The 71,538-nt window shown below is 40.3% G+C and overlaps 3 protein-coding genes and 1 non-coding gene across 12 annotated transcripts; 3 read left to right on the top strand and 1 right to left on the bottom strand.

The window, feature by feature from the left end:
• Positions 1-7,899: 7,899 nt before the first annotated feature.
• On the top strand, positions 7,900-12,269 carry zfand2a (zinc finger, AN1-type domain 2A). Of its 3 annotated transcripts, none has more exons than XM_046416210.1 (10): positions 7,954-8,195; positions 8,917-9,013; positions 9,111-9,205; positions 9,739-9,870; positions 9,956-10,107; positions 10,191-10,325; positions 10,458-10,533; positions 10,630-10,706; positions 11,681-11,815; positions 11,960-12,096. In XM_046416210.1, exons 2-9 carry the CDS (start codon positions 8,959-8,961, stop codon positions 11,790-11,792), a joined length of 834 nt encoding a protein of 277 aa, XP_046272166.1. In that variant the 5' UTR covers positions 7,954-8,195; positions 8,917-8,958; the 3' UTR covers positions 11,793-11,815; positions 11,960-12,096. The 3 variants fall into 3 exon arrangements, with proteins under 3 accessions (XP_046272167.1, XP_046272166.1, XP_046272165.1); XM_046416209.1 differs by having other exon boundaries at positions 7,961-8,195; positions 11,681-11,765; positions 11,960-12,269; XM_046416211.1 differs by lacking the exons at positions 10,191-10,325; positions 10,458-10,533; positions 10,630-10,706; positions 11,681-11,815; positions 11,960-12,096 and having other exon boundaries at positions 7,900-8,195; positions 9,956-10,111.
• Positions 12,270-25,436: 13,167 nt separating this feature from the next.
• galr2b (galanin receptor 2b) lies at positions 25,437-35,032 on the top strand. The gene is made up of 3 exons (XM_046416478.1): positions 25,437-25,600; positions 28,470-28,852; positions 32,358-35,032. Exons 2-3 carry the CDS (start codon positions 28,479-28,481, stop codon positions 33,118-33,120), a joined length of 1,137 nt encoding a protein of 378 aa, XP_046272434.1. The 5' UTR covers positions 25,437-25,600; positions 28,470-28,478; the 3' UTR covers positions 33,121-35,032.
• A 4,810-nt stretch (positions 35,033-39,842) lies between these two features.
• axin1 (axin 1) lies at positions 39,843-70,965 on the bottom strand. Of its 7 annotated transcripts, XM_046415404.1 has the most exons (15): positions 68,515-69,464; positions 67,831-67,966; positions 67,269-67,450; positions 66,377-66,484; positions 63,840-64,025; positions 57,270-58,241; positions 51,949-52,089; positions 50,956-51,052; positions 49,970-50,107; positions 47,413-47,954; positions 47,162-47,326; positions 46,614-46,862; positions 46,288-46,395; positions 43,888-44,037; positions 39,843-43,127 (listed from the first exon to the last, which is right to left on the bottom strand). In XM_046415404.1, exons 6-15 carry the CDS (start codon positions 58,163-58,165, stop codon positions 43,001-43,003), a joined length of 2,613 nt encoding a protein of 870 aa, XP_046271360.1. In that variant the 5' UTR covers positions 58,166-58,241; positions 63,840-64,025; positions 66,377-66,484; positions 67,269-67,450; positions 67,831-67,966; positions 68,515-69,464; the 3' UTR covers positions 39,843-43,000. The 7 variants fall into 7 exon arrangements, with proteins under 7 accessions (XP_046271360.1, XP_046271359.1, XP_046271361.1 ...); XM_046415403.1 differs by lacking the exon at positions 68,515-69,464 and having other exon boundaries at positions 66,377-67,450; positions 67,831-68,028; XM_046415405.1 differs by lacking the exons at positions 66,377-66,484; positions 67,269-67,450; positions 67,831-67,966; positions 68,515-69,464 and adding an exon at positions 70,714-70,965.
• Positions 70,966-71,028: 63 nt separating this feature from the next.
• On the top strand, positions 71,029-71,100 carry trnat-cgu. The gene has a single exon. It is a non-coding gene; the product is annotated as a tRNA-Thr (tRNA).
• Positions 71,101-71,538: the final 438 nt, after the last annotated feature.

Below are 71,538 nucleotides of genomic sequence, written 5' to 3'. Positions count from 1 at the left end.
TATTTGCTGCCGCGTGTGTGGACGTTTTTCACCCCACAAAGCTCAGTCAGTTGTTACCCTTCGCCTCAAGCACCAGCTGGGTGACAGAACAGCCCTCTGCTCCCATTGGAGACACATTTAGATTCAATCTTAAGAGGGACTCAAAGCGAGAAACGTGAGATTACGTCCAGAGATGAGGTGATGCTTATGGCCACTTTACGCACAAAGCCAGACACGTGTTGCCGTTTTCTGCTGTTGCTGCTTTATGCTACATGTTTATTTCACAACTGAGGAGTTTTAAATGTTGCTACAATCACTTACGGGTGCTCTCAAGTTGGCTGCAAGTCCACTACTGACTACAGTGATGAATTAAGTGAAGAAAACAGCAGTGGCACTAATGGAGCGCATGGAAAGCCCTCTAATACGCACACCACACGCTTATTTACATTCCAATCAAGAGTTTTAAAGGCCACAGTCGTTTTGCTGTTCTCTTTTGTACCCATCAAAGTTTCTCTTCGAGGCTAAATAAAACAGAAGTCAACAGAAGCCAGTTAATCGTTTTCCTCCCCTAAATAAGTCTCTTCCCACTGTCAACTTTTTGTCTTGTTTGCCTGTTAGTCTCCTAAGAGGATTTCGGAGCAGCGCACTCACCTTCCTGCAAGATAACCAGATAACTGAATTTCACAGGCGTGCCAACTAAATAAAGGTGTTCAAATGATACACCCCAAAACCCCCCGAATGAGACTCAGGCCTTATCAAGACGCCCCATCCAGCACCGATGCTTACTTTTAGCAGCACAGAATCAAATTCATTTTTAATTAGGCAGGCAAATTAATAGGCAGCAGTTTAGGAGTTTAATTACTCAATTAACTTCACGCACGTTAATTTTTAACTATCTAAATTAGGTTGCACATTATTCGATTTGATGATAATTATAGAATTAAATCTAAATTAATTGTTTTGGATGATTTGGATGAACTAGATGCAATTCCAATTAAACAGTAGGGGGAAGAAAAAAGCCGGTTGCCATTTTAAGCTCGCAAATCCTTTGATTCGATTTTAAGCAAGAAACTCTGCCTCGAAATTTTTTCCTCTGATCCTACAAATTCTCTCTCCTTCTAATCCCACAATTAAAAGTTTCCTCCCATCTAATTATCTGTAATTGTGCCGCTGTCAAAGTAGAATGGAGAAGTGAAAGCGATTGATTTGGACTTTTAATTCAGTTCATTTCTGATAGAAGAGAGAAAGTAATTCCCTTCAAATTACCTCATTCAATCCTGACACCCTAATGCCCTTCAAAATCTTTTCTTTTTTTTTTCACTCCCCAGCATTTATATATTAAAAATGAAGCTAGAATGACTAGTGCCTCCTAATAATAATAACCAAACTTCCATTAGAATAATAATTTCATTTCAATTAAAACTGACTTATCACCTTTGCTAAAACGTGCTTAATATGCCGAAAATTATCAATGCTTGAAGGAGCCCAAACTGGGGAGTCTAATTGTAATCAGCAAATCAGAGGTGCTTGTCGCTGCCGTGCCTTTGCAGAGAGGCAGTCTCGGAAATAGAACTAATTTACTCAACTCCCCCGGGAAATCCGCTCAACAGATTAACATTTTCAAAATATAGTAATGATATAATTTGAGAAATGGTGACGCCAATTTGTGAGGAGCCTTTGTGCAGAATAATTTGCATTTTTTTTTCTTCCTTCGCCACCGCCTGCATTTTGCCCCCGTTAATTACAGCTCCCGCAGATGAAGGGTGTGCTGTTTGACTCAGTGCTTATTATTCAACTTCAATCTAATAATTCAACTCTACAGGAATATATAAAAAAAAATAAAAACAGCGTGTGTAGCCTATCCGAATTTTAAGCCATCCTCCATATAATCCCAAATGGTTTTGGATGGGTGGAAACATGAAGAGGTGAATATAGTCTGCCTGTCACTGTGGCTGTCTTGTTATTATAGCTCGTATAGCTTCTGTGCATGAAACTGTGTGTGTGTTCACAAGAAAAGCTTTATGACATTGTGGGTTTGCTTGATGTTAAACATGTTGGACAGCCCAAAAGTCCTTACAACAACTTCACAGGTTCCTGAGAGAGAGAGAGAGAGAAATACATGAACTTCACTTCCCTTCAGGTCACCTTCTCCCTGCATATTATGCTGGTATATTATCCTGTGATGCATGTGCACTGAGCTACAACAGTAAGAGGAACATTCCTTAACTTTGGAGGCTAATCTCAGCACAAAAATCAGGGACAAAGTCAAGACAAGGACCTTTATTATCACCAAAATACTAACTAGTTGCCTGTGTGGTTTATTTTGGCTGGAGCCAATTTGGAAGTGATGGCAGGATAGCTAGTTAGTCCCTCGCTGCTTCCTCACATTACAAAGATCTGGTAGAGAGAATGTTGACTGTATTCTGCAGCCCGGCCATCTGCTGCTGAACAAAAAAACATGCCGAAAACCCCAGAGATATTTACTGTAGAATTACACTGCAGTGAAACAAGACAACATGTTCTGACACAAAAAGACAGATTGAAGCTCACTGTGAACTTCTGAGATGCTAACTTGAGGCTTATGTAGTAGCCCTGCTGCCGCCGTTGATTCCCACACAAATGTCTTTTACAAAAAAAAGGGGGAGGGGGGTGTATATTTTGGACTGGTTGTTGTCTGATTGTGTGGATGAAAAGTTGACTTTACTATCACATCGTGCAGGGGCACAAATCGCTCTGCATCTGCATGCTGCATTTAGTTAGAAGCCGGTGACTCAAACCTTATAAAAACATTACCAGACTCGTGTAAAGCTTCAGATCTTTCGGGCTCCTTGACCTCAAATCAGGGTGTCATCAAACCAAAGTCTCAAAAGACCTGCTTCGGTGTGCATAAAAAAGACCTGCTGTGCCCTCTAGTGGCTGTTTGCTATCCACTGTTTATCCTGTTCACTGAGTGTTGACACACACATGCATGTAAACATGGTGAGCAGATGTCTCAGGAGTTCAACACGTGAGGAGCAAACTGCTGGACAGGACAAAACACCCACTTTTCTTGAGACAAGAGCAGACCGCTGCCCTCTGGCCTCTGGCCTGTGGGCTGTGGGCTTCACCACAGAAGTTAGTTAAAGTGTTTTCTTACAACTGTGCTATAGAAGTTAACAAAACATCTGGGCTCAGCACTTCAGCAAGCTGAAAACATTTTACACAGTGCTGGGACCTGGTAAGGACGTCATGCAAAGTGCAGTACACACACACACACACACACACACACACACACAGAGTACCAATCTAAGCCACAGATGCCAAACTCAAAGGGACGTTGCTCTTTCTGTCAAAAGCACCAAAGTCTGAAAAGATTTATTTAACAGTGGAAAGTGTTTTTGAGCACCTTCCGTCCTCCGGTAAAGAACACAAGTGATACATTAGATGCTGTTCAGTTGCTCTGCCGAGAGATTCTCTAATCCTCCAGTAATCTGAAATTGCATCCTTAGCGGCAGCTGTAGAAGAGGCCTGGGTGTGCGGCGTGGGAGGAAGCTGCAGGGCTGTGTGTGGTGGAGGGCCAGGTGTTCTCAGAGCGGTACCATCTGGCCACAGCGTTGGCAGCTTATGAGGCAGGTGTTGGCGCACGGGAGAGAAATTCATGCCCTCTGTGTGTTCCTGATGACGGACTCTTATGTTATATTTAAAATCTCGAAAGAGGAGTCCGATACGGCAGTGATGTCGTTTAAATCAGTTACTTTATTGTTCCCTTCAGCTTCATTTCGTCGGATTAATGGCGAAAGCTGAAAAAGTCATGACTGTCCTCCCTAAATGTTCTTGTAATTAGTTAAAATGTATTGAGACTTTGACACAAATACACTGTATGGGCAAAAGTATTGAGACACCTCTTTGTTATTGAATTCAGGTGTGTGTGGGGCCCTTTTCTATTTCAGCATGACTGTGTCCCAGTGCACAAAGCAAAGCTCCATAAAGACATGGTTGGATGAGTTTGGTGTAGAAGACCTTGACTGGCCCACACAGAACCCTGACCTCAACCTCATCCAACACCTTTGGGATGAACTGGAGCAGAGATTGTGAGCCAGGCCTTTTGGTCCAACATCAGTGTCTGACCTCACAAATGCTCTGCATGAATGAATGGGAATAAAATCCCCACAGAAACACGCCAACATGTTGTGGAAAACTTTCCCAGAAGAGTGGAAGCTGCAAAATTGCCTGTGTGTTTAGAACGCAGTGTCATTAAAGTCCCTGTTGGTGTAACACTAACCTGTCCCAATACTTTTGTCTAAATAGTGTAGACTTGTCATGTAAAAGCAGCGTTGTGGCTTTCATGTTATAACAACAATTAAAAGAAATAATTTCCATTCAGGAAAGGATTTTCACCACATAGTGACAACACACAGACAAATACACTGCTGTGCACGCTGAGGACACTAAATCCTCCGGGATTTCTACTCCTTGTTCCTCCTCAGCTCAGTGAGCAGAGTCTTGCAGAAGAATCCTGCTGCCATCAGCTGGTAAAACCTGCAAAGACACCACTCAGCCTGGGGGCATTAAACTGAGACGTTCTCTGCTCCGATAGCTCAACGTATTTAAGGCATCAGTTTGCAAGAGATTTAGCCCACGTGCCATCTGAAACAATGTTTCACTGCTTTACGCTCAGTCATCTGAGAGAGCAGTCCAAACTCAAATTCCAGAACACCATTTAAGACCCATTCTCTGTAAATTGTCAAAAAGATTGGCTGATTGGACTTGGAGTTTAAATAATTGATGTCAAATTGTGATATTGGAATTATATGGCTCTGTCTCACTTTTTAATAAAAGTGAGTTACACACATTTTCATGAATGCTGAATATTACTTTAGGCTTTTCCAAAGACTCCTCTGGGGTTAAATACTTCAAAGGATAGAAAGCACATAACTATTTCACCATCTGGCACATTGAGTCTTCAGTGATCAGTTTCTCAGAGCTGCCGTTGAGAGAACCTGCTATTTTCCAGGCTTACAAGATTGAATTTATTATGACTTTTATTAAATCTAAATCAGCCCTCAACTTGTCTAATCCTAAAAGTTGAATAAAGACACTGGTGGGCATATTTAAGCTAAACTTTAAGAAAATAATGTAGATGACATTCAAAACTTACAGACGTTATACACATTAGGCCATATTTATGATACAATGCATATATGTTCAGAAGAGAGTGATACATCTTTACATAGTAGAATATGTACAATATACTGTGATTGCCTGGCGACCAGTCCAGGGTGTAAGTATATGTACATGTAGATTGGAATACAGTGAATCGTACTGTGTTTTTGTAATCCAAACCAGGCTGTAGCAGTGTTGTTTGTGTGCCGCCAGCTTCAACTTCGGGTCAAACGCTACTCGTAATTTACGTAGATGTGCTGCCTAACTGTATCGCTGTATGTTTTACCACCTTATGTTGAATTACATGTGATCAAAAAAACACTCATGTAACTGTACCATGGCACAGACTGTTTATGAAATTAATTCAAAATGAATTGTAATTGATCCCAAAAGCAGCTCTCGTGGCAGCTAACAGTCTAATGTGGAGTATTCTGAACATTCAGGACATTGCGGATTAGGGAGTATATTTTTTAGACTTAAATCCCAGTCTTTTACCTTTACCGTTAGTGGGCAGAGGAAAGCTCCATGTAAAGCACAGCGAAGTCAGATTTTTAGTTTTCCACTGCTGTAAAAGAAACATGAAATTCCTTCACTTCCTCAGTGTCTCTCATTGGTACAAAATGTTAACTAGTAGCACAAATTGTCCCCTACGATGCAACGCTCAGGCGCTGTCCAGCTAATGATAATGAGAGACAGAATAACTGCAGGCTTCAGTGAGCACATATTCCTCTTGAAACATACTGTGATTAAAACCAGCAGGAGCCCTCAGGTACCTGCAGCCGCCAACCGGCCTTCCACAGAGCAGCTAGATCAGCAGTTTAAAGTGCTGTCCTGCTGTCCGCTCGGTTCGCTGGGAAACTCTGCCTGTCTCCACGCAGACGCTGCGTCTTTTAACGCTTATCCCATCGGAGCACAAAGTGTTGACACCACAAATGGCCCCATTAAGGGGTTTATGTGAATCTGTTCCCAGAAGTCAAGTAATACTACAAGACTGAAGTTCTTTTGGAAAGTGCTGTATAAAATTTGAAATGTGAAATGTGTGTTTGAGGATTCTCGTAAGTTTAATTGTAGTCCACATCTCCTCTCCAGCTTGCAGAGGTAGAGTACAGGCCTAGTAAAAACAGTCCTACACTTTGGCAAACGAAAGGAGGAGTGTGCGGACACAGTGTTAATTCTTGACCTTGGAAACCATAGTTTTAAAAAATAGTCTTTATTCAAAGGTCTGCTTAGTATTACTGATTACTACAGGAGTTCAACAAACATGTCAACAGAACCATCCAGGTCAACAACAACTGTGCAAACTTGATTCAGTGATGAAGAAGCGGAAGTGGATCTTGAGCTGAGATTGTTTGGTCAAATGTATGAAAATGCACCAATCTTATATGCTGCTCTGACTGAGGAGGGATAACAAGACAGGGTGAGCAATAGCGATAAGTTAATTAAAATACAAGCATCTTTCAGAAGGCAATCAGCTGGTGGAGAGGATGGGGACATGGCGGGACATAAAAATCATAACAAGTGGAGTGGTCTCGACTGTAACTCTGGACAGAAAAAAAAAGGTAATCTGCATTTAAAATGAAATGGCTGCAGGGAAGTGAAGTGCCAATTTGTTGCTCTACGCTGAAGAGAAGCCCTGATGGGAGCCATTTGTTGGATTCAATGCTGAGATATTTGGGAATAGGTGGTCCAACAGAGAGGAGGGATGACTATCATAGATTAGATTTCATGGTACACTGGTTCATATATTTGATAACAAAGTGTATATTATTGAAATGTATTATATTTATTACCATTAGTACTAAATGATTAAGAATAGAGAACAATAAATCATTTCCGTTTGTTTGTTTCCAGTGGTTTATCCGTGTACTGTATTGATGATAGTGCTAAATTTAACATCTTGCAATTCCACAGTGTGACCAGTAGACGGCAACAAACACAAGAAAATATAATGTGGAAAAATGTCATAATGCTAACTAATAACTTAGCTACTAGAACAATCCTCAAGCTAGCTCAGGTGGCGGACACTGCGGTGTATTAACGCACAGCAAACCCAAATAAGTATTAAAGGAGCGCAATGCAAGAAATCTAGTTTAAAATATATATTTAAAAAAAATACCTAAAGTTAGCAACAATTTTATCATGCATTCACCGTTACGGTCTTCAAAACCACATAGCGTCAAGATAGGAACACAATGCTATACGATCACTTCCGGTAAGACCTTTCAAAACAATGCAATATCGAGGTGATCAAAAGTATTAATTTCACGACTGTTTATTGAAATACATTGCATGGAACGGATTTTTTTTTTGTTTGAATACTTCTTAAACACATTAACTATTAATATAAACGGAAATTAATACTCCCCTAAAAGAGCATAATAATTTGTGTCTGTTTTTTCCACCACACATGACGTGTGACAATTAACACAGCCATATGAGTTTGGTTGCTTTATTTTGAAAGTATTCGCGGGATGTGCTTGTGGTAGTACGCCTAAACTCGTTTAAAGACGACTAAATTAGCGTTGTGTGTTCTTCGTTTTCACCACTCGATGGCAGCAAATATTATTTTAAATACACGTTTCCTGAAAAAAAAAATCTACATATATTGTATATTATTAGACTTTCTGTGGCATCGAGATAGACACGATACAATACATATGAGATTTCAAAAGAAACCTAAAATGAAGAGCTGGATCAGCTTATAATGTGAACTAATGTGGAAAGTAAGGTAAACCTGGCCGATCACAATAGCAGACGCTGACGGGCCACCAACTCAGAAGAATGTACATGCATGTGAAAGGATGTTTCCAGAATTTACTTGACATTTCTAAAAAAGCCCCTCCTGCGGTGACGCTTGTTTTCCTGACGTCCGGTTACGTTGTTGTTGTTCTGGGAGGAGCGTGCGTGACACATCAAAACTTGATGAAAACAGACAGCTCAGCCGCTAACAGATAGTTGTGCTCGGATTTGTGGTTAAACTACTACGTCTGAAAGACGAGAGAAAGATCTTAATTATCCTGGATAGGATAGACTTCTTAATAAAACACAACATACGGACAAGAAAACGGGATTCGGTGAGTAAATAAAAAAACAGTCACGGTTAGCTGTTAGATGTAACTTACTAGCTTAGCTTAGCCACAATTTGATTGAACAGGAGAATCAACCGTGTGTGAAATCTGATTATTAGTGAGATTTAGTCTACAGAGGGAGACGGAGCAGCACATGTGATTTTATTCACCCGCTTAATAGAAATGTTTTTTGGACAAGGTACCTTATTGTTGGCTTATTGCTTGACTACATTTAAGCTAACCTCAAACTCTTGTGTGTTTAGCCACGGCGATTTGAAAACGTTATTTTGCTGATTTGGACACAGTAATGTTACAGAGATTTCTCCTGTTTAAGAGAGTTGTACCTTTACAGCCTGCGTGAGCTGTAGTTATGTAACCATCCCAGTTAATCGTATAAGTTAGTCTGGCCTAGCCTGCTAGCACTTTAGCAGTGTATGTGACGTTTCCTAACATTTGACTTCCCGTTGTTTTCCTGACCAAAGCATCGTTTGAAAGCCCAAAACAGCGGCTGCTCTGTCGGCTGACTGTACTGTAAAGCTGTGTTGTTAAGTCATAACTGGCCAGGTGCTAAGCTAACGATGCTAACTATTCTTAAAACTCATGATGACTTCGCTTGTAATGTCAAAGTAAACCTTAGCTAGCACGCAGTGAGTCCAGTCGTTTCTGCGTTCACACATTCAAAACTTCATCACGATTTTGTTCGAAAAAGTCATTTTCTTTTCTTCAGACTTCACCATTTTCAGCGGAAGAGGGTTTTTTTTCCCCTGAGATGGAGTTTCCAGATTTAGGGGAGCACTGCTCCGAGAAGACCTGCAAACGTTTAGGTGAGTAGCGCTTGGGAAGGATGAAAAGGTGTTCTGCTGGTTTATCCTGCCAAGTCTGACATGTCTCTGATATGTTAAACCTGATTTGATATTCCAGATTTTCTTCCCATGAGATGTGACGCCTGTCAAGAGATTTTCTGCAAGGACCACATAACTTATGCAAATCACAAATGCATGTCATCCTACAAAAAGGTAATTGATGATAGTTTATATTATAATATTCAGTGCTACTTTTACACGCTGTTGAACACAATTAGCAGTTTAATTTAACTGGCATGTAAAGTTCATTTCAGTTCATGTCTCAAATAATTCACTCTTTTTGATAAATAAATAATGTGCTGTGAGGTTGTTGACAAAGGCTTCCTTTATGGTGGATTAGTGCACATTAATAAATGATTCCACGGGGTCTATCATAATAACTCTCCTTGCAGATTTCGATCAGCTTTGATCAAAGATTTTTATTTATTTATTTGGTCAAGATGATCAACTTGTATACAACAATCTAAGTCTCTGGTGAGCATTATTATGTGTCAAGATTCTGTTTAAATTGATAGCATCAAAGAACAATGATGTTTTTTATACTTTTAAGGTCAGAGTTGACAGCAACAGTGATGGTAATGGAAAATAAAAGAGAGTACATCTGTAATGTATAATCTAATAAAACCTTTTAAGCATGTGCAATGCTGTGTTTTATTCTAATGTTTTTGGTTTTATTCTTCCTGTAGGATATCCAGGTCCCAGTATGTCCTCTGTGCAACATCCCTATTCCTGTCAAAAGAGGAGAGATGCCCGACATCAAAGTCGGCGAGCACATTGATCGGGATTGCAAATCGGACCCTGCACAGAGAAAGAGGAAGGTTAGTATAAAATTGAGGTGTTTTTAGGTTTATAGTCAGTTCGAATCTAAACAAAAGTAACAGACTATTTTTGTCTTTCTTTCAGATTTTCACAAATAAATGCTCTAAAGGAGGCTGTAAGCAGAAGGAAATGATACGAGTGACCTGTGATCAGTGTCATTTAAATTACTGTCTTAAACACCGGCATCCGCTAGACCATGATTGTAAGACTGATGGGAAACCTCTGTCCAAGTCAGGGTGAGTGCAGTCACACCACACCTTCAGATGCTGCTCTTTTGTCTGAAATGTGACCCTAAGAATGATTTTCTGTTTTCTCTTAGACATGCTGCTGTAATGAGGGCCTCTGCTGCCTCTTCCACGTCCACCTCCACTTCTGGGTCTAGTTCATCTGCTTCAGGAAACTCCAGACCTGTTTCTAATGGTGTGAGTGCGAATAACAGAGCCTACAACAGCAGGTAAGAAACTCTATTCAGTTGTGAGTGTACATTTTGGATACAAAACCAACACTCTAATCACTTTTTTAGACGGGCACCTAAAGTTTTAATTAATTTCCTCATGTTTGTTTGTTTGTTTCTTTCTTTTCCTAGCTCCTCCCAGCGGATCCCCACTTCAGTTTCAGCCCAGAATGTAATACCACCATCAGCATCATTTCAGGCCGGCATGGTAAGCACGTTATTTACATGGCATCACCTAATTAAAAATTTCTCAGTGTGAAGACACTGTAAACATGAGTGTGATGCTCTGGTGTTGTCACTGCAGACGGAGGAGCAGGCTTTACAAAGGGCTTTGGAGATGTCTTTGGCTGATTCAAGGCAGGCAGTTCAGCCGACTCCTAGGTGAGTAAACGCCATAAAACCTCACAATCCTTCAAGTTACTTATTGCCTGTTGAAAATTGCACACTTGTGTCAGTGTGGATTAATACTTCAGATAACACAGACTGCGATAAAATCACACGGTATGAATAAAAGATCACCCAATATTTATTTTTCAAAATAAAAAAGGTTTTCAAATGGGATAAAAGAAGAAGAGGTCTCAAGCTCACTGTCAAAATGGTGTGAAAACTTTGTGTGCTTTATGTCTCAAAAACTCTATTTGGACAAAGTTTTTCTTGCATTTTTTTTTAATTTACACAGCAGTACTTGACGAGAAACATTCAGTTTATTGTTTATAATACATCAATAACATTCATCTTGGCTCTTTTTATGTGTGTTGGTACTAGTTTCTCCAACAGATTGTAAATGGACCACGTTCATATAAGCACTTTTGTAGTCTGCTCAAAGTGCTTTCCAACACAAGCCAGCATTCACCCATTCTCACACACACACACACACACACACGCACTTGTGGCAGAGACTCCCACATAGAGTGCCATCTGCACATCAGGAGCGCCAATCATTCACACAAACGCTCGATGTCAGGTCCATACAGATAGTCTTATTGTAAAATAGAACAAAGGAACAAACAGACTTCATTTGTTGTTTTTATATTGAACCTCTGCAGCATTCACAGTCTCCTTTTGTCATTTTTCTTAGAAATGAACAGAAATATGTGTGAGCGCTCAGCCTGATGGTTTGCAGGGGTTTACTCAAAAGCGTGTTTTTTTGTTGTGGCTTACAAAGATGATCTCGCCGCGAGCTTTCAGATTGACACTGATTTTCCGAGCATCACCAGAAAGGTTGATATATCTGTGTACAGATACACAGCGCACGATCAGTTAAATCTAAAACAGTGAGAAATGAATCCAGGTTTCACAGGTCTAAAAGTGTGTGTGTGTGTGTGTGAGTCTGATGTATTGTATTATCGTCTCAGCCCTCAGGAGCAGGAGGATCTGGCACTTGCTCAGGCTCTTGCTGCCAGTGAAGAAGAATACAGACGCCAGCAACAGAGACAACAGGTACCAGGAAAGCTTAGCCGTCAGTAGCATGCTAACAGGAACACGTTGAGGTACACTGTTGTCATGGCAATCTGTCATTTTTTTTAACATTATTTGTTGGCAGAAGTTGAAAGACGAATTAGTCCCTGATGCATTTTTAATTACGACGTGAAATGTTTGCCTTTTGTTTCTAACTGTATTTTCTCTTCGTTTAGGGGAGAGAGTCCAAACAGTCCAACTGCAGCCTTTCTTAATCTCAGACCACCATTTAGACTTCAAGCTGTGCTAATTACCCACTAGAAATTGCACATCTGGGACATCAATATCCAGGATCAATGATTGTCAAATGAAGAAATACTCATGGAAGCTGAAATATTACCGCCTTCTTCAATACAAGCACACACTTTGCCAGCAGGATCGATCATTTTTACTGATGATTTGCTCTGTACATGTTTTATATGCTGATCACAGTGAAACCATTATATTATCATATATGAATATTGAATAAATTATTTCAAAGATGCACTCTGAATTTTGATCAGTTGTATAAGAAAGAGGGCACACTTAACACTGAAGCTTCAGGATGGTGAGGCCTGTTAAAAAGGCAAATCCAAGTCCATTAGCGTCGTGAAGTGGAACAATCAAATAATTTATTCAGCTTTTCAGCAGGATTGGACTTTGTGTACAGATGACTTCTCAGAATTCAGTTTCTGATTAAAGTGGGACGATTTACAGGTTCTGCGTGGGTGACGACCGCATGAACCTGAGAGCAAGAATACAAAACTTTATTGTTTCAAAACTTTATTGTTCCGTACACTTATGATTAGTTGTGCTCAGTTAATTATTTGTAATTCAGGTAAACACGATGAAGGTCTCAGGACGGAAACATTGCCAGTAGAGACCACAAAGGTTGGTCGGTGGTGAGTTTGGGATCTGATGTATCTGTCTTAAATACATTTTGGTAATTGTTTCCTGAGCTTCAACCAGAACTGGTCCTGGTTTAGATGTAATAACCCTGACAGACTGGAAACATATGTCTCACATGAGGAAGAAAAATATGAGCTGGATCACCTTTGACAGTTGAAGTTAAAGTTATTTACAAGTAATGATTGGATGAAGACGGCAGAATAAAAATGCAAATGTAATGCAGTACAAGTCAGCACAAGTTTGTGCAGCAGAGGGCAGTAAGACCTCACAGATGACAGTTAATGTTCCACAGCTGTTTGTGAGAAAAGACGTCTGTGTTGTTTATGCACTTCTCCCTACAGAGATTCAGTTGGCATGTAAAATCTGGCCGCTTCTCACTTTTTTACCCCATTATTTTGGTCTTTGCTGCCATTTGCACGATGAGGAGGGATGCTGTCAAGGTCCACTGAGCTGTTGGAGTGTTGTGACACAAAGTGGCCCGAGACATTTATGTAATCATATTTGTTGAGCACAGCTGAAGGCCGTCCAGCGGCTGGACAAGACTGCTTCAACCTGCTGCAGTTAGCATGCATCACAAAGTACCCAGCGACCGCTTCCACACTTTGTCAGAATATATGCAAGCACTGTGAGACGATATTAATGCAATTCATTAAGAGTATTCAAAGCAAGCCTTACGAATGAACACACTTATGCCTTATGTGCTCTGATCAGTTGTAGCATCTTTCTGCATAAATCTGCATAGTCATGAGGGAAGCAATTCTCTTCAAACTACTATCGGCTTTACACGGGATTTGGAGCTCACGTGTTTCCTTCGTGTACAATCTGAAGACATGTTGTTTGTTTATCACTGTTATCATTTGTAGCTGGAAGAGATGAGTCATTATACTGCACCATGCTGCACAGTAGCGTGGACATCCAAAAACACTTGAGACCTCTCCTGGGTTGTTATGAAATATACTCTTAAGTGTCTGCAGTCGCTGGGGGAGAAGAGCACTAATTACTTCAGCTTAAACAGAAGTTTGCCCAACACTGTCAAACCATCTTTGTGTTTCCTTGGTGTCATGAGGTCTTGTGTTGCCTCGCAATTGAAGAAATGAAATGAAGAAATCTGCCACCTTAAGTTTCACAAATAGTGTAAATAAGACAGAGAAGGACCAATTCTGCTCATAATCTGCTCATTATTGACGTTACCAAAGTTATTCAGTTAGATTATAAAAGCCCAAGATATCATTCAGAACTCTCACATTAGTCCTCAAGCATTGCATTGAGAGAAGCCTTGCACTCCTTGCATTCCTCTAATTCGGTGAGAGGGGTTAGTAGAGACAAGATCGAAATAGAAAACCACTTTTAAACATAGAAACTCTTGCCGTGTTGCTGGAAAGGTCATTCCTCCAGGTGTAGAAAACATTCAGTCCTTGACATGCTTAAGAGAGACACTTTTCGCCTCTGTAGCCTCTTGTCTCCAAGGATCTTAGTCCAGGTCTTGACGAAGCTCGTTGAGGCATAAGCTTGGTGCACCTGATCCCAGTGAGATGACCACATCCACTCAGTGAACTTGATGACTGTCTTGTTAATTTCAGCGCTGAATGGCGACATGATGCCCTTTGTGCCGTTTGAATTTCTTTCTGAGTGACTGCTGCTTTGTCAGCTGAGGAGAAAGTCATTAACTGTTTCTGAATACACCACAATGATTCTCTGTGTCTGGAGAGAAAATGATTCAGCGGTGTTGGCCCTGAGATGCGACTGTGAATTCACCAAATGTCTTCACAGTTATCAGTACAACATATGGCCGTGTACTGGAAGTTTTTTTTTTTTAACTCTAGTACTGTTGAAATTCTTCTTATGAATATCAGTTTCCAAAAGTCAAGGTTTGTAATTCTAATATTTCTAAAAAGTGAAACGGATATTGGCATATCGAAAGTAAAATCGTGTAAACTCTTCCTTGCTTTATTGTAGAAACATAAGAACTATAAACCAGAATGCATAAAAATGTCCACAATGTGTAGAGAATGAAGGTCTACATGGTTACATATTTAATTCACTGTCAGCACCTTCGTGAAAAAGCTGCAAAATGATTGATCACATGCATGCAGCAGGTGTTGGTGTTCACCAACACATGAGACATGACCTCGGAGGCTGAGGAGAAAAACACCGAGCTCTGACGTGCCTCTAATTTCCCAGTATCAGAAGTGTCACTTCACAGCACAGCACAGCAGGAAAACAGGAGAGCGGTCCAGAAGCTGCCTCACGTTGGGTCAGTGCAAATGGAAAAGTTGGAGCAGGAAGAGAAACCTTCTGAAATCATTTACTCAGATCAAAATAGTTCCCAAGTAGTTTTGTTAAAATGCACATTTTTGTGAGTAGATTCTGGGGGCATTTTTACAAAATTGATTGCTATGGTAACACAACACTCTGTGTGTGTGTGTGTGTGTGTGTGTGTCAGAGAGAGAGTGAAACAGATTCACTGATGCATAGTGCTCACATGAGGATTTCACTTTGGCGGAGCAGATGGTGAGTGAATATGGAATAACTCATCGGCTCAAGCATGCGTCATCTTTTCTTGAGATGTCCAACCGGTTTATCAGCAGCACCAGCACCTACTGCTGATGTGGCACAAAGAAGCCGTGAAGCCCACAGAGTCGACCATATTGGAACCTCCACACTTAGTCGAACCCAACTGATGTCTTTTTTTTTTTTTTTCAAAATAGAAAAATCTTCAATTGCAAACAGAAACAACAAAGCATACTGTAGTTACTAGCAGCAGCAAACATCTGTGGCAGTAGAATCTCTACAAAAGCCACATGCTGTTCTGTATATAGCGAATTTTGAATCTCAATGTCATTTATGTCTGTGGATGTTTTCATGGAAGAAAACCCAGTAAGAGCACAGAGGAAAAATACGTTAATAATTACAGCCATTCAAACACTGGAAGCCAGAGGCTCAGTAAGAGCTCTACACTTCATTGGGTGTGATTTTATTCAAAGTGGTAAATATACTTGACGCTTATTGGGGTATGAAAGTGGAACAGGCTGGACAGGAAAAGCTATAGCTGGGTGTAATTTTGCACTGCATTATGTTCAAGAACTGATGAATGAGTGGTGCACAAGCATAAAGCAGGTGAGACAGAAGTTTGTGTGTTAAAGCTGTTTCTTTTCAATAAAAGAAAATCTGCCTGATACAAGAAGACACTTGACTTCATGAAAATACTCCACCCTTTGGTATAAATTTGCCCCGAGAAGCACCTCACCCCGACTGAGCCTGACTGACCTGAACTATTGGTCGTGTTGCGGAGTCAGAGTAGTTGCTTGTCGGATTATGAATCTGGTGTTTGTGGTATGGGAGCAACAGTTAATTGCAAGCAGGAGCACAGAGCCTCAGATCAAAAGAATGACAACCGGATAATTGGAAGCTGAAGTGGAAAATTAGGCAGCGCTCAGAAACACAGAACAGTTTTTGCCTTCTCCTGATGTTGATCCACATCCACAAGTACCAGGAACGTTACATCACCAAAGTGGAAAATGGAAGAAAATTACACCTGATATATGAATACCTTCTCATACCCAAGTCTCAAAAATAAATTTTACTTATCTATGCATGGTTTTGAAAAATGTTGCAAAATTGGAAAAGCAGATCCTAATACTTACAAATATCATTACCTTAATTTCAACAAAATCCAGGACCCTAAATTCAAAGAAGCTGGAATGTTATGTAAAACATAAATAGTTTGCAAGTTGTTTAATACATTTAATGTTTACCCCTTTCCAAAATGGATAGATGACGGCAAGTGCTGGAAACGGTCAAGGGGCATTACGTCAGCTGTGTCAAGCATGTGACATTCACTGTTATACTGAATAAAACTGTAGCCTTTTCCAGGTTTGAACATTGTTTGAAGCATTTGGGATAATGTTAAGTAAAGTACACAGCCCCACAAAATATACAACAAAGGTCTAGTTGTTTTTATACATTTTATTATGGAAAGTTTACTTACTATATCTTGTAGTAAAAGTACAAAAATATTTGCATCAAAATGAAAGAAAGTCAAAGTTGATGTACTTTACTTCAAGATTGCATGGACAGGAGAGGGGAAAAAGAAAACACACAGGGTCATAGGGTCTAAGGTGAGTGCTGAGTTCATTCAGAAGCTAAAGCGAACACAATCACACACACACACACACTGCTTTTGCTTGCTAGTTTATGGCTAAACTACGGTAAAGTATTCTAGCTGTTTGAGCCGAATACACCTGTGGTCAAACGTTAGCGAGTAACACAAAGAAACACAAGTGATCGAGCAATCAAACTCACACAAATAATGCAATACAAACATTTTTCTTTGATTAGTGGATGAAAACAGCATTAGCCTCTCTTGTTAGTCTTAAATAGCTTGGCACCTTCAGACAAGGTGGGCATGTTTCAGTGACTGGCTTACCTCAGCTCCACACAGCCTCGACCTCTTTGCCCATTTTTGGATCAGCCGGAAACTAAGTGGAGTCAGGCACAGTGACTCGACATGGCAGTGGCTCTGTCCACTGTTTATTATACAGTTTGTGGTGTTAAGCAGAGCAGACCGAAAACTATGTCCACCTCGGCCTCCTTTTGTCCTCTTCACTCAACTCTGTCCACTTTGTTAAAAGATATTTTAGCCAAGCGCTCCTGTCACATACTCTGACCTGCTTTATGCTTGTACCACTCATCTGTTCACTGATTGAACAAATTACAGTGGGAAAATTACACTCAGCCAGAGTTTTCCCCTGTCCAGCCTGTTCCACTTTCATACCCCAATAAGTGTCAAGTATGCTTAGTACTTTGAATAAAATCACACCTATTGAACTGTAGAGCTCTTACTGAGCCTCTGGCTTCCAGTGCTTGAATGGCTGTAATTATTAATGTTTTTTTCCACTGTGCTCTTATTGGGTTTTTCATCCATGAAAATATCCACAGACGTAAATGACACTGAGGTTCTTGGAGAGCAGCGAACATTCAAAATTCACCATATACAGAATTGTTTCCTGTTTGCTGCTGCTTATATAACACGAAGATGCTTTCTTTTCTGTTCTGCAGTCGCTGACTTCAGCTTCCAGTTCATCAAGTTGTGGCTGATCTGTGTTGATCTGTACTCATGCTTGTAATTACCAGTTCTTCACACCAAATTCATAAACCGGCAAGCTCGAGGGCACAGGGGGGCATCTGTACTGGCTCAGACTCTGCCCCATGATCAATAGTTCATATCACTCAGGCTCGGCCAAGGCTGAGGTGCTCTTCTGGACATGATCAAATTTATACCAAAGGTTAGATTAGTTTCAACAGGCCAAATGCATTCTTCTGAGAAACATCTAGAGAAAAGAAAAGTTGATTTTCTCTTATTGCAGAGAAACAGCTTTAACATACCATGGTATATTATGTTTTCCACTACTCAACCAGAGTGAATTCATCACAGTGGGTTTATTGAGGCAGCGATGAGGCACCCATGGGTGAAGTGCGTCCTTCATTCTCAGAGGGTGCAGCCCAGCATTAAGCTTTGTCCAGCTACAGTAATCATTTCGGCTCATGGGTGTTAAAGACCCAAAACAAAACTGTTGTATTAAACGCGCTAGTGTGAAGCCACAGAGCTGATTCACAGTGACACGTGGGAAAATAAGACCAAGCGTCTACAGCCACGCTAGCCACTTTGCGGTCTGTTTTTTGGCACGGCAGTAATGTCATGGTAACACGCTCACACCGACAAAGCTAACATGCTGATGTTGGATTAATCCTCAGGGGATAATGAACCAAAACTTTGTAAATTTATTTCTTATTCTATGCATATAAAAAGTTGTTACTTGCCCTTCATGATGCATCATTCCTCTGGTAGCCAGTTAAACAAATCTTACAGGCACATCAAGTGTTTTGGGAAGGCTCAAGGGGATACATGCAGATCACAGCCAATAAGTAGAGGTTCAAGTAAACACAAATTTAGCTGGAGGAGAGCCCATTTCAGCGAGAGACACTTAGGTCAGGTAATTGACCATTCACGGCAAACTGCTTTGGCAGGAAAGGCATTGCTCTTTGAGAAAGCTCTCAGCAAATTTAAGCAGGGATGAGGAGTCTGCTGAAAGAGCTAATCTTCCTTAAAAAACAAACACGCAAACTTAATTCTTAGTTAAATCATCAAAACTCAAAACTGAACAGCACAAAGGAGGATGGAAAGAGGTTTTTCTGAGGTCAGGATTTTGTGGTTTTAATAGTGAGCCTGGCATTCAGTTATGTTTCAAGTGAACAGCTGAGGCTGTGGTGTGCTCGGTTTTAACATTCCCCACTTGCAGACATCTATAAATCAGGAATCAGTTACCTTGTGTTCTTGTGCCAGAGTCCAGACGGACTTCAGCGGCTTTAGAGCTGTCTGTGGGTTCACAGTGTTCTCGGCTGTAAATGTCTGATGAAGCGACCAGGGAGAGCACATCAGACACTGGGGAGTTGTGATTTATGCAACAAAATAATGTCAAATATTTTATTGACTAATATGAGTAGTATTTCAGCAATCACACGGCCACTTCTCTGATGATAAAGATGCTTATCTGCTTTGAATCCAAACCAAACATACTGTGATTCCCCTGTGTGTATTTCCCTTGAACTTTCCTTTGTTTGTTGTTTGTTTATTATTGTTGCTTTAAGAATCAACCATTTTGTTTACAGCATCACGACTGCTTTTGATGATGTTTGTTGTTTCTTAGGGTAATGAATGCTTCCTCTTCTTGATTGTGTCAATAATTATCAATTATGTCAGTCAGCTGGCTGCGTTTGTCAATACGTGTATTGACAGCAGGTTTGAACAGTACACTACTGTCGCTCTACTAAAGGCCTTTAGAAAGGCACCGCCAAATCCATATAATCATGGCTTTAGAGTCATTATATCAAGCTAAGTCTGGATCATACAAAGGTGGACTTGAATGTGGAGCTGGATGCTTGATGTATTCCGGCAAACAATTATTGTTTTTATGGTACAAAGAAAAAAATGTTCATGGGAGAAGTTGAAAGTGTCGGGAAAATGGTGCTTAAAAGTTGAAATATTGACATGTTCAGGCTCTTTGAGGAGCTGCAGGATGAGACAGTAAAGGTCTCTGAAGGTGACGCCTGCCTGCTGAGGCTCTGCTCAGCCTCACATGCATCCGTTTTGCGTTTGTGTTGGTTTTTTTTTGTAACTATAAAAAGGGCCCTTAAAAAACAACTCAGCAGAAGCACACGGCACAACAAATTTATCATATGCGACATTAAGTGCAAACAAGAAATCATCTGCACTGGTTTCTATGGCAACCAGGAGATAACAACATACAGTAAGAAGCTGGGACTTCAGCTGACCCATTGTGGCATTTTCAAACACAGTACTCTAGCATTTTAAGTCTTCAATCAAACGTTGATCCTCTGCTGTGACGAGTCTGCTAATGAGGCTGAGCCGGTGTTTTGTCTTAAGGTTTTCTTGACTCACAACATCCTCTGTGCTCACTACAAAACTGACGATAAGGCATTAAATAGACTGCTGCTGCCTAGTGATGAGAAATTTGCTCCAATATGTTCATTTAAAAATTTAATGAAAGCCCTCTTTGTTTAGATTAGCTTTCCAAAAACCTCCTTTTCAGATTAGCTTTCACAGAATAAATTAATTTAATCCTTTATACATTATAAGAACACTTAAAGAGTAGAGCTAGTCTAGCTGTCCTTTGTTGCTTTGCTAACATTTGCTAATTAGTTCTAAACACTAAAGGAAAGTAAATAGTGGACAAATTTAGAACATGATCTGATGACTGCACCAAGTAGCAAATCAGGGGTTACCAAACTTCTTAAAATTAATATCAGGAAGTATTAGTGCATGAAGGCTAACACATATCATGGCAATCCAATAATTGCTAAGACTCAAACTCAAAAAAAACAAAAAGCGAATAAACAACGTGAGCCTTGTGGTGGTGCTAGAGGACAACTGAGGGCAGTCGCAGGATCATCCTCTGGACAACGTAATTATATGTGGCAAATTCCACGGCAATCTAAGCAATGTTTGTGCAGATATAAAGCAGTGGACAGTGACCGACCATCAGACTGACTGTGTTTGTCCTACATGGAGCCATCACTTTGACTCCAATCTTCTGTTGTAAGTCATTCAGTTTGTCTTTATTTTTGTTCCTTGGCATTTTGTTCTCTCATTGTGAAGCATTTCAAACTGCATCTGGATGAAATATGAATATATATATCTATGAGGAACAATATGTTCTATGATGTGATGGTCTGGCACTGACTGTTTCTGTTTTATATCATTACACCAAGCCAGCATGAAATCCACACACTTAAGAAATGTGTCAGCATCAGCTCCTACTACAGAATTTCAGTCACAATCTACAACAGACATTTAGACAGACAGATAAAGCAATTAAATCTTTGTAGTATCGTCCAATTTTTGCAGGATGAGTAAGTAATGATTCAGCTGTTGTGAGCAGCCTTGAAGGCTTCCCGCACAGACTGAATGGAGGAATGTGAATGCAGAAAGCTATTCAAAGCTTTACTTTACACAAACTATTATGATTCATGCTTCTCTTCCTTGTGTTTTCTCTCTAAAAGTCATTGAAAGTGGTGCAATCTCAGAAATAATGAAGTTAAGAATCATGCAGCTGCGCTCAGTGGACTTATAGTTAGATTTTACTGATCTCTGCAAACGCAACATGAATAATATTCTTTCAGAGTTAGATGGTGACAATTGGACTATATGCCTATATACCCACTCCCCCATACACTGAACTCATTAATTAACTGCTCCACTGTGAGCATAACAATAATTGTTTAGCCACAGTGGCTGCAAAGAGAGAAACTGATTATTTTAAAGACACACAAACCAAGACATAACACGTCACTTAGACAGTTTTAATGCACTACATTTATAAAGCTACCGGCTACTCACATTAAAAAACACACAATAAGCCTATAAAATGTAATGCATAGTTAGAGATTAAAATGAAAGCAGTGTCATGTGTCAGGTGTTCAGAAGATCAGAAAAAATCTAAACAAAACTGCTGAAAAAATGCATGTGGCTGACATGGTTGATGTCAGCCACATGCTGTTGATGGTGGTTTTTCTTTCCCTCAAAATCAGTCTCCTCACTGTTTATCATGTGACCCTTTGGGGGAGTTCTGACCCGTGTTGGGAGCCAGTGGGACTAAACGAGCATCAACAGAAAAAAGCTACCTACGTATCAATACATCAGTACAATAATAATGTAATATAAAATAATCAGTCAAGCCCTTTTACTGCAGAATTGGTTTTCTTTAGCTGATGGTACTTCTGTATGGAGTATTTTTAAAGTGCCGTATTAATACTTTAACAACAGTCCTCCCGTATGAGGACTTTATATAGCTGTATATTGCACTGTGTTTACTGTACCTTGTAAATTGTTAATTTATTTTACCTCTGCATTTTTTTTTGTAACTGTTTTTGCACTCTCCTTCTGTTCTTGTGAGCTGCCATGACAAGTGAATTTCCCCACTGTGGGATCAATAAAGTTCATCTTATCTTATCTTATCTGAGTATACTTTCCACCTCTGGCCAATTGATTCATCAGCGCAGCGCCAGCTCTCCTCTGTGCACAGCAGATCCCAGCTAATGTAACTGCTTCAGTGATTATGAGCCATGGTGTGTGTGTGTGTGTGTGTGTGTGTGTGTGTGAGCTTAAGACCTCACCTGAGACACACAGCTCATTTCCACAGAGGCTATGGCTTTGATTAATTCCTCACCTGCGGCAAGAGGGGACCAGTAAAGCAAGATCACAAGCAGCGTGTTGAATGCTGGTGTTTACATCTCAGCAGAATGCTAATTGACAAGGCAGTCTGCATGCCACCAATATGCCATTCTTTGAAGATGTTCAATCTTGAAGTTAATGATTCTATCAGTATTTGTGTCACACTTTTACAACAGGAGCCATTTGATTGCTTTTGGGTGGGTGGATTCACCTCGTGCAGAATATTCTGCATTCACTGATAGATCGCCTCTGAAGACAATGAATCAATGAGATGTAATGAATTAGGATGTGGGAGACATTCAACTGATGAGTTTTGTCATATGCCTTAATTCATTAGGGGAGCCTGCAACTTGTTGCTGGTAACCAGTAAAGGAACGACTACTGGTCAGATAGCATTTTAATGTTGAATTCTACAATAAAATGTTTGGGGTTTAAGTTAGCAGAAAAAAATGGTTCTGACAGTTAGCCTGAAGCTGCTTGTTAATATTTCAGTCTTTCACCACATTTCTGTGTAGACAAAATGTCGTGCTACTTCTTGTGTTCGGGGTGGAGATCAATCCCGTGTTTCCACCATCCTTTCAAAGTGATCCATCTGCGGTTGCCATGGAAACGTTCACATGAAACAACACCCAGAGGTATTTCTGAATGTTAATTTGCCTGACGCCGAGGCCAGAATCCATTGTGGTCCAACTTGAGCAGTTTGCAATATCTTTCACCCTCCATTTTAAATGAGGGTGGCCCTGTCACATAAGGAACCAGCAGTCAGACGGATTTTATCCAAACTAGAATCAGCACCGTAACTTTGTAATTCAGTGTTAATTGCCAGATGCAATACATGAAGGTGCACTGAGGGGTACGTAGCTTGGTTTGTGGGCTTAAACAGGGAGATGAATGTCAGGTTTATCACGTTACTGTGAAATATTGGAAAAGAAGGTACTGAAAATCCTGTAAGCACGATAATAAATGACACAATGACGGCAGTATAAATCACAGTTATGTGAAGTGATGGATGAAAAAGCGTGTTTTTGTTTTCCGCAGGTGGTTGCTGTCTGGACATGATGCTCCGTCCAGCTGTTATGTCTGAACCGGTGTCACGCAGCTCACTGATGGATGGTGGCTGACAGCGGCTCAGAAAGCGTGTCAGAGCTTGTGTTTGGAGCAGGATGGAGCAGAAACGTGTCAGACTGAAGGTTGCGAGGCTGCAGTTTGATGGTACCTGATTCAGGTCTCAGGATCCTGAGCCAGCTCAGCCAACGCAAGGGGAGTGGCCCACCATGTTGAGTTGACCAAATATTTTCTACACACACACAGTGGAGTGCGTTGGAGATGCTGGTAATCGCTCACCTGGGTTTGAAAAGTCAGTGCTTTACTCAGTGATTAAGAGCCTGGCCTCTTCTCTCATGCACATGGATCCTTTTGGGAGAGGTGACAGGAAAAACCGAGTGATGTTGTGTGCGCACTTGACAGTTTGATGGATGGCTGGAGCCACAATGACTGGGTTAAAAAGGGCAAGAGGGAGCATGAGGAGCACACATCCACATGTAGTTCTTACAATCTCACTGCTATTGTGAAAATAGAAAGCTAAATCTGCAAATGTGTCAGAGACCAATAAAACATTAAAAACAGACATTTTACAGTTTGACAAATATACAAATTGTTTCATGCATTTGTTTCAAGGACCAACAAAATTTGTCATTAAGAGGCTGTTTATTTAGCGGACGGTGTTAATCACACTGAATCTCCACACAAAATTAGCAATCGATGAATTCATCCTGCTGTCTATTCCCTGCTGCATGAGTCATTCTCGTCCCCTGCCTACTCTTGAATTGATAAAAAGTCAGCCTTGACCCCTTTTCAAAAACCTTGAAACCTTTTCATTTACCTCTGGCATGCTGTGGTTTAGATTCTATTATATCATTTGTTTGTGTGTTTATTTGTATCCCCATTGGACCCAAGAGATGGCAAACACAGAACTCATACATTGCTCAGTACAAGACCATATTAGGCTGAATTTGTTCCATTTTTGTGCAATATATGCACTGCTTTTTTCAAGTCCAGTAAATGTGTATTGATAGTGAAAATTGTATTTTTGTACAAGCTATATAACAGCTCGGTTATTAATCTAAACCTTCCAAAGCTGTTAACCACTGAGACCCCTGCACTAATAATCATGTGGTAATGTTTAGCCTGGAGATCTGTTATTGACTCCATGATCATAAATAAAGGTACACCTTAAACATAGCCTAAGGCACAGGATTTATCACCGCCATCATCAAACAGGAAGTAGATGATGTTGACAACTCGCCGGCAAAGATGAAAATTCCTAAAGTGATTAGTCTGATCCTAAAGGTTATTCAATAGGTGCTTGTTTGAATAAAAAAAATTAAGATGACATATTTGGAAATATCATATAATTATGCAGCTTGTCAGATGAGAAGTGATTTCCAGTGAAGTATTTTCTCCTGTGGGACACAGAAGCTTCAAAAAAAGACAATCATATTGGAATTCCCAGACACTCATAGCAACGTCACCCGCCTACTTTAATTTTGAAAAAGCTGGTGTCCAACTACAATTGCTTATGAATTAAAGCTCAAACAAGGTCTACACAGACAATATTATTTTTCCTCTGTCCACCCTGAATTGAGTGGCTAAACTGAATCGTGCTCGCTCTGAGCAGACAATGGTTTCATTCACCACACAGCAAGCCATGTTAAAGGTGATGCAAATGCAGAGGACATCTTGAGACAGGTTCACTTGAGTGCATGTGCACACTCTTCAGGGATGTGATCATTGTTGTCTAAGGGTAATTTGCCTGGGGAACTTCGCATTGTGCACAAATTGTGAATAAATTACTGATCGCTGCAGCCTCTCTCAATACCTTCTCTCTGCAATCCTTTTCTGCAGTGAAGTGTGAACATTAAAGTGAATGTGGAGGAGGAGTCCTTACCAGGGGGACGTGGGGGTGGGGGTGGCGGTGGGGGGGGGGGGGGGGGGGGGCTTGGGGCGGAGAAAGAGTAAGATACCAGCAGCACAGACAGATAGCCATGTACACTGGGAGAACAGAGGCTCTGCTGTGAGGAGTATGAGCATCTTAACAGAGCAGGTCTGCTGACACTGTTGTTCTGAGTCTGAGCAGAGTGCTTGAAGCTGTGGATACTGCTCAACCACCATCAGCCCGGTAGGTTTATCACACTGCATCTGCATGCTTACTCTGCGGTTTGTGCGCAAACAGACGTGTTGGAAAGAATCTACAGAACATGTAAAATTTATGACATGATCAGTAATTCCTCTTTAGTCATTTGAATTCAAGACGCAGAAATGTTAAAGCTGCTCGACTGATATCTAAAGTTTGGATGTTAATCTCAGAGGAAGATTTAATATCTGGCTCTGTTGCTTATAGACAAAAATGCAAAATGTGGTGATGTAATCTGTTGTCATATCAGTGCCTGCTCCCCATTTATTAATACTGAAAACACTCATGTCAAAATCAAGATGTTTTCCCACAGAGTCTGATAGGCTGCGCTTCGTCCCCATCACCCTCCTCCTGCTCATCCTCTCTGGCTCAGCTCTCTTCATGACTCATTGTTTAATTTCCAGAGATTTTAAATTATACAGTCAACATATATCACACTGAGCTCAGCTTAAGTCTGCAAATTCCACCACCTGTCAGGTCCTGCACTCTCTATTACCAGCTCATAAATCTCCTGTATGTCCATCCCTGTTTTCTGTAATCCCCCCCGAGACTTCTCCACATGTTCTGCGCTGACTCGAGTCTCTGCCTCGACATCCCTCTGCAGTCAGAAATGTAATATCACTCCAGATTGTCTTCCCTGGTGGAGAAAAAAAAGGGGACTCAGCCTCATCGTGAGGCTGCTAAAGTCAGGCATAAACACAGAGCTGTGAAGAAAATTCCTCTGCGGCATCAAGCAGCTGATGCTTTAACGCTGCCTCTTTATCAGGTTAATGTTACATCCCTCCCATCTCTCCTTTAATAGTGTCATTTGACTGTGATCATCCTACATCCTCTTCATTTTGTTCTTCATTTCTGATTCAGCAGATAGAGTAGCAACCGAATTTATCTTCAAAGGATGTTGAAAGTTTAATTGTGTTTAATAATTGATTTCTGACCTGGTTATTGCTGAGATTTGAGCAGTGGTGGATGACATCAAATAACATCACAGCATTTCAGCAGGCTTGATGGTCCTTGTTGGCAGGATTTCAATTCTTTGTGACTTTATTTTATTGTCTTGAAATGTGATTGACTTCTACACTGCTCAGCTTCTCAGTGCTGCAATAAACATGTCGGCTCCAAGTGATCACATTTGTACTGCCAGACATATGGAGTATTAATTAACCATGCTACTTGAATAGAAAATGCGACTCTGTTCGTTTAGATAGGTTAATTAGCAACCTTTATTCATGCTTCTTCAGTTCAATTCATATCAAGCGACTTTCTCGCTTTAGGGTGATTCCATGAAAAATCGCCTGCGATGGATGTAGCCTGAGCTTGGCTTAGTGTGGTGTTATCAAATATGTGGGTTGTTTCTTTTTCACTTTCACGGCTGAAAATTGCAAGCACAGCACAGATTCTGTGGTGGTAATCAAGAGGATAACAGAATTGGAAGCAAATCTGTGGCTTTTCTTTGTGCTTTCTCTCCTGCCACTCAATTTCGGTTTCGTTTTCAGATGAAAATGCTATGACAAACGCGCAATTTCTCAATACAGGCCACTGTTTGAAGGTGGACGCAGATTCTTTTGAGATCAGAATGAAGAACTGATTAAAATACACTTGAACCAGATCCGTTGCACCTGCTGCCAGCTGTCTGTCTTTACCTTCACTCCAAAGCTTCTTGATGGCACTTAGCATTATGATTTCAGATGTGCAGAAGCCTGAAATCCTAAGAATAGTTCTTCGAAGGCTGCACAACAGAATCATTTTCTATCATTGTTAACATGCAATCAGAATCATCTGATCCACTCCATCTCTTAGTATTCTGTTAAAATGTGTAATTCTGTAGATATCAACCAGTTCTTAATAAACAACGCAGTGATTCACTGAGCAGAGTTGTATTTTGTCAAATCATAGCTTGGAGTATAACCAAACAACAGTCTCAGCTGCTCATTAATTATAGTTCAGCAATACTAGATGGGAGTAGTTTGCACATCAAGCTTGTGTGAGTGTCTCTTTACTGTGACTCATACTTTGCATCATCAAGAAAACCTCTTTACTTTAAAGCTCGAATTTTGTACCACTCGCCTTGTAGCAGTATCACAATTTGATCAAAAAGAAAGGAAAAAAAACCCTTAGAGTGCACACTGGCGTCACTGGGTACATCATGTAATCAAAGTGCAACACGTCAGACGCTTTACCGCGACGTGATAACACAACAGGTCATAACTGAACTCTTCTCATCTCGAACGATCTGCTCCTGGCTGAAAGCAAAGGCTCCCCAGCTCAGATGGACAGCACTCGGACCGAAGACTTGAATCACCTGCCACAAGTGGCTTGGCCCAGTTACTTCAAAACCTTCTAGTTCTTACGTGGAGCCAACAAATCACTGGTGTGTTACATGTTTTAAAGCATTAGGAACACCACTGAGCATTTTCATTTAAGTTGAAACTTAAACGTAGAGATATACTGTATGACAACTTCCCTTGTGATCGAACAGAAAATATATTCCCCGCACACATGTAACAAAACCTCTCCGTCCAATTAGAAACGCTCTTCTCTCATTGATATGTGAGGCACGTCTCAACTGGGGATAAATTGGAGAAAGAAATCCTCCGGTGCGTGCAAGCTTGTCAACTTTTTTTCAGAAAGACAGGGACTAACGTGTTATTAAACAGCCTCTGAGTGAGCTCCTTTGTCTTCTTGTCAATACTAACCATCAGTGCATGAGCCCTATGAGTGGGTGATACTGGATTGGAATTGTGCAGCCTTACTCTCAGCTGATGTGATTTAAGATGTCTACCCTGTAGACATTTATCAAACTGTCAAAAACTTTGTGATGGTGAATTCCCTTGACACATCTCTTCTCCTTTTTCAGACTTGCAAAATGTCTGACTTTGAAGATTTCAGCAAGCCAGGGGCGCAGGCGAATGTGTCTGAAAGCTACCAGCTGAACCCCACCAGCGTGATTGTGTCAGTGGTCTTCTCCCTGATCTTCCTTCTGGGCACCATCGGCAACAGCCTGGTCCTCGCCGTGCTTCTGCGGAGCGGCCAGCTCGGATACAACACCACCAATCTGTTCATACTCAACCTGAGCGTGGCCGACTTCTTCTTCATCATCTTCTGCGTTCCTTTCCAGGCCACCATCTACTCTTTGGAAGGCTGGGTGTTTGGCTCCTTCATGTGCAAAGTGGTCCACTTCTTCATCAACCTCACCATGTATGCCAGCAGCTTCACGCTCGCCGCCGTTTCTGTTGACAGGTATGTTCGCCCTTATTTGTGAGCTGTGCACATAACTGCACTGCAGCATATTGTACAGCAGAGAAAATATCCATATACAGTTTTTAAATATCCCTGAAATAATCATTGGAATTAAATGAGAGAAAGCCCCTTTCTTCCTGCTACAAAAGTAATGATTGTTTCCATTATTGATTAAGCTGCCAGTTGTTTTTGCATTGCTAAATTTGCTTGATCAGCTGTCCAAAGGCCAAAAAATATTCAGTTTACAATAATATGAAACAGGAAGGGCCAGCAAACATTTGAAAAGCAGATGTGGAACCAGATGATGTTTGAAATTTTCATTTTGATTAATTACATCAACTACTAATTAATTATCAGAATCGCTGATCACTGATACTCAGTTAATTAAGTGTCAAATGACTTTCTTCAGTATCTTATTCATACTTTTATATTCCAGTTCTGTGAATCTATTAATCAACGATATGTTGGCCTTTGATTAATATTTCATCACCTTTCACTCATTTGTCTTTGTTTTGTTGAGACTCATGCTGTGTAGGCTGCTTGAAATGAGTTTTGATTTTTGTCTTTGTTTTGTTGAGACTCATGCTGTGTAGGCTGCTTGAAATGAGTTTTGATTTAATCATAAAATTAACGCGAGACGTCTCATGAATTCACTGTTTATGAAAATGACAAAGTCAGTATAAGTTTATATCAGGGATGCACAATATTGGACTCTTGCTTATATTTTCTAACTCAATGCAGGTATACAGAGTCAGCCAAAAAAAAGGGTAATGCCATCTGTTGGGAAAACATCGTACAGTGTTATCGTAATTTGATCAAACTTCGACAGAGGTATCTATATGTATAGAAGTACTTTTACAAATTAAATATTTAAGCATGTTTTTCTTTTCCTGATGTGTGTATACATTATTTTGGCTGACTCTGTATGTGCATACTTTTAATTGCAGAGAACATCAAGTCTCTCTGTATGGTTAGTTAATACTTAATATATTATCAGTTAATTCATGTTAATCCACATCATGCTTTCCTTAATGATGAGAAGCAGGAAGTTGCAACCCATCCTGAATTCATTCATTATCAGTTAATGAACCAGTGAAACATGCGTGACTTAAATGTTGTGTATCCTTGTGATTCTGCACATCCTTTCAAGTATTCTCAGGGATGGTGTTTGTTAATGGGAATCATTATTTACATTATCCAGGTAGTATGATGTAAGACAACAGCAAAGTAATCATTTACGATGGCTGTACGACACCTTAAGACTATGAAAACAGCTCTGGTAATATCACGGACAGTAGGATCATTTGTCAAAGGCCCATTAGATCTTACAGAGAGCATCAAGCATTATCACTGGACGAAAATTATACCCTCCACAGAGTAAGCTCTAAAGCCATTACTACAGTCGTTGGGCAACATTTTCAGCTCAGGCAGTATGGACCAAGTCAGTGTGCAGCTGCCCTCTGCAGCAGACACCCTCTGCTCACACTGGCTTGTTTACACTCTAGAGGATTCAATAGATTTTTCCGCCTGCCAACCAGACGTTTCCTGCTCATTCTGAAAAAAGAGCAGGAACATCACAGTTGGGAGGTTAATGAATTTCTGTTGTTTTCCTCCTCAGTTCCTGTGTCAAAAAAGTGTGCGTGTGTGTGTGTGTGTGTGTGTGTGTGTGAGCGTGTGTGTGTGTGTGCGTGCAGGCGGGGAGGGGAGTGGATGCTTTATAGTTACACTTTAGACCAGGAAGCTCCAGTAGGAATTAAATCACAGTTCAGCCTGAGAGAGTTGCACAAACACACACACAGACACACACACTCACAGCCCTTTAATCGAAAGTCTTTGCTGCTGCAGTGTGCAACCCACACATTTGATTTTATGCCAGACAAATATCTGATGCAAAAATAATTTCATATCAGCGCAGTTTGCCGTTATTGTTTCTAATCAGGGAGTTGGGGACATGTAACTAAGGAGTTATTCATGCAGCCATGTCAAGGCTGCAGTTTTGCAAAATGTATATCGCACATCTTGTCTTCAGCAATAATCCTGTATGATCTGTGTCACATCAACCCAGCATGTCGTGATTCATTCAACAGATGTTTCCCTGCTGCTTTTACTTTGTAATTGGTTTCTTATTCAGCAAAACATATTTAGAATGCAAACAAAACCACGAAAATCTCTTCAGACATTTACACGCTCCACCTGCTTTTTTTTTTTTTAGAGAGAGATCAGACAATTTCAGCCAGATGCACATGTAATGTCTGAGTACTTCTAGACGCTAAGCCACCATTTTTGACAGATAGGTTCAAAGTATCTCTTTTTTTCCTTTCATGTGCAACATGAGAGTCTTAAGCCCCATTTTTGCTAGGTTTCAAAGACCAGAGAGGCTGTTTCTTCTGGAGAGCCTGGTGAAGTGGCCAGTAAATGCGAATAGGGAGGATATGGATTTGCAGCGTTACCCAGAAACCCTGCCCTCGGCAAAAGAGGCTGCTGTACCTCAAATCCATCCTTTTCCACAGCGAACAGAACAGTAGCTCATAAGGTGGCAATAATATATCTAATACATCTTCAGAGACGAATAAGACAGGAGGCAGTAACCTCTACAACAATGTGTTAAAAGCATTGTGGCATCAGATCACTGACGGCTCAGTAGCAGCACACACAAAACACAAGCCACGGTTTCATCAAGCAATGCAAGCAAGATTAGATTGTATTGGAAATCGTACAAAACCTTTCTGTGCACATCGCAGCCAGCTTGAAGCATTTCCCTGAGATGTATTTATTCAGTAAAACCCACAAACGGCTGTGGTGTGAACGATTACCATCCAACAAAGAATCTTCAGTGTGAGCCACTGGGCTCATAACGGTGGGTGAGGAGATGGCGTCACCCTTGGTGGATAGTCTCCTAAATGTGTCAAAGTTGTGTCAAATTAATCTACCCAATTCAGTTGGGTAGATCTGTCTTCCCTTAACTCAGGCAGTGCTCTCTGTATTTGACTTAAAGTTAAATTCATCCTTTGAAACCAGAAACTGACAAAGTTTAATTTGTATTCCACAACTGGTGTGATGATTTATACAAAAACTTTCAGTCCTTAGTCTCAGCTTCATTTATCTCGTATCTCTTGATCAGTCACTTTTTCAAGCTGAGCCCTTCTGGCACCATGTAAGGAGAACAATTTATCTGCTGAGTTTCAAAGTGGCCGTGCGATTTTGTGAAAATCTTTGCTTTGTTTTGTTTTTAACTTCCCAGTTTTTTTAATTTTCCAATTTCTTTCATTTTCCTCCGCTGTGATAGATTCAGTGTCATGGACTTCAAACTCTTTTATTCCCTCAAGTCACTAACAAGAAATCTACACCAGCGTGGGTTAAGAACTAGTTCATTTTATAGCTTTTGTCGTAATATTTACAATGTTGTGTAAATACAGATTTTAGTTCAGAAGTTCAGCATGTCCACCAGTTGTCACAATCGCATGATTTGGCTCAAATGTGAGAGGATTATTTTGTCTCTTCATAGGTATCTGGCCATTCGTTACCCACTACGCTCCAGAGAGCTAAGGACCCCTCGTAACGCAGTGGTTGCCATGGTGATCATCTGGGGTCTTTCTCTAGTCTTTGCCGGTCCCTATCTCAGCTACTATGACCTGATTGATTACGACAACAGCACTGTGTGCATCCCCGGCTGGGAGGAGCAGAACCGGAAGGTGTTGGACACGTGCACCTTCCTGTTCGGCTACGTCATCCCCGTGCTGATCGTGAGTCTATCCTACACCCGAACCATCAAGTACCTGTGGACGGCTGTCGACCCTCTGGACGGCATGTCAGAATCCAAAAGGGCCAAACGCAAAGTCACCAAAATGATCATCATTGTCACTGTGCTTTTCTGCATATGCTGGCTGCCATACCACGTGGTGATCTTGTGCTACCTGTATGGAGACTTCCCTTTCAATCAGACCACCTATGCCTTCAGGCTTCTATCTCACTGCATGGCCTACGCCAACTCTTGTGTCAACCCCATTGTGTACGCGCTGGTGTCCAAGCATTTCCGCAAAGGCTTCAAGAAAGTGTTCAGCTGCATCCTCAGTAAAAATGGCAGGAATAAGGTTCATGTGGTTCACGTAGCCAACACTGTGCCTGGGTTTGAAGCAGGATCCACAGAGGTGTCCCACATGAACGAGGAGAACATTCGACAGAACGAGTGTGAGATGATTAACAGGCCGGTGGCAGAGCCGAGGGAAGCCACGGTGACACTAAATCTGCCATTTCAGCGGCAGACTTGACAAGTGATTCAGCTTTTCGGTACAGCTTGCCTTATGTGAAAGACATTTCAGCTAATGTTTAAAAAAAAAGTGCAAACTCCTTATCACCACATTCACATGCACAAACATATTTACACAAAGTATTAACTGTATAGAATGAGTCTACAGCCAAAAATGTGATTGTGTTTTTGTCAGATACTACTTACAATGTTCCAGTAACTCAGCCAGAAAGGTTTACGTTTACTAAAAATGAAAGATTCTCAGTATTTCCTGTTTCCACCGTTTGCCTTAACCATGGCTTGCACTTTCAGTTTGTTTCTTTTTCTTCTTCCGTATTTGAAAATCTACATTATTACAGCACTTTCTAAAGAGCAGCACAGAATGTGTCTCATAATGTTACAGTATGTTCCACCTTTTTGAAACGGTCCCGCGGATTGGCTGGTCACTGCGGGGTGAAATTCGTGTAAACCAGCCGCCGTTCGCTCTTCGCCTCAAACAGGGTAAAGTCATAACGCTCTGAAACAAAGACATTCCTCTGCAAAGTGGTTCCCCTGTTGATGTGAAGTCCATCCTCTGCCCGTCGACACCACGGCAGCATTTCCGACCCCATGTTTGACTGTATGCTCTGCTACGCACATCTCTCGTAGGGTCTTTTCCTCGCATAAACTCAACCGCAGCTTCAATCTCGAAAGACTCTATTTGAAAGCGTGAATCTGTTGTAGATTTTTCTAAGTAGAGCAGGATGTAATTTGATTTGTTTCCTTTTGTATCTTGCATGCAGATGCTGTTCTGTCTGGTCAAGATATTACTGTTATAACTAGTACATATTAATTATATATGTTAGAACATTAAAAACCAACTGTGAAACACTACAAACATGATATTCAGTTATATTTGAGTTTCAAACCAGCATTTAAAATCTCAAATTTTGCATTAATATCTGGTGTAAGAAGCTGAAGGTTCAGGTGTCAAAAGTTATAAACTTAGTAAAAAGAAAAGAATTAACATTTCATAAATGTTAAAAGCAAAGGGTACTCAATAGAAGTCCAAAATCTTTGGACTCAACGGCAAAACATGTCCTTGCTTTACTTGTATTTTGCAAAGACTGTGTGCATGCTTGCTTGGTGTAAACTACTCAGTATTAATTAATACGTTTGTTATGAGTGCACTTAGACATTTACGAGTTCTGTGTTTTAAATTGTGTCAATTTTGTGTATTTAAAGTTCTGAACGAAATACGCCGATTTGTTTCGATCTTTTCTCCAGATGAAAACAGATGGAGAGACAGATTCACTCTGTCTCTCTCGCTCTGTTTCGCTGTAAGCTTGTGTCCTACCTCAGAGCTGTAAAAAGAAAAAAAAATCCTCTTATTTGTGTTCCATTCAGATTGCGTAAGATGCAATTTTCCCCCTCAGAGAATAATTTCTGAACAGATCATTTTCCTTTGCACTGACCAATTTTCGTCCAGTGTCTCTACTGTGATTTTCTTAGCATCTCTGGTAAATACTGAAGTGTCTCTCTGTTTATTCTGCTAGATAATATTTTCAAACACAACAGCCTGTAGAGTTTAAGAAAACATTATATATTTAAATAGATATTCATCAAAATGTTTTAAAACAAAATGTACTTGAATGACCAAATAAAATATTTTCTGCTGTGAGGGTTTTAGTGCAGGTTTTATTTCAATTCACAATGGGCATAAATGTGAACAGAAATAAACTGTAACACACCAAATTATCTATGATCAAACATAAGCTACTGCTCCAATAACTGTCCAGAAAGGGGACGGAATTAATGCTGTCTTGTAGATTAATAAAGGAACCTATTAACTTCTAATAAAGGCAATTTGAAGGTATTTTCAGACCTTCTGTGTATTCTCCATCATGTTTCATTAACTGTTTGCTCTGCTTTATTGTCACTGCACCACAGGACACACAAACTGCAGGGGTCTCACTTAAGTAATACTGCTTGAGCTTATTTCAGAAAACATAACAACAATTAGCTCGCTGGGTATTTTTAGCTCTTATGATGCAGTCGTCTGTTTACCTCATGTATCAGACTTTTACAGAGGCAGAAAATAAGGTCTATCTATCTATCTATCTATCTATCTATCTATCTATCTATCTATCTATCTATCTATCTATCTACAGTGCATCCAGAAAGTATTCACACCACTTCACTTTTTCCACATTTTGTTATATTACGGTCTCATTCCAAAATGAGACCGTAATATAAAGATTAAATTCATTTTTTTCCTAAAAATTCTACACAAAATACCTCATAATGACAAAGGGAAACAAGTTTGCTTGAATTTTTTGCAAATTTACTAAAAATTAAAAACAAAAAATGTAATATGTACATAAGTATTCACACCCTTACTTATTTATCTTTAACTTCTGTATGTCTCCATATTCGCTTTTTCCACATTTTGTTATATAACAGTCTCATTCCAAATTTGATTAAATTCATTTTTTCCCTCAAAATTCTACACAAAAAAAAATCATAATTACAAAGTGAAACAAGTTTGCTTGAATTTTGTGCAAATTTACTAAAAATGTGACATGTACATAAGTATTCACACCCTTTGTCATGAAGAATTGAGCTCAGGTGCATCCTGTTTCCGTTGATCATCCTTCAGAGGCTTCTACAACTTGAGTGGAGGCCACCTGTGGTAAATTCACTTGATTGAGCATGATTTGGAAAGGCACACCCCAGTCTATATAAGCCCTCACAGTTGGCAGCGCGTGTCAGAGCACAAACCAAGCCATGAAGTCAAAAGAATTGTCTGTAGATCTCTGAGACAGGGTTGTGTTGAGGCACAGATCTGGGGGAATGATTGTAGAAATGTACAGAGAGCTGACAGCCTGCTCCAGAGTGCACTGAACCTCAGACTGGGCTGAAGGTTTATCTTCTAAGAGGACAACGACCCTCAGCAAACAGCCAACATCACAAAGGAGTGGCTTCAGGACAACTCTGTGAATGTCCTTGAGTGGCCCAGCCAGAGCCCAGATTGAGCATCTCTGGAGAGACCTGAAAATGGCTTTGCACTGACGCTCCCCATCCAACCTGATGGTGCTTAAGAGGTTGAAGAGTGGGAGAAGCTGTCCAAAAATGAGTGTGCCAAGTTTATAAGATCATACTCAAACAAACTTGAGGCTGTAATTGCTGCCAAAAAAGTATTGATCACGGGGTGTGAATGCTTATGTAAATGTTATATTTTTGTGTTTTTATTTTTAATAAATTTGCAAAAAAAAAAAATCAAGCAAACTTGTTTCGCTTTGTCATTATGGGGTATTTTGTGTACAATTTTGAGAGGAAAAAATGAATTTAATCCATTTTGGAATGAGACTGTAACATAACAAAATGTACAAAAAGTGAAGCGTTGTGAATACTTTCCAGGTGCACTCTATCTATCTGCCTGTGGAAGAGATTGTTTGCTACAAGCAGCCATTTAAAATGCAAAATGCTGGGATTAAAATCATTGATTCACCACATGTCAGTGGTGTCTTGCTCAGGGAACGGTCACTTCCCACACAGAGTGGCTTGCACACAGTGACGAATTCAGACACCACACATGAACTCTTTATGGAAAAATCAGGACACTGTTCCGTATAATGTTCCAGAAAGACAGTGAATATCAGGAAGCATCAGCTGTCTGTCTGCTAAAGAGAGCCGAGCTAAGATGGAAAAGGAACAAAAACCTGTGCTGTAGTTCAAACAAATGGACAATAATCATGTTAAATACACAAGCTTTGGTTAAAGACGGATGACCTGTGAGTTCTGACAGGTCCATGAGTGATCAGTACTTCAGAGGCGTGTGGGGGGCCATAACAACAAAGACATCCATTATAAGATGAACCTGCCTTACAGTTCTTAGTAGAAAATAAGACACTAATTCTTCGATCCACTAGACATAAAAAGTGACACCACAGACAAGTGTTATCCAATAGTGTGGTAAACTAAAGGATGCAGGGGACAGCATGTGTTCACGTGTTTCACACAGTGCCATTAATGTGTCCGCAGGCCTGAAGACCCTGGAGTGTAGCACTGAAGTGATTATACACTTTTTTAATTAGTGGTTTAAGAGCAATCAGCACTTCATTAAATTTTATGCTTTTGCATTGTATTTATGAGCAGTCTGTTATCCTCGTGTCTGTAAGCCAGTACAGAGGCAGTGTAATACAGTTTGACCAGCATAAATCAATGCATAGGTCACTTTAAGAGAAGAATTTTTATGTGATCATTATGCTCTTCTGAGAAAACGAACTGCTCCACAGAGTGTGCTGAAAATCATGATCTTCATTTTTATGTAATGCATTTTTTTTTGTTGTTGTTTTTGGTTTTATTTCCTTATTTATTTATTTAGCTGCAGGGTCTTTGAAGTCAAGACTCCTAAACTTGGGAAGATGTAATGTCTGTAAACACTCTGGATGCCTTTAAAAACAGCCTGTCTTTGATTAGTTTTTACTTATTTATCTTTAACTTCTGTATGTCTCCATATTCTTTTGTCTTGTATTGAGAAGAACATCCAGAGAGGCTCTATATCAATACAATAACTTTGTACAAAAAAAAAATTCTGCTTTCGATCTAAGATTGAAACAAGTCAGTCAACAGCGTTTGATGCTCGATAACATCAGGCTTTTGTTTTTTCTTGTGGTAGTGAAAAACAGCTGAAAGCTTGTGAAGGTTTATTCAGGATGATTCACGATTTCATTATCTTTAGACTGTAATTCTGACACAAAAACAAACGCATTGACCGACAGCAGCAACATCTCCATTATCAGAGAAGTTAGATGTACTACCACTGAGGGAACAAAGCTTTTACTGAAACGCACATCTTACACTTATTTAGCTAAGCATGCATCTACCCACCCCAAGTGGGGTTAGAGTGGGAGTTCTTTTTATGAGTGTTAAAGCCTTATGTGGCGTAAATGTGGCCATTAGGCTGGAAGAACTGTAGGAAATGTGTTCTTACGTCACCGACGACCTTGATGGGGTCTGGGTAGGTGCCGCGGTTGCTTTGGAAACCAAGCTGCAGTTACTACTCAGACAGTGTTTAAAGTCAGAGTCATGTTGTTTTAATTAAGGTTTGAAATCAGTCTATAAAAGCATTTGAGGAATTCCCCAACCCTAACCTCAGAGGAGCTGAAGGCATGAGCCGTAAGTGACTGCTTAAACTAAGTAGTAGTCAATAGTGGAATAAGAATTGGTACATTCTTATTCCACTGTTCCAGTTATATGCAATATGATGGAAAACATCTGAATTGACAAAATATCTTTGTTTTTAATGTATTGGCAGTTTCTTTACTCGTGATATGAGGGCTGATTAAAATATTTGTAGGATCGTGCTGCAGTTTGACCATTAATTATTCATATTATTACCAAAGATAGGTAAAGATTCAGATACTGATGTGATACTGATGTTGCAAATATATATATAATATTTTTCATAGTGTCAATATTTACAGCACAATTATGGTGTTCTCCAAGTGAGTGACATAATATCTGAGGCAGAAATTGACCATGAGAGCTGAGTACATAACCTAAAGAATCAAAGCAGTTTGTTGCAGTGTTTTGCTAGCGTGTGTTTACTTTTCAGTGATGTTGTTAGAGGAGCTAAAATCAATATCATCATAATCGTGCAGTTTTAATAGATGATTTAATGGCAAGCTCAGGATGACGTTTAGGGGCAGGAAACTTACTACTATGATGCGAATATCTTACATTTCTTTGTAGCTATCAGCCTGCCTCTTGAAGGACATTTTGTATAAAACCAGCATATATATTGCAGATGAAAAGGTGCACATTTTCCTCGATATCCAAGCTTTTGCCTCACGGGATTGAGGTGATGAACTCATGCCTCTTCAACTCAAAGGAGGAGGTGATTGAAACCATTGGTGTTTAAAGGCAGGTCAGCATGTCGCAAACAGATCTCCTCAAGAGGAGCACTAAGGAACAAGAGGTAGCAGGATGAAGTCATACAGTGCGTCTGAAAGGTGTGAAATAAGTGAGTCAGCTGTTTACTACACACAGTAAATTTGACCCAAAGCACACTCTAAATAAAGGTTATTTCTTTAACTCCACCAGGTGCTTTAAAGCACCGACTAAACAGCACGATCAGATCATGCAAAGAGGTCATATTTATTTTCTAACCTCAGCTGGCTAATTATTCATTGGTCTACCAGCCTGTGGGCTGAGAGCACAATTAACACATCATGACAGCAACAGCAGCAGCACAGCTTTAATTGCTCCAATCATCCTGCTCATTTAAACAGCTCTCCCAAGTACAGAGTGTTGGCTGGCTTTTGTGAGTAGCGGTAAGAGCAGCAAAACTCCTGGTAATCTCTGCAGGAAGTTATTGTTATTTATTTTAAATTGATGTGTTACAAACCAGATAAAGATAGAGCGGCGTTTGTGATGCTTGGTTCCTCTAAACCGCTCAGAGGTCAGTGCAGGTTATTCAGCAGCATTTCACCAGCACTGTCATCTTCATATCCATAGGAAAGCCTATTCAGTTCTGTTTTATTCTATGTCATCTGACATGCTTGTCCAAACAGTTTTGGTTTATTGAATATTACCAGTAAAGTAAGAGCGCCCTCTTCAGTCTGTGAGACTACACTGCAGATCTTTTCAGCTTCAGAACACAAGGGATGCTGCACATACAGTATGAAGCATTTGAGGCACCCATTAAATTTGGATTTATGAAAATAAAATCAAGTTATCAGACAGCGAACATTGGGTCAATTACACTCAGAACTCAAGCACTGGTTTATTGCATGTATTTATTGTCCAGGTACCTTTAAATGGTTCCCATGCTAGTTAGTGAACAGAAACAGGTCCCGGGCTGAATGTGCTGACTGGGTTGTGGTTGATGTCAATTCAAGTTGTACATATTTACATGGAGAAAAACAAAAGTGAAAATGTCAAACATTAAAGAAGAAAAAAAAAGTCTAAACAAAAAATATAAAGCAAGTCCCTGGTATTTATGTCCCCACATCTGTCTGAAAGTCATACTGCAGACATCATTAGCATAGAAATAAAGGCACTCTGATATTTTTAATATACATTTCATTGATTTTAAATAAGGGAGGTTTAATTTTGGGCCGTTCACAGTAAGAATCATAACAGATTTGATATTCTATATTTCAAAACAAATAAACAGTGAAAATCAAGATAACATATACAATATTTTACTTGCTCATATAATCATAAATGTATAATTTAACATACAAAGGACCCCGGATGCAAGTACACTAAATATATTAAACTGATTCAAGTAAGGACTCTAAAAAAACAAAACAAAAAACAAAAAACAAAATCCAACATCTCAAAAAGGGAGATATTGCTTATGCTGGGTTCCTATGCAATAACACATATGGTGCAGCACTCTGGTTTCAAGGTCCCCTCACTGCCAATTATTCCATAACGAAAAGGCTTTTATTATAGCGCAATCCTCACTATAGACTCCAGCACAATGATAAGGTACAGGGGGATCATAGCGGCCTTGAATCTTAACGCCTTGTAGCTTCTCTAGCTGACTGTACCACAACATGTATTTACATTTAAATTTGTACTATTCCAGTGCAAAAGTGTTTCCATTGCCAAATGGAGGGGAGGGGGGGATATAAATTGGGTGGTGCATCTATTCAGTGCTGGACACAACAATAAGAAGATCTAAACTTGCTACGAGCTTCATGAAGCTCAATGTCTGATAGTCATAACACGATGCATCAGAAAACTGAAAGCATATAAACCTTCCATTTTAGTTTCAACATTTTCATGATAACAAATAAGTGCTGCCACACACAATGAAGAGGAATATCAGCGTGAAAGGGGGATTCAAGAGCGTGCCTACAGTACACACCATTTACTTTTTTCTCTTTGGTGTCATCTGATCATTTGCACTAAACAATACATTCCTGCCAGGCACAAAATGTAGCTGTGATAAGCTAGTTAAGGCTACAGATTAGCGATCAGTTCTTAACGCAGCCCATGCAACTAAGTAGTGATTAAAAGTTTAAGAACAAAAGTGTCAAAGCTGGAAAGAAACAAACAAAAAACTTGATGTAAACATAATAGCAACATTTCAGTGCTCTGTTAGCCCTCATCAGCTCCCAGGGATAAAATCAAAGTTACATGGCTGGACCCTCCTATAGAATGACTGTTGAATAGTAGAGCACTTAGAGCATGTTTAAATATGTGATCTTTCATTGCACAAAAAAAAACTTTGACAGCATTCTCATGACATTCACTGGCCTTCTCATTCAAATGCTGTGATATGACCTCTGATGAATGGGGTCATGGCCACAGTGCACTGTAGGAACAGAAACTCTACAGATAGAAAAGCTGCTCCTCTCTTTCATAAGGAAACACTAACCCCTAATGCTGAAGGCAGAACTTGACTTTAGTGTAATTTAGTGGCAAATCTGGCCTCCTGAGTGTAAACGCTATGCAAATTTGAAACTGATTTTTTTTTTTTTAAATTAGTCAAATTAGTCATCCACAATTTGGATTAATCATCAGAAGTGTAAAACCTTGGCCTCAACCCAACTGAAATATCAGCCTGATGAATTAAATAAAGAGATAATTACCAAACCATTTAATAGCTTCATTACTATCAGTATTTTTCTGATGGTACTTGTTTACTGAGTTAATTAACATAAATGGCCAATGTGGTCTTGGAATTTAGGCAACAAAATTATAAACCAACTTGCATAGATATTCACCTTGCAACTTCCAATCCTATCTCTTTTGTTTTGTTTCTTTTTTTACATTATTATTGCATCTACTGTGTTATTCCAAGGCAATTCTCTCAAAACTTCATCTGGGTTGGCTCGCAAACATAAATACAGCCGTCCGCTATGGTTAAATGCAGTTTACACCAAATGACCAGCAAAACAGAACAACCTGTGCTATCAACACAGACAGCACTACACTAAATATCAACCGTTTGAAACTTATGATGTTTAATTAATGTCAGAGAGGAACTGACTCCGCACTTAAGTTTGCACTGATTTACTGGACTGCATTAGTGTTTCTAATGTGTTGTATTCTGAATCCATTAAAATACCTCTGCAAAATTTCAGCCTTAAAAATTACAATAATAAAAAAAAAACATTATCTGCCTAAACATCTGTTGTAAGACACTGGGCTGCTGTGCTGGATCACTGTACAGGACTTTCTATTTTCCTGGTCACTCGTGTTTGTAGAAAATTCATGTAGCAGTTTACGTTAAGACATAGTCGGCAGTGTATCATACAACTAAAATGCAGCCTGACAAAATGCATGTTAGGTAAAGTATTAAAAGCACACACAATAGAGTCCAAAGCGCTCTTGCCATGAATGTGGGGAGGGGGGGGGGTTCACACAAACAAAAATCAGCCCTAGAAAGGATTTTGATCGTCTTCAACATGAGTGACAGTCCTGCTTCAATAGGACTCAAAATGATGATCATTTTAAATACTTAAATAGATATAAAATTTTGTTATCTTTTAACACAAACTGTACACATCTGGTACGAATACATATAAAAATTACAAGTGTGGTTACTTTAGAAAGGACACCTTCTGATGCATCATATCAAAAATATGTAGCTTTTAGTAGCACTTTTGTTCTTCATGTTTCTAATAAACTTTACAATGCTACATTACACTCCAAAGAAGTGAAGGAGGTCCTTTTTTTTTCCTTCTAGTCCAATTTCACTGCAGTGGTTCTGTCAAGCCTAAGAAGTCACAAGTCATGCCGACCGCTTTGCTCTTCAACTCTAGATCCACTTCTGTTGTCTCACTTTCTCTTCAGATCCTCCGGTTTTCAATCCTAAGTCACTTCCACTTTGCCATCCAATCGCTCCTCGGTCTAAGATGCGCCGGCTTTTCAACACTTTCCTCTTCAACATGCACACTTCAGTCAATTTTTTCAACTTTTCCGATAATCTTCTCCTCAAAGATGGGCAAGATAGCATCATCTTCGCGTACCTCTTCAAACACCACCCCGCAGTCAAACTCATCGCTTACCTTCTTGAAATAATACCTAAAAAGGGAGGAAAAAAAGGGGAAAAAGTTAACTTCTCCAGCTTAGGTCTTTTCCTTGCATATTTATTGTTAAATATTAAAACAGGTGCTATATGTTGGGAGTCCCAAAGCATATTGTGTTACAGAAAATACAATCATACCTGCTAATAACTAAAGCATGAATCCTTAATTTTAGCAGTGACACAGACTATACAGACAAAAGTATTCCGAAAGATCTCTTTAGTATTGAAATCAGGTGTGGTATGGGGCTGATTTTCAGGGGTTGGGCTCAGCCTCTTACTTCCAATGAAGGGAAATCTTAATGCTTGAGCATCCCAAGACATTTTGGACAATGCTGTGCTTCCAACTTTGTGGCAACAGTTTGAAGTCCCTTTTCTATTCCAGCATGACTGTGGCCCAGTGCACAAAGCAAAGCTCCATAAAGACATGGTTGGATGAGCTTGGTGTAGAAAAACTTGACATCCAACATCTTTGGGTTGAACTGGAACAGAGATTGTGAGCCAGGACTTTTGGTCCAACATCGGTGTCTGACCTCACTGCATGAATGGGTAAAAATTCCCACAGAAACACTTCAGAATCGTATGGTCTTCCCAGAAGAGTGGAAGCTGTTATAGCTGCAAAGCTGTCTGTGTATTTAGAATGCAATGTTGTTAAAGTCCCTGTTGGGGTAATTGTCAGGTGTCCCAATACTTTTGTCTATATAGTGCATCTCTAGAGAAATGATCACAGAAATCATAAAGACAAACAATAAATTTTACCTGTAATTTCCTCTCTTTGTTAGCAGTTCTTTGAACTGGCCCAGTGTGACGACCCTCCCTTTGACAGACGTCCTGTAAGGAATCAGCTCCTCACAGAAGTAATACGCAACAGTAATGTTTTCACACGGCGGTTTTTTAGTGGCTTTATGTCTGCAGATAGAAAAGAGAGAGGAAATAAAAATTAGAAAACCTGAAACTTTCCCTTTATTAAAATGTTCATGAGGATTTGAGTGTGCTTTTCACATTACACAGTACTATACAAAGAACTGAACAGCAAGTCAACATGTAATGATCAGGACTGTTACTAATGACAGGAAGTCAAGACGTTTACATAACCTCACAGGATAAACTTGGCTTAACTGAAGGCAGGTTTTATTCTATACTTTGCATCTTTAAAGTTTTTCAATCAATATGTGCAATTACAGGGAGCAAGTGAAGACAGTAATTATATGGGCTAACGTCCTCTTGTTTTCTGGTTCCCATGCTGGCAGGCTGAATGAAGTTTTAAATGAGGTGGACGTAAAGTGTCTGAGATTCAGATTAGAACACAACACTGGACAAAAAGCATTGTCTTTCAATAATCAGCTCTGGTGGAAACAAGGCTGAGGCTATGTAAGGTTAGCTTATTACGGACAGAGAACAAAAGAAAATGACAAACACCATTTCAGCAGGATGTAAAGGTGAGAAGAACACAAATGAACTGAAGTGGAGCTAGAAAGCACAAGCAACAGAAAAAGAGCAGATGTCGCAGCACAGAGGTTTTGCTGTTTTCTCTGGGGTAAAATAGATCCAGACAAAAGTATGTCAGCAGTGTAACGGTTAATGCAACGATTCTGGAGACCAATATTCAGAGTTTTAACACCAATATTCAGTACTAATTCAGCATCACTCGCAGCTGAGTGATGTCAGTGGATGTCAATTAGTCATCATTACATTATTGTCATCAACATTACTGTGGATGAACATTTACATAACATTACATTAATATGTCCTCTACCAGAGGCCTACAGGCAGGAAGTGGCCAGTTCTACACGACAGGATATTATGGTAATGGTGGAAATCCAGATTAGATGCAGCAGCGGCTGCGACTGACAGCTCACAGAGGCAAATAAGGTACTTTAAAGCCCTCCATCAGCACCCGACTGCCACATTTTGCGTCAGAAAAAGCACTTTTATCTGAGTCACAACTCAGTCGAATGAACTCACAGATATATTTTTAAATTCAGGGTGACTTGCACTTCTCCAGCACAGAACTCAAGTCCATAAACCCACTAAGAAATTACAGACAACAGATACGGATAAATTGCACAAATTACTAGTAGCTCATCCTCTATTTTTCAGCTATCCTTCCGATATTTTCCAAGCTTGGGAGTACTGAAAGGTTCAGTCAGTCATGATCCATGCACACGCCACTCAAGTTCTGAAGCTCAGTCCTCACGGCTTTGACTGGATGCGTCATCCACTGGCCGTGTGCCACATCATCTGCCTTTCATCTGGTGCTTACACAGTTTCCCTATCTCCTTTACATCTGTTAAGTACCCACCTGAGAGGGCAGTCAAACATCAAACGCGACAATACATCAGAAAGCAGACCCTCTCCTCGATACTTCTGCCTCTGTAAGAATCTAGGTCCTCTGTGATCCCTTTACTCTTGTCCATGGGAAATAACCTACAAGGGGGATCTGATATGTTTTCTACCCACAAGTTCGGTGGAGAAGAAATTTTATAAACATGAAGACTAGATTCTTAAATCGCTCCTGTCAGCAGTCTAACCGCAGCATGTTTAACTGCAAAATGAAAAATATTTTAAGAAAAGAGGCCACATTCCTTTAATAAGTAGGCATAGTGGGTGTGACAAAGCGCCCTCAAAGTGTCCCAGACTAAAAAACTCCATTTTATCCATTGTTTAATTTTTTCTGGACACATTGTTGTATCTTATTGCTTGGAGTCTTATCCCAACAGGAAAAACTAGACAAGATCGCAATTTGTTATTTATTTATCAATTTTATCTTAATATTGTTTTATTTTATTTTACTGTATTTTATCTAATTAATCATTGTTTGTCCTTTTTCGGTTTGCAAATTCTTTATTGTGAAGCACTTTGAAACTGTGAGTTTTGAAATGTGCTATATAAATGAAGTTATTATTATTATTATTATTATTATCATAAGATAAAGCAGACTGTTACAGACCCAGGGACGCTAGATAACGACACACAGATGAGGGCGATATAGACGGAAAGTGCTCATTAATGATTTCTAAATATTTCTTTTAGTAGCTCTACCAAAACACACACAGCTCAGGGTAACTAATCTAGCAGTAATGAGAAGGGGAAGTGAAATGGGTTGCTGTGACTCATGGAAGGTTTAGACATAATGGGAAAAGGACACAGTGGACGTACTCGGGCTCGGAGAGCTCGCTGTCAGAAACGGCGGGCACCACGCTGAGTGGAGGGAACAGCGCAGGTCTGACTGCGGTGCGACCTCTCTGGATCACCTCCATCACATACCTGAGAGACCGAACAGACCGAACAATCCCAGCAGTTAGACAAAGACTGGCCCAAGGGAGCACATAGGCTAGAGAACAAAAGGGTTTTATTTTGACTAAAAAAAAAAACAGGACAGATAGATCTGGCTTGTTTCCCTCTGGATCAAAAAACAGATTTTGTTGAAAAACAGCACTGATCAACTGGACAGATAACCATGGTAACAGGACATGTCCTCTTACCTTTGCTTGGGTTGCAAGGTTCCAGACTTAATCTTCTCCTCCTCCAGTCGCCGGCGCACCTCCTCCAGCTGGATTAGGGGACTTGGAGCTGGGTTGGGGGGCATGGTGGGATCCTGGATGAAAGGGTGAGATGGCTGCACGTTGTTCCGCAGCTGGGTGCCGACGTACGGGTGCATCGACCCCAGTCGCTCTGCCGAGGTGAGACGGGATCCCTCGTGGCCCATGGCCCTCTTGGACCCAGCAGTACTCCTAAAATACAAAGTTATGACATTTTAAGTATCAACAAGGCAAGAGTATGCAAAGAAAGTGTCTGTTAACTCTTTGGCCTGTGTGACTCAGAGCTCACTCACAAAGACAGCCAGATTAGCAACTACCAACAACACAGACAAAAGTGTGATTTTTTTCATTCATGTAGACTGTACGGAGACATAAAAGCGGGTAGAAATGGTGTCAAGTCTGCCAGCCTGGCTGCCTCACCAGTCAGCCTTCACAAGACACAAAGATAAAATAAAGCTTTTGCACTCATAAAATTAACTGTCATCACTGACCCGTAGGGGCTCCTCTTGTGTTGAACCATTTCTTTTTGTCCTTCCATCAGCCACAAAAGGATCTTCTGGTTTTTCTCCATCTCCTCTGAAGGCCCTGGCATGTCATAAGGCCGCAATTCCTCACCTTTCTTGAATCCTCTTTTACACTGTGTGCCGCCTTTGCTACTGTACAATCATAAAAAGCAACTGGTAAGTGGAAGAGCAATTCTGGGTGCATTACTGACAAGAGGGAAAACGCGTTTGGTGCATACCTATACCCTGCATGCTCCACAGGGTTGGATCCCATCCCATCTGCGTAGCTGCGAGACTTTGATCCATAATGACTTGCCTCCATGCTCCAGGGAAAGCTGCCATGCACACGCAGGGCTGCCTCAGCCTCCACCTGCTCTTTGGGCTTCCCGATGCCTGTGTGGTGGATGTGGTGCACGTGTTTGTGGTGGTACAGGTGGCTGGACTCTCCCTTGAGACCGTGCCTGGTTGAATGTTTACCCGGGCCCGAGGAGAGTGCCATTCCAAGCCCCATCCCTTTGCTCCCTGGAAAACCGTCGGGTGAGCGTGACTTGGGAGAATGGCGGCCTGTGCCTGGTGACTGGCAGCCCGGGGTCTTCATGACCCGCTGGACGTGATCGTCCAAGATGCTCTCAGGGTTCTCCTCATGAGCATCTCTAATTAAAGGACCACTGTAGGTGACGTCAGCATAGCGAGGGTTGTAGTTCTGTGGATAAGCACCAGGGGGGAGCCTGTGACAAGATAACGCTGTGGCTGAGGGCATGACTTCATCACCTTCCTCTTCCTTAAGAACAAAAGGACACACACAATACAAAACATCATTCAGAGGAAATAAAAATCTAATCTGGAAATACAGGAATAGGGTGTGACATATCTGACACAACTGAGGTTTTTTTTTTCCCATCAGGCAGCAAATGTTGTACTTATTTCTACCTGCAGATGGCAGATTTTCACCTTGCCAATACCTGTCTCCTCATTCCTGCTGCTGCAGAGATTTTTGAGACACATCAAGAATACAATAATAATATCAAAATTGAGGGGGGAGGGCGACATTTGTGTGGTTTCATGTAATGACCAGCCAATACAGTTTCAGCTCTAAGTGTCTGAGACCAAATCATCCTCTGACAGCATCTGCTCCGGGGGGAATCACGGGGTGGGGTGCCGCATTCATAATAGCTTGGGATAAGCAGGCACAGGAGTTAATGGAGGATGTGCAGTGATAAAATAAACCCAGCAGTGGATGGACACACCACAGTCAGTTACTACATAAATTCTGAATAAATAAAATCCTAAACTTAATATTTCCTCATGGAAGCTGCACATTTGACAGGTGGTTTTTAGGTTTTTAATTTAAAAAAAACTAGAATATGACATCATCAGAAAATATCTTTGGAGTGTCTGAATATTTTCGTCTAAATAATGTAGATGTGATAATCCTGTCCGTATGACTCTCTTTTCCCACTGATTTGCTTTGGTGAACTGCAAGCTGCTGGTCTTATGTGAATTATCACAACCTGTTCTCATTCCAAGGTTGTCAAATACTGGTGTTCTGTTACGCCCCCTAGGCACAAGTTATGTACATAACAAACAAATACAGAGGTATAACAAGAGATACTCTTCTTCCTTCCTCTGCACAAGACACCAAGGGACGTCACAAAATGACGACGCAGGAATGAGAATGATCTGATTATCCAGTGCATAGCTGGCCACAGCGTCCATTGTTCAAGCAAATTATGTTAAGTGAGACCAAAATTTAATTCTTAGCATAATGTGTGACACAGCTGCGGCAGTAAATGAAGTTAATCATCCTTCTCCTCACAGCAATAAAATAATATCATTTATTTTTACCAGGCAGTGGATTTTTGATTCAGATTTTATGCTACAGAGATTCTTCATGAATTATAGCCACATCAGTTTTAATACCTCTGATATTATGGTTAAAAGTTCACTTGACGAAGGCAGTCATTTCATGCTCGCCTCCAGGTTTAATAAAGCAAACCTTGAGCCATGCGATGGCAGCTTCTCTCCTTTCAGGGCCAAACCACATAAATTGTCTGCCTTGAGACTTAATACTTGGCTCTGTGCACTGAGGAAGGTTTCATTTGTGGTAGCAGCATCCATTTCATCACCGTTCAAGTGACATCAAACAGACTGCACGCTGTTCCAGGCTTACAAAGTGGCCGAGCGTGCAGGTGCTCCATCTGATTCATCGACAAAGCCAGATCGCTGACAGGCCGAGGACTGGAAATCTCTAAATGATTCATAATGTCTTTTTTTTAATTCCCCATTCAAATGGCTAGCCTCAATAATTTCATTAAGGCTAGACGGATTCATGTCTCCTTTGTTACTGAAAACTTAAAGCCCAACGGCCAGACACACATCTCGCTTTCTGGCTCAGAAATGGACTTTGGTGGTGTTACCGATACCGGCCAGTGTTCGGTCTGCTTTTCAATACACTATGATCATAATATTTTTTAATCATTCTTTTATTAAAGTAAATGAGACCAACCAAAACATCGGGATTTGAACTATAAGTGATTAATACTACTTGAATGTGTAACGTCATCGAGTAAAAGCAGCTGAGAATCATTGAGACTCCAAACATGTGTCTTTTCCTTCCCTGCACAGCCTCAATTGTATTATGTTAGAGGCCATTTAGTGCACAGATAGTCCTCTCCAGTGTAAACCTCTGCTACAGCTCCTGAAGGATGCTGCATTTGTTAAACCAAATTAACAAAACACTGGATCTGCTTGTGCTTTAAACAGTAGACACTAGCTCAGGAAATAAAGTGGACATACCAATCGTACTCTCTTCAGTCGCTCCTCGAGTTTCTCTTCAGCCTCTCTCTCCCTCAGTACGACCTCCAGCCTGCTGATCAGCTCTGCGGCAAACCTTTCCGGCTCCACATGTATATCCTTTGGAATCCGGTTTGTGCGCTGGGGGAAAAAGTGTCACGCTGTGAGCACTTTCTGTGAATTTCTATCACTGCTGTGCTACTGTTAACACCATATGGGCAGTTTTACCACCCTGACCCCAGACATCCTGTCAGTGACCACATGAAGGGACTAAAACATAAGCAGGAAACATTGAGGCAGACAGTGTCGAGTGTTTAAGGTCCAAAGGGATAATAAATTTGAAATTGAAATCATGCGCAACAATGCATTATGTAAGGCACTCCAAGTATGAAGTACGCACAAATAAAGGACATGAGTGACATTTATTCCCTCTCCTGCCAGCATTGCTGTTATTATGACAATTGAACTTGTGATTTGTAAGCAGTTTGGATAAAAAAAGGTTGGAAAACAAAGTGAGAGTCCTGTCAATCTTCTTATCGCCAAAGTGAAGTCATGATTAATTTGTTGGGACAAGGAAACGTGCCAGCTGTGCTTTGGGGATTTGTGGTCTGCTATACAGTCAATTCATATATCCTAATAGGATGCTACGTGTGGAGTTTTAATTTGACTCTTTACTCCGAGGCCTAATTAGGGCCAGGGTTTTCCTACCAAGAGACGGCGTAAGCTGCATCAGGCTGTCACAGGGGAGGATTCATGTCTGCTAGGCTTCAGCGCACACAGCTTAGGAAAGCATCAAGCTGCATTTAGACAGCCTTCTCTTTCACCATCAGCTATTCTTATACTCCATCACAGGCCCTGCGACACAGCAGAACTTAAATATGCACATCTCCAATGGTGGAGTGGAGGAAAATAAGGCAGAAACAGACAGTTAAAGAGAGGTGTAGAGGCAGAAAGTGAGAGGGAAGGGAAAGAACCCATGAATAACTCACTGGAATATGAGGTAGTGGCACTCGCCCATTTGCTTTGGCACTTTCGTGCATCTCCCGGCGATGCTGTTTGCGGTGTCTGTAGGGTGGAATCCCATCTCTGGAATTAACAACAAAGACATTTTCATAAAACATCCTCATGAATAAACAACACACACAGCTTTGAAGTTGAAAGCCTTCTGCTGAATTTTTGGCTAAAACGAACACCTTGTAAAACTTGATTAATCAGTACAGCAGGACAGGCATTCTCTCAGGCTTATTGTGTCTCTTCTGCACCATAAGTGGTCTGGCAGATTAGAGTTACATGTTAACGCATTCATGGGCCTGTAATTCCAGGTGGTATCGGTTACACTGAATTTCACAGTCTCCTGTGCTGAAAGCTCAGGACCAATTAGCTGATAACGGCCCCTAATCCATTCAGCTTCAAACACATTTTTGTCCAGTTGTGCAAGCTTTGAAGTTTCTTTGGCATAATTCCCCAGTGCCATCTCTGCACAGAGAAAACATTTTTTGAGACAAATCCCGCTTTGTTCACCCCAAATTCAAAACAGTGACTACAAAGAATCACTTGGGAAATATTTCAAACTGGTTCTTGTGTCACATTTGCAAAAGAGGTCAGTGGGTTAGAAGTTTCTGTGTGTCAGATTCCATAAAAAAGTTTCTGTCTGCTAAGAGCGAGGAGAATCTTAGGATTCCTTGAGAGATCGACTCAACAGCTTTGACTGGTTTGACTAATGAGCAGAGAGAACTTCAGTTGCAGTTTGAAGTACATTAAACTGTTAGCTCTGTCTTTAAACAGTGCTAACTTACATGGCATAGCCTCATTTGAAATAACAACTGGGAATACTTGGCACAGTATCATTTATCAGTATCAGTATAATTTTGATGATAAAATGCAGCCAGGCTTGGCCTTCATGACCTACAACAACAATGCATTAAGTGTGTGTGTGTGAGAGAGAGAGAGACAGAGAAAGCAAGAGATGAGAAAATACATACACACTGCTGTCGGTAAGGGAAATTGTGTCTGCGTCGCTGGACATACTCTGCTGCTCACTATCATTGGCACTGGTGGCAGGAGCCATAGCATAACCAGTGTTGACATAGTACGGGTTGATGGGCTCCCGACATGGTGCATGCCTGCAAAAATGAAGAAATACAGGAAACACTAAGAAAAAAAGAGAAATCCCAGAATAGATCATGACATTGTAAAAATGTATTTATAAACAGAGGTGGTAAACAGAGAAGAAATCTGTCCAGCAGTCAAAAGTTCGCCTGTTCACGTTCTCTAAAGAACACAAAGGTCCAGCTCTATACCAGAAGATTCTTCTCTTTGATTGTGATTTAAAAACCAAATATCTTTCATTTCGCCTTGAATCCTCTGGATTTGATGCTCCAGACAGAATGGATTCAATGCATCACACTTTAAAGTAAGCTCCAGTAGCATTTATGTAACATAAATGCTAAATTAAGAAACATATGGATGGTCTTACATGCCACCAATATTCTTGGGCAATGATAAGAATTAGGCTGGCTGTATACACCCAACAAACTCTAACTTGGGACATTTCTTTTCAGCATCTGATGGACAATTAGGAAAACCATCACAGTACAAAGAAGGCCGACACCACCATATGCATAAAATCTGAATAAATCAGTTTATTTTTGCACAAACAGCAGGACGTGCATTTGTGTTCATCACAATTCCTGTAACATCCAACATCACAGAACTACTTCCTGTGCAATCTGAGCAAATCAAATTAAAAATCAAAAACTGTACAGTAACTGAAGTACAGTAAACTGAACAGTGACTGCCGCAAACCTTTGCATTTAAACTATGAATTAAAAACAGGTACAGTTATTATATAAGAATAATATCACATTACTCATTCTTACACCCCTAGCACCTCAGCATGTATCTTAGCTACAATAAATGACATCCTAGACATTTATATCAGACTTGTGTATATCACCAGATAATATATCACAAATCACAAGTATCAATATCAAACTCAATAACTCAGCAACCATTTGAAATATGCACCCAATCTCATTCCACGTAATACTGTCATAATATGGCAATTACTTGCAATTTATCAACCTTTCTGATTCAGCCGCTTCCTTAAAGTCTGCTTGCTTCTCTTTGGTATAATCCAAATAAACCTACAACCCAAGTGAGTATACTGGGTAGCAGCTCTCTGTGTGATTTTAACCGCTTTTGTGAAGACACCAAATTCAATACCGGAGTATTGAACGGCGTTGTGTAACTGCAGGTTTCATTATGATGCACATTCTACAAGAGCGTCTACAGATACAAGGGGGAGCTTCATTTGACACAATTTACACTCTCAGTCATCGACTCTGCTGAACACAGGCCTTAAAAGGCTTTGCACACATGAATTAAAGATGTTCCATATCGTCTCTTTATTCAAATTGGAATTCCCTGGAGTATTTATCCCAAGCCTTCTCCCTGTTAGGAATGCAGAAGCACCCAGAGTTCAAAATGAAACCCACCTAATCTACATTCAACAACAGTGGACGATTAAGGCACCTGGTTGGTGAAGAGTTGGGTGAAATGAAAAGCTACAAAAAAATACGTTTTGAGTTGTAATTATATGTGGCAACGTTTTCTGACGATGAAAAATGAAACAGAAAGTCATTTGATGAGAGACAGAAGAGATGACTTCTGGTCCCCGACTGCTTACGCTTACTGAGCCATTTTGGAAACTTCTCATAGCTACAAACATATGATAAGAACCTTTGAGCTGCTGATACATGAACTGATTCATGCATCATGTTGTTTCTTGTTTTTAGTAACACTCATTTAGAAAATCTAATTACCACAATATATAAATAACCCACACACTGTATTTTGTTGGAACACCTGTGTCGATTTCACTCAGTTCAAATAAAAAGGAATTTCAAGTGTTGAGCTGCAGTTTGTCAAATCCTCATCAGAAAAATCAGTCCAATAGGTCAGGAACAAGCAGCTTAGTATGACCAGTTTTTTTTATATGTATTGCTAGGTAATGACCTCAGTGCTCGAAGTAATTACGAAGTGACCAAATCAAGTGACGGAGCAGACGAGGGACACAGCTAACTCAAAACACGTTCTTTTCCTTAACCTAACTGGGTGGTTTTGTTACCTAAAAGCTAACCACACCGTAAGCATTGACCGTGTGACAATAAAGCTCCATTATCCCCATTGCTGCTACTCTCCAACAGTCATACGTGTGGTTTAGGGAATCATTAATGATCAACTTATTCAGTCGTTTAGGAATGAGGATGTTGCCTCAGTTTGCCTCCATATGTGATCAAAACTTCAGCACGCCATTGTCTTAGTTATTCTGACAAATTGGCTCAGCCATACTGTTAATTCATATTTGTTTCAAATTTATTCCAGCGTGGAGATTGTTACGGCCCTCAAAAGATAAAAGAAACAACAACTTTCATTAAAATTACTAAGATGATGAAGTCTTGCTTTTGAAGTACATGACTTCCGTGAACAACAACAAAACTGAGCTCTTCAAAAATCTCACCAAACATTAATGAATCCATCTTCCAAGTCAGTATTTTTTTTAAAGCTGATCTGAAGGACTGTTAAATGTCCTTTGTTGCCTGTCTCTGGTGACATCAGACACAACTGATGTAAAATTTAGTTTCAGAAAAACCCGACGGGTGCTGCTAAAAGGCTATTTAAAAATGAAGAGCATCTTTCTGCAATTCTAGCCAAAAAGCTTGATCGCTGAAATAATTATGTGAAAATAAGCCCCAAAAACTGTGCTTCACCCACTAATTAAAGCTCCTGTGTTTTCTCTTATATTTCAAGCAAACATTAATCAAACACAGAACAAGCATTTGGCTCATCTTTGCGAATATCCACCAGAAAAGCTGCATGCCAAAACTAGAGAATGTAATGAGACACCAGACCACACCGCAGAAAGAAAAGAGTGAAGCTGCCCAGTCAACGTCAGCTCTGATTTGACTGATGTTTTAACCAGACAAACACAAATCGAGATTTGCTCTGTCGCCACCGCCTACACTGTGCTGTGTCCTGTGTTTTAGCCGCAGAGGGGTTCTTATCTGGAAGGTATTGTGTGTCTGTCAGCTGATATGACTTCCTGTCTGTCCTCCCAACCCTCATGCTGCAGCAGGACGGGTCAAATATGGGAGACCAACATTATTCCAAACTAAACAATAGCTGCAATCACATTAAGATCTTGAATCCCATCTATTAGGTTTAGTTTGGAACAGTAAATACTGCTGCTTCAACGATGACACTTTATTTTCACTATGAATGGTCTTAATCCTCTGTGGAAGACACACTCTTGTTTCATATTAAAAGTGACATTGGTTTAAAGTTGTTGTTGTAGTGAACAGTTATTAATGTTTTCGTTTGATCTTTCTTTGTGGAACTTTACTATTGCAAAGAGAATTAAATCCTAACCATGGAACTAATGCTAAGCCACTTTTCATTTGTTTAACATGATAACAATTTCTTACGCCGAAGGATCACAAGTATGTAAACAAGCATCCGCAGTTTGATTACAAAGAGTCTTTTAGAGTCCTGTCCTCGCTCCCTGTGTGCATTAAGCCAGGCAGACGCGTCACGAATTAATCGGTCTGCCAATCAATCGAGCCGATATCTCGCCTCAGCCGAAGCCTGTGCTCACAAGGCCAATAAATACATATTTTTATTCTATATTGTATAAAATAATACAGTTGAATGACGTCACTTCTGCAGGCGCAATAATGATCCTGCACAACCAACAATGAATAATCCCTTAAACAAGCAGTTTTCCCTCAAACAATCTCATCTTTACAAAACTCAAACCACAGATAATTTAAGACAAGTTCACCAGTAACCTCTGGTATCAAAGGACTCTAGTCTGACATGAAATAACCCATAAAATTCTTTACTATCACTATCACAACACGGTTTTTCATCAATGATGGTTCTTTTTTGGCGCAAGCTTCTTTTCTGCCAAGTTGCTAGCAATAACTCATGTTACATTATTTACAATACATCACCCAAGGAAGAGCCACATTAATTAATTCATGTAATCAGCATAGCCATCTAGTTGGCAGCATCACACTATGATTATGTTCATGTAACATGGAGTTTGGAAAGAAAGGTAAGAGGACATTAATCTCTACAATTCGCCTGAAACCCTCTTGTCAGATTGCCCGCCCCTTCCTGTCAATATTAAATTACAGTAACATCTGTACAAAGACAAAAATCATGACATAAAATAATAATCAAATGCGTAGCACTGCACTCTGTTCTGGCTCAGTCTCAGTGTTCAACTGGTTAATTAAGCAAAAAAAAAAGCCAACATGCTGCTGATTTGCGTTTCAGCTTCGGCAAAGTTGCTTACTTCCAACGAACTGTCCAATGTAATAATTAGCAGAGATGCTCAAATCTGTTGTACCCTGTGTACACAATGCAGTGCACCTCAGAACTAGCAGAACTAAAAGTATTTATCACCTTAAATAGTTTGTCAAGCCAAATCAGCAAGGTTTTTTACTGAACAAAGCGTCAACACTGAGTTAAAATGAAGACTAACTGAATCTGCAAGAACCACAAATGCAGACAACTCGGTCTTCAAAGGACAAGAAAGAGTCGAGGAGTGGAACAGACACTTATCAACTTTAGGATCACATAGATTAGACAATCTGGGTGAAGCTCACATCAGAGTGCATATCAACACACACAGATAAAGTCAAGAAGAGGGTGCGCCGTTTCCTTGTTGCACTGTTTTTCTCCTTTTATAAAGTGTGATTGAAAAGTTTGTCATCTGAGTTAATATATTTTCTGTGCCAGAAACAGAGGAACAGTTCTGAAATATCCATAGCTGTCTAGTTGACATCATAAAACATACTTGGGAGTTCTACATTTCATTATGGAAACAGAAACAGTTCATGTGATGTAGCGGAGTACGGCGAGATTACACTTTCTGGAGATAGTGATTTCAAAATGCTCCTGCTTAAACAAAATAATGTTGGATTCTTTTGCTACAAAACCACGTCCAACAGGAAAACATGATACCCACAGGGCCTGCACAAGAAAAACAAAGAACACTGCCTCAACCTTCTAACAAGTGCAGCCTGACATTTCCTCTCCACCACAGGTGTAAATACACCGTCTTCCTCCTATGAGCTGTCTCTTGTTCTACTCTCAGACTCTTTTCATTTCAGACTTCAAGCAGCGTTCATGGTGTTGTGGGGTTTCAGGTTTATTTCTAATTCAGCAGGTTGCAGGGAAAAGCTGCAGAGTTAAGAGCTGCAGACAAGCTTTCTAGATTGCAGGGAGGATTTACCTGTACTCGTGACTGTCCTGGAATCTCGTGCTGCTGGCAACACGCTGTGGCGCCGTCTCCATTAGCAGCTTCTGAGTAAGCCGGTTGCTCGGTGTGGGGTCACACTCGGGCTGCTCCTCCGGCTCGTGGTCACATCTCCATTCCTCATTTTCATTTAAAGTCGGCAAATAACCCGACAGCCTTTTTCCATTCCCAGAAACAGAGCTCTGATCGCTGTACGGCTTAGGGCTCTCTCCTCCTGTCCGCGTATATTCCAAATATATGTCAGACTTAAGAAATAACGGATAAGTGTTCTCCTCCATCATAGTCTGTATCTCAGTCTGAGCCTGGTCAAACATTGCAGGATCAATGTGAAGCTTCATGATGCAGTCTTTGATGAAGGACTTGGTAGCTGGTTTGATCTGTCTGGAAACAATCCCATTGTTGTCCAGGATGTATTTCTTATAGATGGCTTTTGCCAGTCTCACCTTCTTCTCCTCGTTGCCCTCATTAGCTTCAAGTTTGCGGAAGCCACTGCATGCAAACCAGAAGTCCAACATATCTGCACATTCCTCCTGCTTGAGGAACGTCCTAAACAGCTGGATACCTTCTTGGTCATCCAGGAGAGAGTGAAGAGATTCTGCCCACTTTAAGTACGGTGGTGTAGGGGAAGCACTTCCCTCTGGCTCGTAACCCAGGTCCAAGTCAGGTCGCCTGGGTGTAGCCACGGATGCCTCACATTTGAGGTTCTCATTCTTCGAGGAGAAGCCGAGGCTGCTGTACTGGTGTCCATTGCTGCACACCAGCTCACCTTCTTCTCCTGGGACTGGAGGTCTGGGAGCATCTTCAGTGAAGCTGCCTCCCAGGTCTGCTAAGTAGCCCCTTTGGTCGCTTATGCTCATAGTCCCAGCATCCATAAACCGCGTGCCCGTAGAGCCCACACTGCACAACTATTAGATCCAGACCTCTACTTATGCCACAGCAAAAAAACTCCTGCAGGGAGGAAAAATATATAATGAGCTTCATCACATCACTGCACGAAGTAGTGCTAACCTTGACAGGACAAGAAAATAATGGTAAATCAATGATAGATGAATGGCTAAAATAATAATAATCTATGAAGCGATTTGTTGATAACAAGAACAATGGAATTCATATTAGCAGATCTAGTGATAAGAAAAAAAAGGTTGGAGTCTGACTAGAGGCTGACCTCTCGATTTTTAAGAATTTTGCACAGTTTGCGTTTTTAATCAGATTTTCATGAAAAAATCATGTTGTGGCCAGTTTCCAGCTGATCATTAAAATTAATGCAAATCCTGCAGAAGGAGAATCTGACATGTGAGTTCACCTTTAACTGCAAAGTGCTAAGCGGTATGGTAGGCTGGTGATGTCGGCTGTTTGGTTTGGCCACTACAGTGTTGTACATGTACAGTGAATTTTATCAAATTGTGGATAAAATCAACTCAGAAAGCAGCAACAAAGGAATGCACTTGAAAAACTTCCACGCACTTGATCTTTGCTCACATATTCTGCATAACATCTGCAAACCCAAGCAGAAACGCAAAACTGGAGTCATCGGGTTTATAATGTTATTTGACAGTCTACAATGTGGTCTGATGAGTGACTGAGTCACATTCACAATGTTGTGGTAATCCCAGAAACAGCTGTGGCTTCACTGCAGCAGTAGGAATATAGTGGTAATGTAGTTTGCAGTAATATCATCTGATTTATATGCATTAGCATATTATTAGGCTCATCCAAATTAGTACTAGTGTATCATCCCAATGATACGTTCACTTGAGGTTTGCATTAAGAACTCTGCAAGGAAGCTCTCGACTATTAGCTGATATGTGCAGCACTGCAAATGATACTTTATTGATCTTTGTGCCTCTTTATTTCATTCCCCTGCTGTCATCATTCAGGGTCAGCTGCAGAATAGCATACCCAATGATTTTAGGGATTGTTCAAGGACACATCCTGGTCCTTCTGTATTGTTGCTGTGCTTAAGACACAGCAGTTCCTATATTTCCACCTTCTACGGCCTGCACAGTGCACACACAGTTTATTATTACGCATCCAGGACACGGCATCAGAAATCATTTTGGTGTCGATTTCCGGTTGTAACCACAGTGCAGACAAAAGCCAATTTTCTCTGACTGTTGCAGTTCTCACATTAAAGCAGTGGCCCACATTTCTTTACAACTATGGGCAAGGCAAAAGTCATGGTGACCTGTAACGGTTTTGAGCAATAAAACAAAACATAAAAACACGGTATGATACAGAGCTGTTTGAAAGACGGCCCTGATTCCACTTTCTGTTACATTCTGAATCTAAACTAATGGTTTGGGGGATTTTGAAAATAAACCTGGCGGGGAGAGAGTCGTTTATAATTTCAAAACGGTTGACAGCTGGGTTAACTCAGCTGTGATTTCAAAGGATATATCTTTTTAATGATTTGCCATTACATTCCCTTTAGGGCACACCCACTCTGCGTCTAGTTCAAAACAAGACACAAATCATATCCCTGATTGAAACAAAGACAGTAAAGACAAAATTGGAAACACCGCCTTTTCTTTGCACGGTCCTGAAGTGTGAGCAGCACGTGTGCTGTGAATAAGCCCAGGTGTGCCGGACTGACACTGACACCCACATTTGTTCAGTTTACATACAAGTACGTTACACGCCTGCTTTTGTCGATGCTGTAAGCTGTTTAATCATGTGGTCAAACGAGAAGTCATGATGCATCGGAGCTGCTCGCTTAGCGCATTGATATTTAAAGCAGCGATTCTGCGGTCACAGGTGTGTGGCCTGAAGGGAATATTAAGACAGGCTTTGGCGTGACTTCTGCCTGCTTCAGCAAATGGCCCCCTTTTTTCCCCAAAAACTGTGTCCGTTTGTTCCTCTGAAGTGAGCCTCTCATCACATTCATGTCTTGGCCTCTTCAGAACAGCAGCGGTTAGTGGGGGAGGGGAGCCAGAAACAAACTCCGTACACACACAAACACACACACACACACACACACACACAGAGCCAGGCCTTTCAGCAGCCGACCGACAAGTGCACAACTTTGTCACACTATTCACCTATTAATATCTGTCACACCCCCGCTAAGAGCCGCGAAACTAAACGAACAACATAACGATCGCAAACAATTTCCCCCGCCGTCAGAGGACACGGAGGGAATCCCACAACCATTTCCGAACAGATTTACAACCAGCAAAGCGATGGCACATATCGCTTCCCGACTACCGCAATCCCAATCTCTGAGCTGAGGGAGGGGAAAAAGTGACATATACTTAACCGGTGGAGATCTCCTTGCTGCATTCGAGTGCATCGGGAAATTGGGCCTGCACAAGTCACCGCCAACAGTGTCATAGTTGCGAACTGCAGGACTTTAAAAATAACAAAGAAAACAGTCCGCTCTCCACCTCTCCATGGCTGTCTCTCACTGTCTGTGCGGAGCTGAGGCTACACAGCAGATGATGCACAGCGCCTCGCCCGTTCACTACTCAAACTGCCAGTGTTTGGCTTTGGTACATGTGGTACACTGATTTTTTTTTTTTCCCACCCAACACATGAATCACAATAAATGGGTGTATTTTGTAAACAAGGTAATATACCCTCAAAATCCACTACAACATAATTCAATATTTTTTTTAAAATGATATCTTTAAAGAAAACAAAAATATAGCATTTTGAATTTTTTTTTAATCTAAATTTATTTAATTATAAATTTACTCAGCACCACTGCAAGCATTCAGGGTGACAAGTACGGTTATTCTTGTGTATTTTGTTTATATGAGTTATAAATGATGATGTTGTTTGTAATAATGCAAATTAGATTATTGAACGTGTCAGCCTTACAGCACACATGGCAGTAAAGGTCTACATCTGCAGAGATTTGGTGCTGCATTTCCATAAACTTAGTTGAGAATGGATGAACAGATGGAGCAGAGGCAGTCCAGAGGGTTGTCCTGCTTTCAAAGGTTCTTTAAAGGCATAATGTGTCACATCTCTGTATTAAAATGTATAAAAACATATAGACTTATGTTATACATTTTGCTGGGTTGAATTGTGAAGAATTAACACATTATCCCACATGTTTCCAATGATGTTTTCACGCAGAGAAATTATCAATGTTGGCTGCTTGTCATTGGCGTCATATCCCTTTAACGCTCCCTAGTTGCTATAGCTTCAAGGGAAACAACACGAGTTGATACGTCAGAATGTGAGGCAGGAATTCGGCAAACTTGTTAGCTAGCTAGCTACTCTGCTGTTCACTATTGTTTGTATTACTCATTTGTTGATTTCTAGGTAGAATTTAATTAGAAATGGTGGTTGATTAGCAATCAGTTCTCATACAAACTCGCACATAAACTCTGCAGCATGTTCACAACTGCACTGTGACACATGCTGCTATCATCATGCTGCTATTATCAATGTTTACTTGTTAGAGAGTTGAGAAACGACATTTCAACTTTTCTGTATGTCCTGCACATACTGTGAAGTTGACAATAAAGAATCCTTGAATAAAGACAACAACTCCCAAAATCCCAGGCTACTTCATGACATCATCAAATTCCCTCTTTCGTTACTGATCTGTTTGCAGGACCCCTAGTTGCAAAAGCTACATACTTTGCCTTTAAATCTTCCAGTGCAAAAACAATGACTACAGGGTGTAAGCAGTGTTTGTGGCACTTTGTAGACGAGCCATTGGCCAACAACGTGCTTTGGAGACAGACAGTCTGCAGGTTTTCATTCCAACCCAAGACTGCTCTAGATCTCTTCACCGATAAGTTTACAGAGCTTGAAGGTGCTTTGATCAGTTGAATCAGCACACCACGGCACAAACTGTACCCTTCTTCTTAGGTGCATTCAGGTGGCCTTTGTCACGAATTTTACCACAAGGAAGTTTCACTATGTGGCAAATACCAGAGGGAAACTTGGGGAAACTCCATGATACTGTTTATGAGTTAGTTTATGCTATTTTATTGCAACACATTTTGGACAAGTAGCCATAGACACACGGTGATGACCTGAGCAGCAGTCTAATTAGCGTGTCACATTCACTGGTGACGTGACTACTCGAACATATCATTGCTCCTAATGTTGCAGTGGCATCAGAGATATAGTTTTATATTTTGATGTGTTTAGGAATAAAAATCAATCCATCTGTGGTGAAAACAAAACTAAGCAGTGCCTTACCTCTTCGGCAATGTTTCAAACCCGGCATAAACATGCCACTCTGCACCATTAGACAAAATGTAAATCTTTATTTTAACCCTTCTGTCACAAAGCAAGCACACAGAACTGAAACAACTGGTGCTGATGCTTTGAAACAAGTATACACACAGTATTTCAACTCGGAAGGCTACCTTTTAGCAGCACAGACAGACGTCATAATGTCATTACATTATAGCTTCAAAATAGGCTATGAAGACTAAAAGGGTACATCAAATACAACAATAAATGTCGCTGCCAGTTTATATGCTTTGATGCCAGGCAGACATTGAGCTGTCACATCTTTTTACTGATGGGGCGCTATAAAAATATAAACACATTTTATTATGTAATTACCTCAAACTATTTGCAAGCACCAGAACAGGAATATATATTTCACATTCATCACATCACCTGACTTGCCTCATCAAACCGAGAAACTTGCTGAAGTGTGCGGCGTACAAAGTGCTTACAATATTTATGCCAGACAGATAAAACATGAAAAAGACCGAACAGACTTCAACTTCCTTGAGGCAAAATTGATTCTGGGAAGCAGCAACTGAAGGATCCTGATACTCATATATTCATTTTTTCTTTATAGTATCATTTGTTTTCTTTGACCATCCACTGTATATCTATTATTGCTGTTATTTTGAATGGCATTTCAATGCCAAATGTCAGGATTTCTTCCTCTAGAAAATGCTGAGAAAATCCAGCTGTGACAGTGATTTCTTTACACTCCCCTGTTGATTTTTGTATTTTTGACGCTACAAAAGAAGCAACAGAAAGCTTGACTTTTACAAAAGTTTGATAATTGAAAAGGAGACTGAGGATGTGACCATTTCTCTCTGTCATCAACATGACTTACAGTTTACAATCTGCACCTCAACTCAGTCTTATTCACAGTCCATCCCAGTATTCTGATGACACACACAAGGCATAAGGTTGTTTCAGGCGAGAGTGGGAGAAACTGCAAAACCACCTTCTTTGATTTTTGAAACAAAGAAACACAGGTCTGGTAGCATATTTAAAAAAATGTTGCTACAATGTGCAAATTGTCTTTGGGCAAACAGCATTTCACCAATTCCAACACGTTAGGCTTTTTAATTGGTGCTCAGAAATGCATTCATATGCCTGCGTTATCAACAGACCAGCTGCCCTGATGCAAGTGATGAAGAGGGAGTTACTGTCTTCCATTTGCAAAGTTGCTGAAAGCTCAAGACAAACCACATACATTTGTGGTTTTCCTAAGAATTCTGTCAAAGCCTGTGTGTATGTGCATGTGTGCATGTGTGTGCACGTTCTTACATTTTGTAAATATTTCATATGATGGAGAAAATGCTGATATGCATGCAAATCAGCATGTTTTACCTTGAGTTTGATTGTCTTCCTCACACCCTCTCCGGCAGTACATCCATTCATTGAGGATTCCATTAGATGGTTATTCAACTCATCGGGCTGCAGTGATGGAAACTTCTCCCTCATCACCTTGACTTGAGAAGGTCCGGACAAAGCAGGATGTCGCCATAATAGTTTGTCTTTGTCGTCCATTTGTTTCTGAAGAAGAAGAAATATTTGTCAAGTCTGGTTTAAAGGAATGAAATAGAACAAGAAATAGAAGGAATATTTTTGCAATGTTAATGACACCTTTTATACAAAATAACTGTCACACATAATGATTTTGATAAAATGCTCTCCAGTGTTAAGTAAAAACTAAGTTAAAGTCATGACACCAGTAATAAGTAACAAACCCTTTATGCCATAAACTAAAAAGGAAGCATGGTGTGCTTTACTGAAACAGGGTTTTCCCAACCGTTGCTCTCAGACCATAATAGTTTGCTATATTATTTTGACAACAGCATGTGACACTATTGCTGTCTTTAGGGACATGATAATTTTCTTGCACGGCAGTACATTTTGTGTTTGACAACATACTGAATTTTCAGCAGTGCTATTTTAAACATCAAAACAGTGGTCAGAACCTGGCATGATTAAATGGATGGCAGTACTGATGAGGACAAACAAGAAAAAAATGAACGCCTAAATACAGACCGGTTTCTGTGGGAATCTACCGAACTCCATGCTGCCCACTTCTTTCTTTGTATTGTTTCCATGTTAGACCATACTGACTGTCGCATTTTACTTTCTAATTACAGAGGCAAGGCCCCAGATACGGGTCCCTGGCCATGCCAAACCAAGGATATTGTGGATCTTGAACATAGCGTACATTTCACATCATTGATCTATCATAAACCAAAAAATGGACCAAAATTCAAAATTTTAAAATTCTTTAAAATTTTCTTTCTTTCTTCCTTCCTTGTATCACAACATAAAATGATAACACATTCTAACTTTGATTGGCATTGTGTTTCAAAACCAATTTTCCTGAACATTTTTAAAATTTGTTTCAGAACTTAAGAGCAAGACATCGTGTGACTAGAAGGTTGGTGAAGTGAATCAGCTACAAAGAGCTGTGTAAGAACAGTGAATGAAAAATAGTCATCACTTCCTCAGCAACTACAAACATGAAACCCGTAAGCAACTAGCTCAGTCGAGCTGCTCGGCACACACGGGAACAATCGAAAATGTTGTGACTGTATGAGCCAGACCTGGTTATTAATGAAATAAACTGTGCTGAATTTTGTTTCAGAAATGTAGCTGTAAAAAGCCTTTAATTAAATGTCACTGAGAGGCATTGTTTAACGTGTTCACTGTTCAGTGATGATTATGTGAAAAATGCAAATTCTGCGGTTTGTTGCTTGTTAAAAGAGCTAATACAGTCAAGACTCCTAAAGAAGGATAAATACAAATGATTGGGAATGATTTCAGTTCCCTAAGAAGATTTATACTGATTTTTTTTCTTTTAAAATATTATCCAAATCTCAAAAATACAGCAGCATTTAAACGTTAATGGAGGACAACTTCATGTTTCCCAGTTCAGTCCTTTCAGTTGTCTTTTGTTCCACCTGTCAGTGTGGATTTAGCCTCACTAGTAGGCCTTAGCTGAAATAGGCTTATCTCTGTTGAAGACTCTCTGATGAACAAAAGCCCATTAAGGCATTAAAGTGAATGCTCCCATTCTGAGTGCACACAACTGAGATTTCTATTTTTCAAACTGGCCGTCTTCAAAGAATTCACAAAAAGTTAAGATGAACAAAGAAACAACAAAGACATAAAGACATCTTTCAAAGCTCTCAAAACTAAAAATGGAAAACGTACGTAGAGCAAACAGACTAAAGTCACACTCAAAACCATGTGATTAATCAAGCGATTTATATTAGAGGGTTTTCATAAAAGCGTGTCAGGCATATTAAAGGTGTTCAGTGTTTGTTTTAAGTTCTGAAAATGATCCAAAGAGTAATATCAAAAGACTGTCAGAAAATGTATTCTGGGGTCCTGCTGATGTCCTTTGTCCTGCTTGAATATATCATGACTAACACGGTTTGGAGTGGATTAGGCACAGAGGATTGAGCAATTTCCAGACTTGAGTTTATTTTGCTAGATATTCTAACACAAAGAGCACCATATTCCCACACAACGGGAAAAATCTTATTAAAAAAGGCCCATATTTCCTACGGTGATATAATACCAAAGACATACATCCGTAATCATGTAACCGAATGGCGAAAGTACATTGTCAGACATCTGCTGGCTTGACAAAAATCCAAATTAATTTAAGTCGGTCGGGGTCTTCAGTAGTTTGGACATGGGATGCACATTCACTGGTCAGATCAAATGATGCGCTTCGGTTTTGATGAGAGGGGGGACACAACAAAACCAGTATGGCACAGACATAAAAAAACGATAACAGACATAATAGAATGATAAACAACACAATGGAAAGTTGCTGGTAACCGTACTTTTCATCCTCAAAGATTCAAAAGCAGACATCATAACTGCCAGTTTACCTTAGTGTGTGGTTCTTGGTTTTGTTGTGCTGAATCGAAGACTACTCCCACCGCTTTTCTATGGATCGAGTATAGTCCTTCGTAGTCTGCAGTGAAGACTGCCGCCATCTTTAATCACAACAGAGTCCATCTGTCGATGGTTCTTCCCTTTCTACCCTCTCTTTCTCTGTTCAGTCTCTCTGTTCCAGCCCTCACTGTTTGTTGTGGGGGGTTCTTATTTTCCATCCAACATCAAACCACCATATCGACAGGCTCATGGGCCGCCCAGTAGGGGGGCAGCTTGAACATGCTGCATTGGCTGTTGTCCTTTTCCAAGCCGCAGATGAACTGACCACATTTATTTTTCTCAGAATGATACACACAGCCTGCAAAATTTTTTTTTTTTACAGCTCTCAGGCCTTTGATTTCAACAAGCCTGGTCTCAAATCTCCTCCATGATTGTCCCTGAATGCATCTTTTTCCTCAGATGTTCTGGTTGATGGGATTTGAAGCTCTTTTACTGAGGCCAAATCTGCATAACTACTCGCAAATTTGTAAACGACCTGATCATTTAGTTCCAAAAACAGTTTTAACATTTTTTTTCCCCCATTTCTGTCTGTTCCATCATATGTACCATAAAAATATCTTCCATAAAAAGCATCAGCTGGAAATTTTTGATCTCTCCAACTGAACTAAATTTGGCCTGAGCAGCCTAGGACTACATTCAAAGAATAAGCTGATTGTCTGTCTGCTTTCATCCAGGTAATGTATTTCAATTAAAGTGACACTTCCTTTTTGTTCCCCCTGGTTTGAATGCAAAGGCATATCTTGTTTACTGTCACTATTGTGTTCCGCCAAACTCTTTCAGTGAACAATAAGAGGAGTTGGATTTCAAAATGGCAGATGCTCTCACCTTCCTTTCCTGTTGTGTGGCTCGTCGGATCTTGTTTCTGTGGTCCGCCATGACTGGGCGCAGTCCCCTACCTGCCACTCTGCAATACTTTGTCGTACTCATAAACCTGTTTCTCATTCTTACCAGTGCGTTGCTGAAAGATGAGCATCTTTACTTTATATTGCGGCTTCAGTCGTGCAACCCTATTGGAGGAAACAAGGACCAGATGATTGTCTGCACAATCGTATTGTAACTATGGTAACAGACCCAACAGGCATGAGTCACGTGCATCTAATTGCTCAGCGCATATTAAGAGCAAAAAAAGAGAAACGTACATCAATCAGTTTAAATTGGTGTCTTAAATATACACATTTCAGCCCCAAAGGCTTTTCACTGAACTGCATCATATAGTGATATTTTATTAAAACTTACATCCATCTGCTGTATGAAGTTGTGAAAACAGCCCAGTGATTGAGGGGCGTGCATGCAAAGAAAAGAGGAAAAGAAACTGGATGAAAAGAAATTTTGGAGAAAGGGGGAGAGATGATATTGCTTTTGTTATGTAGCTTTATTTGCTGCTCACCTTTCAACTGGATTTCACACTTGCATGTCTGGTTGTGGCCGGGGTCAGATCCAGCACAGATCCTTCTCACAATGACCAATTTTCTTGTCACACCGCACCAACAAGACCCGTGGTGGTGGCTGCCACTTGGATTTGTCTGGATTGTGAGGCAATTAAACACATTTTATATCTAGATTTAAACTTGGTTAAACATATAGTTGAGTTAATATTCTTATAAATTTGAAGAGTTCTTCAAAATTTATAATGTACCATTGTATGTTGTACAGTAGCACAGCAAAATTTATATTTATAAATATATAAGTTTTTCTGTCCTTTAGTTGATAAATCCTTGAATTTAGTTTATATCAAAACTGCAATAAGAAAATTGATTAGACACAACAAGTTATATAACTTAATTAGCATTGTAGCAAAACTAAAATCTCAGTGTGCACAAAGTTCCCATCAGTAAGTTTCAGATGTGTTCATTATGATGTGTTATTCTTTTGCCTCAGAGTGGTGTAAGACAGTCATTAAGCTTATAACACTAAAATTCAAAATGCTATGCTTAGCATTCAGCATTTTCACACTGCAAAATAGTGTTGGGAAGGTTACTTACGAAATTCAACAGTAGCCACTCAGTCAAAATCTGATTAAAAAGATAAATTTTAACAAATGTTTGCTTGTTTGGTTCCCCTCAATACTCACCAGCTCCACACTCTTGTCCAAATATGGTCACTTCTGGCTCCAAAATACAAAGATGCCAATGACCAAAATGCCAAACTCGAAAGGCCTGTTGATCTTTGGATGAGTAGTAATCACACTTTAGTTATCTTTAGGCACCAAAACTACAGGGCAGGAAAAACTCTTGATTTGGGTTAAAATAGGTACATTAACCACTGAAGTTTTCTCATGGGGTGTGTAAAAGCAACAATCAAGGTTTAACTAGGAGACATCTACTGAATTTCATGGTTGCCAGGCAACTAGTGAAAACTGTAGGAAGCTACTCTGGTCCCTTAACTAAATTAGCTTGCTGCTGAAATTGGAATTAAAGTAATGACATATGACATGACATTTATTTCTACAATTTTAAATGAAAGTAGACAATTCTATGGACGCCTCCGGCAGAAAGGAATACAGTTTATCTTGCTGAGAGTGATTTAAATAGGATCCAACCTGCCGAGGTACAGAAGTGTTATGCTGGGCTGGTTCGGGTGTGGCTGATCGTGTCATGTGTGCTATTGGTTTGACAAAGCTGTGTTATTGTTGTCTGCTATTGCAGGGGACACATCTCACAATAAACAAACATTCAATAACCACATGAACTCAAAGCTACGTGAACATTCTTATGGAAATAAATGTATAGCAGCCAGAAGAGGCTCAAAAGTGCAGCTCATCATTTTGCTGGTCAGTTATCAGTATTCAGACACGGGAAAACGTAGGCTGCTTGGGTCTCACTCTTGTTTACATAACAAAAGAGCTCTGAAACTGTCTGTTCTGTTAAACAAAACAAAAATAAATATATATTCTCACAGATTCAGGGCACAGGAGTTTTCTCCAACAAGCACAGCAAAATAAAATGATTCTTCAAAGCAATACACCAATAAATAATTAAATAGATTGCTGCAGTAATACTTCTTATTCTCTCAGGGAGTGGGTTGCTTGTTTCCCACATGAACAAAAATGCCCCAGATCCATGTGAACTCTGTCTGCAACATATTGTATCTCTCAGGTTATGATAAAACAAACCTTAAAAAAAACAAAAACAAAGCTATTCCATGTGACATTATAAAATTAACTCAAAGCGCTCTGAGCAGCTGAAAATGCTTTCGATTTCTTGAGAGGTGCTTGTCCTGTTATACTGTGATAGGCCACAGTGAATTGCTTTTAAATAGCTATATTTTGTTCAATAAAGTTTCATCCTGAGGGTATAAAGACCTAAATTCTAAATAACAGAAAAAATAAATAAATATTTCTACCATGGAGAGATTTCTTGAGACTTGGACACAGATATGCCCTATATCTGCGGTATGTGGCGTGTGGGTGAAATGAAAACAAATACTATCTAAAATTCTACTTTTCAGTAAAAGTTGAACAGATGGAACAAAATAGCAAGGCTGGACTTTCAGGGAAACAGTATCACATTTCAAGGTGCTCTGAATTAAATCTACCTATGTGGTTTATTCAAGTGAGGCCCTTTTCTTTGCGTCTGTGTGCTGACGGCTTGCCGTAAGCAGGTCAAGGTGAATACCACATCTGTGATTTTCATTGCTAACTCATTCCCAATGGAAATGAGTCTTATTCATATTTCAAACAGCCTCTAGGATATCTGATCCAAAAAAGGGGGGAAAAAGCCCCTCAGGCGAGGATTCATCTTTGATGTTTTGAAAAGAAAGACAGGGAAAAAGCTGCAGTCGGGCTTCATGCATATTGTATTGCTGAGAAAAGAATTACAATCAGCCTACACGTTCTCATAGATATTAAGTATGCAAGCCCAATCTCAGTTATTAAATACTTACTCAGAACAAAATATCTTGAAGGTTCTGCACAGATTGCTTTTAAATTTAGTTGGATGGTCTCCAGATGATTGTTGGTGATTATGGTGACCCCATGACCTCCCCAAATTTCGCCTTGATCCAACTTTGACAAGGTATGCTATGTTTTCTCTTTTGTTTCTGTCATTTAAACGTTACTGAGGCAGCTCAAAACTGACCGTTACGTTTATCCAGTGGCTAATTTCCGCAGCTTTTGGTGACATTGTCTTTCACTATCGCTTACAGTGAAATCTAATAGGTAGGTTGATGTGATTTGCCCACTTTTCCAATGCTATTGCGGGTAGCGTCATTTTTAGTTTTGTTAAGTCGGTTAAGCTAATTAATATTTAAGTAACGACTGCAAAGTTCTCACCTCCTCTGTCCCCCTTTGTTGCAAACACTGACTGCAGGGTGGAGAGCAGAGAGCTCTGTTTGCGGGGATCTGCAAAGGATAGACAGCACACATGGTAGATAACAGCCTCCCCTTGTGGTCGAAATACGACGATACATTTATACTGGTGCTTTTCCTCAGCAGCTCGCCTGGTTCATGTGTATGTTAGCAGGAGGAAGTCGTGTCTCCGTAGTGTGTAAAGGACAATAGTTAGCCATCCATTCCCTCGCATTTACAAACAGCAATGACAAATATAGTAGTTGCTCAAAAGGAGCACGGGGGTACAACTTTAGCGCAGGCGCGGTGGCCAAGTGGTAAGGCGTCGGTCTCGTAAACCGAAGATCGCGGGTTCGAACCCCGTCCGTGCCTTTTGAACAACATACCTCATCTCGCTTACGCGCCCTGCTGGAGCTCTTCTGGTACACCTTCGATGTAATTCACCCGTCCGCGGTGTTAGAAAAGGTGTAAAGGCCTTGCTCTATTGACATACTGTCCAACCAATCTTGCTTTAGACAAAAATGTCCCTACGAGCAGCAGTGAATTTTTCCAAAGAGACATATTCCTCAGTTTCCCCCCATCAGTTTATTTAAAGTAAATGTGCAGTATAGCGACAACAAAGAGGGCAGCTGCACTTCAACAGAAGCGCCACAAGAGGCACTGTAGGCCTCACTGAGCCTGCATTGTGATGATGGACAAGCCTTAGCGCGGGTATTTATAACAACACGACACTTAAGTCTTAATTTGAAATGAATTACCTAATGACCTAAATCACTTGTTCCATTGTTCCAATTGTTGTTGCTCCTGCAG

Source organism: Scatophagus argus, chromosome 16 (genome assembly GCF_020382885.2).
Source record: "Scatophagus argus isolate fScaArg1 chromosome 16, fScaArg1.pri, whole genome shotgun sequence".
NCBI classification, from domain to species: Eukaryota; Metazoa; Chordata; class Actinopteri; family Scatophagidae; genus Scatophagus; species Scatophagus argus.
Note: the sequence above shows the minus strand (reverse complement) of the source record. Positions and strands in the feature narration are given on the sequence as shown.

What these genes read in the sequence shown, in the direction of transcription:
- zfand2a (XM_046416209.1), top strand. Translation starts at nt 8,959, where the DNA reads ATGGAGTTTCCAGATTTAGGGGAGCACTGCTCCGAGAAGACCTGCAAA. An exon ending in CTGCACAGAGAAAGAGGAAG is followed by an intron (nt 9,871 to 9,955) that starts GTTAGTATAAAA and finishes TCTTTCTTTCAG; the next exon opens with ATTTTCACAAATAAATGCTC. An exon ending in AACAGAGCCTACAACAGCAG is followed by an intron (nt 10,326 to 10,457) that starts GTAAGAAACTCT and finishes TTCTTTTCCTAG; the next exon opens with CTCCTCCCAGCGGATCCCCA.
- galr2b (XM_046416478.1), top strand. Translation starts at nt 28,479, where the DNA reads ATGTCTGACTTTGAAGATTTCAGCAAGCCAGGGGCGCAGGCGAATGTG. An exon ending in GCCGCCGTTTCTGTTGACAG is followed by an intron (nt 28,853 to 32,357) that starts GTATGTTCGCCC and finishes GTCTCTTCATAG; the next exon opens with GTATCTGGCCATTCGTTACC.
- axin1 (XM_046415405.1), bottom strand. Translation starts at nt 58,165, where the DNA reads ATGGATGCTGGGACTATGAGCATAAGCGACCAAAGGGGCTACTTAGCA. An exon ending in TGCCACTACCTCATATTCCA is followed by an intron (nt 50,108 to 50,955) that starts GTGAGTTATTCA and finishes TTTTTCCCCCAG; the next exon opens with CGCACAAACCGGATTCCAAA. An exon ending in GACTGAAGAGAGTACGATTG is followed by an intron (nt 47,955 to 49,969) that starts GTATGTCCACTT and finishes TTTGTTCTTAAG; the next exon opens with GAAGAGGAAGGTGATGAAGT.